General features: G+C 37.8%; 2 protein-coding genes across 4 annotated transcripts; one reads left to right on the top strand and one right to left on the bottom strand.

The window, feature by feature from the left end:
* The first annotated feature begins 4374 nt into the window (after positions 1–4374).
* Positions 4375–24980, top strand: LOC149084106 (uncharacterized). Of its 2 annotated transcripts, XM_089234454.1 has the most exons (10): positions 4375–4499; positions 7872–8150; positions 9423–9659; positions 11306–11512; positions 14448–14675; positions 17963–18175; positions 18298–18525; positions 18701–20158; positions 24114–24320; positions 24462–24980. In XM_089234454.1, the coding sequence occupies exons 1-10, from the start codon at positions 4457–4459 to the stop codon at positions 24809–24811; spliced, it is 3450 nt and encodes a 1149-aa protein (XP_089090580.1). In that variant the 5' UTR covers positions 4375–4456; the 3' UTR covers positions 24812–24980. The 2 variants fall into 2 exon arrangements, with proteins under 2 accessions (XP_089090580.1, XP_089090581.1); XM_089234455.1 differs by lacking the exons at positions 11306–11512; positions 14448–14675 and having other exon boundaries at positions 4386–4499.
* Positions 24981–29596: 4616 nt separating this feature from the next.
* Kpc2 (Kip1 ubiquitination-promoting complex subunit 2) lies at positions 29597–50015 on the bottom strand. Of its 2 annotated transcripts, XM_089234452.1 has the most exons (11): positions 49608–50005; positions 46911–46972; positions 44661–44771; positions 42224–42292; positions 40082–40187; positions 37911–38016; positions 36642–36790; positions 36367–36515; positions 34933–35019; positions 33273–33411; positions 29597–30352 (listed from the first exon to the last, which is right to left on the bottom strand). In XM_089234452.1, the coding sequence occupies exons 1-11, from the start codon at positions 49855–49857 to the stop codon at positions 30207–30209; spliced, it is 1374 nt and encodes a 457-aa protein (XP_089090578.1). In that variant the 5' UTR covers positions 49858–50005; the 3' UTR covers positions 29597–30206. The 2 variants fall into 2 exon arrangements, with proteins under 2 accessions (XP_089090578.1, XP_089090579.1); XM_089234453.1 differs by lacking the exon at positions 42224–42292 and having other exon boundaries at positions 49608–50015.
* Positions 50016–52078: the final 2063 nt, after the last annotated feature.

The following is a 52078-nucleotide window of genomic DNA, read 5'->3' as shown; positions in this document are numbered from 1 at the left end:
ACCATCAATTTTCTTTTCTCAATAATCTAAATATACTGAGAATGTTCATATAGTTTTATTGAATAAAATGGATTTCTTACGGAACAAATTAAAATACATATTCCTACATTCATTTCATTTCATACCGTGCACTGCCCAGGCTTTATCGACCATTGTCAATTTTAGCCATTACGCCGGATAAGAGATCTGGGCGGTGTCGGATGCTTTATTATGCACATAAAATACATGAACATAAAAGCACATTATTAAAAAAAAAAAGAGTTTATGCAGATTTTTAAATATTTCCAGACCTTCCAACTCTCCCGATTTAGGCGGGAGACTCCGGATTTTTCATCTTTCCTACCGCTCTCCGGATTTGTTAAAATTTATCCGGATTTTGGCCGAAAATTAGATTTTACGCGAGCTTTCACGTTGTCGTGGCGTCAATGATTACAGTCGTCGTTAAGGAAAACACCCATAGAGGACAGCCGTAATCATTTCCATCGAGCAGCCGCAAAAAAAGTCTCTGTGACCGCATTTCAGTGAGGTAACCTCGTCAAGCAAAATTTCCCTCGAAAATTCCCTTTTGACTAAATTTTTCCAACACATTCCGAAATTTGTGCTGCCATCTATCGGTGGAAATATATAGTCAATTATTTTACACTAGAAAAGCATTGTTTTGCATTTATATATTTTTTTCAACAAAAATTCTTTTGTTTGATGACCTCTCGAAATTTCCTACAAACACCGAGAAATTTCCCATATGGACCAATTTTGGCCAATTTTTCCCACGAATATGGGAAATTTCCCACGAGTTACCAACACTGCCGGACCACGCGTCTTCCCTTGTTGACTTGGGTGAGCCCTCCTCTGTGGCCAGGCCATGTCCTGGACCACGTTTTCTCTCATTGGCTTGTTGGCTCGGGTGAGCCTCTGCCGTGGCCAGGTCCTGGACCACGCGTCTTTCCTCGTTAGCTTGTTGGCACATATTCCTACAAGTTTTTGAATGTTATAGGAATAGGTGTTTAGAGTCTTAACCTCTTTCATTCACTGCATATATGCTGAACCGATAGCCAAATGTGGCCCTCACAGTCGTTATGTGGCCCGTCACCTCAAACGTAAGTCTGTGACAATTAACTAAGCTGCACATTTCTAGTATTTGAGGGAGTCGTGGCACATTAGTAGATTACTTAAGTGACTCACGGCACAGTTCCAAAGCACTTAAGCGGCCCGTGGTACATTTATAGATCAATTAAGTAACCCGTGACATTTTTGCAGATGATTGATTGACCCGCGGCACATTTCCAGATAACTTAAGCGGCCCGTGGTATAGTTCTACATCACTCGTAGCCGACGGCGCATTTCCAGATCAATTAATGGCATTGCGGCATAGTTCCAGAGCCCCTCAAGCGGCCCGTAGTGCATTTCCACATGACTTAAGTGACCCGCGGTACATTTTTCAGATCACTCAAATGACCAGTGATATATTTTACACACCACTTGAATCACGCGTGGCATTGTCCCAGAGTACCTGTTCCACATCATCCATGTTTCCACCATTCAGTTCCAGAGCAACTACTGAAGCGGATAGCGACACATTCCCAGATCACTTTACCCTTTAATGAGCATGGCAGAAATCCCTAAAACCGCTACAAAATGTGATATCTTGACCATTTTTGTCGCACCATGGTCATTTTCTGCACACGAGGGCTAATTAGACCGGGACCTACAATTTATTGCCGATTCCGAACGGCAGGCTTGTTTTTTTTTATACTCATCGAGAGGTCGGTGCGCTAACCCCTTGACGGGGGACTCCCTGCAGTAGCAATTTTTTCATGTCGCCGTTTTTGTTGTACCCCTGCGTCAGGAAAGTTTTCTGACAAGAACGAACCGGGTATCGAACTAGGCTACCGCGCCCAGGTGATATCTTGTTAATTAAATTAAGTAGGCTTTCTTCCCATTTTCAGTGCTAAGGGTTACGGTAACGCATCTGACTCCGTATCGATGAGACATAGTTTGAGATACATGATATTTAATTATGAGGTTATAAGATATTTACAAGTACATATTTATATTAGATTAAGAGAGAGAAAGACGACGTGGATGCATCTCGTGTGAGAGCTGGAGCTGATATTGTGTCAGTGATGATATTGTCAGCAAAATTTCCCTCTTGACTAAACTTTTCCCACACATTCCGAAATTTGTGCTGCCATCTATTGCTGGAAATATGTAATCAATTATTTTACACTAGAAAAGCATTTATATATTTTTTTCAACAAAAATTCTTTTCTTTGATGACCTCTCAAAATTTCCCACAAACGCCAAGAAATTTCCCATGTGGACCAATTTTGTCAAATTTTTCCCACGAGTTACCATCACTGTCTGCACACACGTGGTCAAGGGCATCCGGTCACGTGATCATCTCGTGCTTCAGTACAGAATGTACTGAGATTCTTTCACGTGCGTGGTAAGAGAGTCAATGTGCAAAGTATAATAATAATAACACATATAAGAATATTGAGGCTCTACATCAGTATGCGCAAAGTAAAGGGGGATGGAGAAAAGCGTTACATATTGAGAAATTAACCTTACAATATATCTGGGCTTGTCAATGCTGAGATATATACTATAAGAGGCCTTCAAAAAACTACTACACGCTAAAAATTCTGGAATTTTGCAAAAATGTTTATTCCCCGTGTTTGTATAATGAATCTGCAATTTAGCAATTGGCAAACGGCAAGTGTTTTTGGAGAAATGTTTAATTCCGATTTTTGAAATTTATCATTTTTCAACTTTTAAAATTCATAAAATTCTAAGGTATGGCCAGATATCCACGTTCGAGGTTCATTTTACACGTCATATAAATACTACGACGATATTTCAGAAATTTGAGTGTAGTTGTTTTTTGTGGTTCTGGTTTTCTTTCTTTATTTTTTTGTCTCAAGGGCAAGTTCAAAACTATTGCATCATATATATACATGCACCTCGTCCACATTCCTCTGCGATTCTTCAAACGAATTGGTGTATGTTGGAATTTGCGTGTACGTGTAGTGAACTGAAGCGAAGTTTGTTTCTGTGTAAATGCGTGTTATGTGTAGTGCCGCCATCTGCCATCAATTTTTCTAACTATGTGTGAAGCGCCATGATCGAATAATTGTGTCGTCGTCGACTTTTTAACTTAAAACAACTTCAGCCAACCACCACTGTGGCGATGATGTAGTTCGAATCCGCGTTCTGAATACCAGGCCAAAAACTTAGAATGAGTAAGCGTCGGTTCCGCTAGTTTCAAAATAACTTTAAATAACTTTTCTGATGGCGTTGGACATTTTTATTCTTCACATAATGATCTAATAATAACTGTGTAGGTCTATTATAACGAGAGTTCGCAATCTGGGGGGAAATCGTCGTTATAATGGAATTCTTGTTGTAAATGAATTTCAGTTTTGTGTGTGTGCGTGTGTGTGTGTTTTACACTGTAGAAACATATAAATGGGGAAAAAAGCCAGACAAATTTAACTTTCTTTTCCCATTTATTTTAAACTACAGTACTTTTTCTAGAGTATGCATCTAGAATGAGCTGTTTATGCAGGCACAATGCAGATTGTACCCCGAAATTTTGCACAATACAGCAGTTTCTGCAACTGGGGAAATCATTGCACTGTAGAAATGCTTAATAACATTCAAGGCAGTGAAAATGATGTTTACCCTATGTCCAGTTTTGAAAGATTCCAAGAAAGATAGAGAGAGAGCGAGAGAGATAGAGAGAGAAGAGGAGGAGAGAAACTATTTTTCAAGAGAAATATATATATAACAACGATGTCAAAGCATCAGATCGTGCCCCGCCTGCCCAACCAAGACGTTTATATATAAAATTATGTGTTTTTCCATCTTTTACATAGATAACAAGAAGGTAAGATACAGGAAGTAGTCTTCTTATGTCTGGGAATATACTGACATGCCTCACACACACATTTATAATCGCCTATGAATAGGGTGAAAAAAAAATTGAAAATATAAAACTCTTGCATAATTATACAGTTATTGTATAATTGTTATAGGAAGGAACAACACTTGCTTTTTGAGAATTTCCGTTGCCGTTATAACAAATATGTGATCTGATTTTCATTCATAAATAACCCGCTGTAAGCGGGATCTTTTTTGTATCTTTAAAATTTGTTCTTTGACAATCACTGGCCAATTACTCGTAATAGTGAGATTCGCGTTATATGCCGTACTCGTTATAACGGACATTTACTGTACTTGTTTGTTGGCTCATTTGGAGAAAAAAAAAGTGTCACACACAGAAAGTGAATATGTTTTAGTGAGAGAAAATGCAGCTGTGCGTCTACACTCAATAACGATAACATTTCGATAAATACTGATTACATTAATCACACGTCAAAGCATATCAGAGATACAAAGGCATCTTCTCTCAACTGAATCGGTCTTTTTGCCTTCAACTGCAGCATCGACAAAGATGCCTAAATTCAGTCTAGTGTCTGCTATTGTTTTACTCTTGGGTAAGATAATTTGCTTTATCATTTGATCGGTGAGGGGTTATTAAGTGATCCGCAAACATCAAGAACAAAGAAAGTGCATTTGTGTGGGAAAACGAAGTTTGTTCAATATAAATGGTTAGAATTCATCAGGGCAAGCATACGACCTGATGAAAATGTTCCTACAGAGTTCCTATCAATACCTGTTTAACCATTTCCTTGAGCTACGACTTTTATCAAATTTTTGCATGTTTCCCGGACTTTTGCCAAATATTTTAAATTTTTTCTGACCAGTCTTCATTTTCGTGAATTTTGCACAAATACTTATGTTTGTTTTTCTGATTTTCCCTGACCATTTTTTCATTTCCCTGATTTTTTTCCAAATATTTCTCATTTCCTTGACTTTTTCCAAATATTTCTCATTTCCTTGACTTTTTCCAAATATTTCTCATTTCCTTGACTTTTTCCAAATATTTCTCATTTCCTTGACTTTTTCCAAATATTTCTCATTTCCTTGACTTTTTCCAAATATTTCTCATTTCCTTGACTTTTTCCTAAATACTTTTCATTTCCCTTGATCGTCCTTAATCATTTTCATTCAAATTTGTCTTTTTTTATTGTCCCTGACCATTTCTCATTTCCGTAACTTTCCTGGAGATTTTCAATTTTCCTGACCATTTTTTCATTCCCCGAGATTTGCCAAATATTTTGCATGTGCCCTGACTTTCTCTGATTTCCCTGCCTTTTTTTTAGTTTCGCTGACTCTCCCTGACCAATTTTTCATTTCCCTGATTTTTGTCTTGACCATTTTTCATCTCCTTTACTTTGGCCGAGCATTTTACATTTGTCCTGACTTCCCCTAAAGATTTTTAATTTTCCTGATTTTCCACGACCATTTTTCATTTCCCCGAGACTTGCCAAATAGTTTACCATTTCCCTGACTTTCCCAGACCACTTTCCATTATCCTGATAATTCCAAATCATTTTTCATTTCCTAGACTTTCTAGGGGTCACTGGGAACCCTGCCTAATTTTAAATCTCTATAACCGAGATATACGGATTTAAATACATTTTCGAAAAATATTTTCTCAGGAATGTAATTTGACATGAAACATTCGATTTACAGTTTGATCGGTGAGGGGAATCAAGTAATGCGCAAAAAGCAATAACAAAGAAAGCGCATTTGTTTTTATATGAAACCAAAGATTATTCAATATGCAGGGTGTTGCCTTGAAGTGGCGGCAAACTCAGAGGGGTGATATTAAGCATCAAGAGGAACATGCCACAGAACATAGTATCGCAAACCTCGTTTAGTCGGTGAAAATCGCGTAAATACTGATGAAGTTTGTGGCATCGAGTGGGACAAAAAGTTCAGTAATGAGTAGAAAAAACATTTATTTGAAAGCGTGATTGAAACACAGCCTGTGTAGTGTACAAAATGCAGTATTAAAATAATCAGCAAAAAATCTCCTGTAATCATTTGTCTTCGTCTACTTTCTGACATTGAACTGTGCTGCACAGGCTGTGTTGTAATCATGCTGTCAAATAAATGGGGTTTTTTTTTCTCTTGATTATCGGCATTTTATCCCACTCGACGTCACACCATTCGTAAGTATTTTTGCGATTTTGACCGATTAAACGTGGTTTGCGATGCCATGTTCTAAAAAGTTTCTGTTCCCTCTTGATGCCTAATATCACCCCTCTAAGTTTGTCGCCACTTCAAGGCAACACCTTGCATATTGTGTTTTATATGGTTATAGAGTCCGGAAGTTCAAGCAAAATTCCATAAATGCCTTTTTTTGCCTATTTTCAAAATTTTTTGGTAAAAAAACCCTTCTTTGAGATTTTCTTACGATACATGCCTATTTTAACATATTTTTTTAATTTTATTAGTGAATTTCAGAGACCATAATATGTGAAATTTGGATATTACGATCATTAAGAATTGCTATCTTTTTAAAATTTTTCTACTCTTTCGATACTAATAATCATTAGAAAAGTCCTAACCCCCCCCCCCCCCCAAAAGCAAATAACTGATCTGAGAGATCGATTTTGCCGTGCATTAACTTTGTTTGACCGGATGGTGCTAGGCATGAAGAATTTTGTTTCAGATGAAGCAGCCCATGTTAGGAAACCATAGGAAAATTTAAAATTTTTGCTTATTCACAGGCTTTACATGTCTCGCTAAGGCTTTTGACAGTTTCAAGAAGTCATCAGTTGATGTCTTGGCTGACACAAGTGGGGGTAGGGGCAGACAGGGCTCATGTTGTTCTGGATTTGTTTTTTTTTACACCATAAATGCATTGCAAACAATCATGGCTATTTATTTTACATACATATTTAGTATTCAATTAAATTGACCAGAGTCGCCCTCAGGCGAGTGCGATTGATGCGGCCACACAGGGCCAAGCTCTTGAAGGCATCTCGCATATGTGGCAATATAAAAAAATATTACGTTTTTTTACTACAATAAAACAAGCTAGCTATGTTTCAACGATAGAAATGATAATCATTGTTCTAAATATTATACAAATAAACGCGAATTATTCGCAACTAGAAGGATCCCCACAGATCATTTTCTCTACGGGCTCCACATATGGTAATGGTGGCCCTGAAATTCACCTGAGAGACCTCAAATACTTCATTTTGTTCTTGAAATCAATTTAACTTGGGTAATAATGCAGTTATATAAACTATAATTATGACAGTAGAGACCGCAAGATATTTTTTAGCTAGTTTTTGGACCCTTAATGCCTTAGTTTTAGTTTTTTTTTCTTTCTTCCGTAAATTATAAATGCCTTTTTTTAGTGCTTATTTTAGGCATTTTTAGTATCTTTTTTTCCTGACTACTTCGATCATCTTTAGTGAATGAATTCCCGGGCTGTAGTTATAATTCATCAGGTTGTGCGCTTGTGTTCAACGCTTCGCTAAGAATATATTCTTACAAAAATCCTAGCAATACCTACTTGGCCATTTCTCTGAGCAAAAGTCCTGTAGAAAATATATAGTTTAAAATCTTAACATTCCAATGTTTCTTGAGTTTCATTTTTGTCCTGAGTCTTTTTTTACGACTTTTATCGAATGTTTGCATGTTTCCCTGACTTTTTTGAAGTCGTTTCTAATGGACGAAGTTCTCGTGGGATCTGTGCAATGGGACCAGTCTATGCAATGGGATCAGTCTATGCAATGGGATCAGTCTATGCAATGGGATCAGTCTATGCAATGGGATCAGTCTATGCAATGAGATCTTTCTGTGCAATGGGATCAGTCTTCCGAATACAGACAACTGCGTGCGACTTATTTAATGCTTCAAGTCGCTGCCAGTTGGCGACCAGCCTCATTCAACACATCTTTCATGCAGAATTTATTTTATTACCTTTTTTCTTTCTCTTTCAGCTCTATGTCTTGCTCAAAGTCTGCCGGTAAAAGAAATCCAGGGCGAACTTATACAATACGGTCAGGAAGCTTCTGACCTGAAGGATGAGGTTCAATACCTGCCCCACGAAACCGAATGCCAACTGTTTTACGCTGCGGTTGGAAATGAAGTCCTAGTGTTGGACTGTCCGGACGATGAACTTTTCGACGAGGAGACCATGACTTGCCAGGAAGCTGAATCTGTCAGCTGCGGCAGACGTAATAGACGAGATCGCAATAAATGGAAAAAAATATACGGTGGTGAGTTTGGTTTCATTTTATACTGTTATGAAAGATTAACGTCGAGAGTCTTTGATATTTTAATCGTTAAAGCAGACTATTTGCGTACAGTCATTACGCGAAATGTCGAACTTCGATAACTAACTAGAACATCTATATACCGATACTTCGTTCTCAATCAGCCTCAGAACTTTTTCCGTATTTTAGTGTTAAAATTTTCCCTTAACTCGAAGCTTTCTTCCGCTAAGTCGAAGTTTTCGGAAATGAGAGAAATTTAAAAAAAATATCATGAATTTTTAGCATTTGGCAAAGAGAATTTAGAATTTAGCATTTTGCAAATAGAATTTAGCATTCTCCAAATAGAATTTAGCATTTTGTAAATCGAATTTAGTATTTAGCAATACAATTTAGCATTTTGTAAATCGAATTTAGTATTTAGCAATACAATTTAGCATTTTGTAAATCGAATTTAGTATTTAGCAATACAATTTTGCATTTTGTAAATCGAATTTAGTATTTAGCAATACAATTTTGCATTTTGTAAATCGAATTTAGTATTTAGCAATACAATTTTGCATTTTCTAGAATTTAGCATTTTTCAAATAGAATTTAGCATTTTTCAAATAGGATTTAGCATTTAACGATGGAATTTAGCATTTAACAATGGAATTTAGCATTTAGCAATGGAATTTAGCATTTAGTAATGTAATTTAGCATTTAGCGATGGAATTTAGTATTTAGCACTGCAATTTAGCATTTAACGATGGAATTTAGTATACAGCACTACAATTTAGCATATTGGAATAGAATTTAGCAGATTCATTTGACTTCTTGCTAAAAAGTAAAAAATGACTTGCTTACAAAAGAATGACAAAAAAATAGAGAGAGAGACAGTCAATAATCGCTGCATTTTTTGACGGAAAATATTCTCGTATACACTTTATTAATGATTCGTTTCATTTATACGAGTATCATGTATGTATGCGTCCGTTTCCATAATACGTATGTATAGTTTATTTCTTAATATGCTCATTTGATAATTAAGTATGAATAAATTAGAATAAATTATCTATTCCAATTTCTTTACCTCCAGTACTTTGACATATTTTACTAATACGACATTCGTAAATAGCGTTGTTATTTTAATAAATCTTTCTTTTTCCACTTTGAAATCGGAATATCCGATAAGTCGAACTAACGATAACTCGAAGGTTTCTGTCAGCCACTGCACATTCGACTTATCGAGGTTTGACTGAATTTCGTTTGAAATGCGTGTCGATTGTTCCTTTGTAGACGATGATTCTTCTTCGAGCGAGTCCAAAGAAGTAAAGGACAAAGATGCCGCCGCATACTGCCAATGGAAACGCGACGGGGATCACGCTCACGGCGAATACTGCCACATGTTCTACAGCTGCTCCAAAAAGTCCAAGAAATTGAAAACTTGCCCTAAAGGAAAACTTTTCGACGTATCTCGTCGTAAATGTGAACCACGGGAGAAAGTGAGCTGCGACGGACGGAAAGACCCCGATGGTGAGTATGATCCACACGTAATCAGTATAGTATTCGCTTATATTTCTCTCAGAAAATATACGTTATGTGGTCTATGTCACTGATAAAGCAAACATTCCTACGAGCGGGCGAAAAAACAAAACATTTTGGAAGGCCGGACATACTCTGACATGGATTGGAATTTTTACGCTTAGAAATGAAGTGGAGGAACGTGTTGTATATTCTGAAGTCCGTGTGCCGCGGTTTTATTGCAAACGACACAGGATGGTTAATCCTTTAAAACAGTGAAAATACGAATAAGTATACAGTGACACCTCGATATAACGATACTCTGAGGACCAAGAAAAAATATCGTTGTAGAGGGATTATCGTTATATGGAGAGGCAGCATTTTCAAATTTATGCCGTTGTTGTCATCTTTTCTAAATCAGCATTGTTCGTACCACTAGAAAATTCGCTTTTATGTATTTATTCGCAGCAAAAAATTTTAATTGATCAGTTAGTTTTATTGATAAAATTCAGTTGAAAACTCATCGCCCCAGTAAAGTTATTTACAGCGTTGCACTGCACGTAGTGTCATACACAGCAAGTAGCGAAGAGCAGATAAAAGCGTTTTAGGTGATCCTGTGGTGCGAAATACCGATGTAATAAGACGCATTCAGGAAAACGAAAACAAATGACGAAGTTAAAATCAAATTCAAAACCATTTTGAGCAAATTATTAAAAAAATATCGTTGCAGCAGTTGAAAATCTCAAAAAATATCGTTATAGAGGGATTTACCGTAGTGAAGGATATCGTTGTATCGAGAGGAATTTAACATTAGACTACAGGCGATTCCAAACAAGACTTGAAAAAAATATCGCTGTAGAAAGATTTGTCGTAATAGCGAGAAAAGTATAGGGTGTCCTATAAATTTGGATAGATTTTATAAAATCGTGAAAAAAACAAATTTTTTGCGTGCGGGCTAGTTACGGCCTTGACGTACCGACCTCGGTGCGGCTTGTACCCTTCCACATTTGTCGAAATTTCGGATTTTTTTTTTTCTACAAAAGAAACAAAATTAATTAAAATTCTTGCCTAAAGGTGGCTGTACGTTAACAAAGTACCTGAGAAACATCTTAGATTATACATCATGCATTTGTTTTCACCAAATTCCTTCTCTACCAGTGATAACACCCTCCTCCCACCTCCCTTCAAAAAAAAAAAAACCACAAAGAACGTTAAAAACATAGGCTGTGACCTCGGCCATTTGTTTTCGACGCATTGTGAAGGATTAACCCTTTGCGGTCCAGAGGTCTATCTCGGTACTTCATTGGTACGGTTCGTACTTTATTCTCGCTTCCCCCGCAATGAGGAAGGTCCCTGTTACCTTTTATTGGGGCGGGGGGTTATAGTAACGGTTTTCCGTGATGTCGATTCCACCTCGACATAAAGCCACAAAAAAAGTTAGTTGCTCAAGGCCTTATTGAAGAAGGACATAACAGTGGGTTGTAAAACAATACGATCTCTACCTTAGAGACCCTAGAAACGTTTTCATTTATTCATCTCTAGTAAGAAGTCAAAAAGTTTTCCATTGGTTGTTTCTGCCCATTTGCTCATGGATGTGTAATTGCAATTATACGTCGCTATCAAAAATGTCATCTTACTCTTTCCCGTGTTCACGTTAGCATCTGTAGATACTCGAGCTTCGAATTTGTATTGTTATGTACGGGGCGAATTGATTCCTCACCAGCGTTACTGCCACCGTTTCTACGTCTGCGACCGTGGTCAGCTCATCTTACGCCAGTGTATGCCAGGTTTACTGTTCGATGTGTATACTAGAAGCTGTATTTTTGAGGATCGAGTCAAATGCGGAGAGAGACTACAGCCGTATGGTGAGTGACAGCGGAAATTATTATGCGAAAGCACAAGGAACACACACACAACAACAACAACAACAATATTAGGATTCGGATTGAAAATGGCAATTATATATCACTTTGAAAAAACTCTTCAAACCAAATGCATTCACCCATAGGAGAATAATGGTAGAAACTAGGAGCAAAAAAATTTGAATATGCGTCATACGAATACAAATACAACGCCACAACAGGCAAAATGCCCAACGAGGTGGCTGAGATACATTCAGCAAAGTTTTGTTGTACAGATAAAAGCTATACCAAGAGTGATCATTTCTGTTCTGGTGGGAACTTCGTAACACCATGTTATCAGCCACTTTTTCTGAGTGAAATTCAAAAGTCAAAAAAATATCAGGGTGGGTTAAAAATAATTCCATGCAGTATCACCCTTAACCTTTTTAGTGAGTCAAACTATTCCCGTAAGAGGTCGAGATGCAAGGTTTGTTCAAAAAAGTATCCGATCATAATTTTTTGTGCATAAACCAATGAAGCTAGGGAGACGTTGTTCGGTGCACGTATGTAGGCAATCCTGGTGCGCATGCTTGAATTTTTACCTGCCTGCAAAAGCTGCCAGTCAAAGCTGCATTAAGAGTCGCTTTCAAGCGGCTTTTCTGCCAGTCATCGGCAGACCGCCGATGAGTGAGGAGGTGGAAGTGAGTGCCATCGCATTTTCTTTTTTTTTGACAAAATGGCAAGAAAACCCTAATCACCGCTACTGCCTTAAATTTTGTGTGACACTTGGTGATCACCGAGTGGAAGCAATCCAAAACATTCAACAGGCCTTCGGAGAGGAAGAAATAGGCACCGATAAAGGAGGGGTACAGTCACTTTTAAGATGGTTGCACATCAATGGAGAGTGAATCATATTCTGGTAGCCTTCAACATCCTGAAATGGGATCGTCAAGTGAGAACTCTGGTGATTCAGGGTTGTCGAATCACGATCAGAGAACTCGCAGACGAGGTCAGCATCGGCATTGGATCAGTTCATTCTATTTTGAGTGATGATTTTGGCTTCAGGAGAATCTGAGAAAAGTTCATGACATTGAATGTAACTCCACATGGCGGAAACAGGTCTTGCTAAAGTACGTACCACAAAGCACAACCCACGGATTACTACCAAGAAGTTCTACGTCGCAATTGACAGCTTTATCACGGGTGTGCAGTGGTGAAGATGCTCGTCTTCCACTATGAAGGTTACCATCAAGGTCCATGGGTTCGAATCCGGGCATAGAGCGTCAGAAGCAAGTTCTTTTCCTACCGAGTTTAGGGCGACCACCGATGGATGAAATTGCCATATGGCGATATATGACCGGAGTTGGTGTGCGGTAAAGTAGCTCCATCAAGATTAATGCATTGTTTAAGTTTTGCCTGCCATTTTGTCAAACATGAAAATGCGACTGCGCTCACTCACACCTCCTCATTCATTGGCGGTCTGCCGGAGACTGACAGCTTCTGCAGGCAGGCAGGAAAAAAATTCAAGCATGAGCACTAGTATTGCCTACGTACGTGCACCAAACCATGCCTTCCTAGTTTTAATGGTTCACGCTGGAAAAATTTTGGTAGGATGCTTTTTTAACAAACCTCGTATCTCGGCATGGAGTCAATTGAAGAAATTCTCCCGAGCTGCTTTGCGGTTCTTTTGCCCCTTCATCGAGAAGCTGCTTTGGAAACCCTATAGAAGGAATTGGGTTTTTTTTTTCCTTTACCTAAGCATTATTATTTATTAGTTTTATCCTGAGGATCCTTTTATCCTTATAGGAGAAGGGAATATGATTACCTACACCAAACTATCATTTTCGGATGGTCAAGAACAGAGAGAAAAAACACGAGAGATGGGTTTGGTCTGAAAGCAAAAACTCAGCGATTATTCGATCAGACTTCCTACTATCTCCCTGAAGTTTCTTGCACCATCTTAAAATGATGTCCTGGTGCACACACGGACAATCATTTCCTAGAACAGGAGCCATTTCTGCCAAATTATTGGCCGAGCGCTTTACCCATTATAAAATCATAGTCTAAAATTCTCAACCCTGACATTTTGCCTTAGACCGAATCTACCGGCAAAAGATGACTGCTTGTAGCTGCAAAACCCCCTGGTGATTACGATAATGAAAAACTAGTTCCTGCCATAACAAAAATTATCTTGGTTGAACTGTTATCTCATGTTTCAAAGATATTAAAACCTTAACTTTTCCTATCATTAAAGCAATGAGATTCGGAAGTATTTCAATGAGCCTGAGACGTTCATGGCCGGCGATCAATGACTTGCAAGCCGTTTTCGAGCTATTAGACTATGGTCTTTCTCTCTCTAATGCATGTTCGTAATGAAGTTTCGCCTACATCTGAGGAAAGCATCTTCTGAGGTTAAACGAACATAGGTCTCCGTGACAAACGAGAAAGTCTTCGCTTGTCACGGAGACCTACGTCTGTTAAACTCAGAAGATGCCTTCCACAGATGTGGGCGAAACGTCAGGAAGAACATATGGTTCAATAGCCCGGAAACCACTTGCAAGTCAACAAGATTTAATCTGATTTAATGTAATTTTTAATCCGAGAATAAAAGAATAAATTAGTGGAAGTCAAGACATGGAATATCGATTAGTTAAAGTTTGAAGAATCGGTATCAGTAGGCCGGGAAAAACGACGAATTCAACTCACTTATCATCAGCAGGAATGCATAATCAAATTTTTATAGAAAATTTTCTGTATCAGTTCTCTTCTCGTATCAGTTTGCAAGTGCCACTGATATAGTTAAAAAAACTACACCAAAAACCACACAATCTTTCGGACAAACACATAATCTTTCTTTCACCACACAAAAAAAAAACCACAATAATTCCTTCACTGAATAATTTCATTATCGTCTCCCATCAAGGAGTTTAATTGGCTTTATTCCCGTGATGACCCACAGATGACCCCGAGGAACTCAACGACATAATTATCGACCTTCTTCCTGATATTCCTTGCGGCTCTGCCCATTTCAAGTCCGCCCACGACGTGTATTGCAACTGGTACTACCGTTGCCACGACTGGATACCCACTCTGAAACAGTGCCGGTACGGACACATGTACGATCCTTGGCTGCACAGATGCGTCATGGAAGACCGAGTGTATTGCGGGTCACGGAAGAAATCAAAAGGTACGGCCCGGTTCGTGATAAGTAGAGCCAGGAAGTTAAGGCAAAATGCCATAAATGCCTTTTTTTTTGTCTAACTTTTTTTGACTTTTTCCTGCCGTGAATTCCTATTTCCATATCGTAATATGTTTATTCCTGAGTTTTTCCGGCCATACTCCGTAGAACTTAGATATTTTTAGCATTGAGAACTTGAAACAATTTTATGATTCCTTTTCAATCTTTAATATTAAGAGGCTGGATCGATTGCCCTCCAGAATTTCAAACGTGTTCCCGCAATAAGTCGGTTGCCCCCAGTCTGATTTTCTTCATTGCAGGTGATGCAATGAGGGGATTTTGAAACTTCTCAAACTGTTAAGTAACCAGTAATATGTAAATACCCTCCCCCCCCCCTTCATCCCCCCACCATATGCAAAAATTGTGTACCATTTGGTAAAGAAATCGAAAGAATGATCAAAACTCTGTTGATTCAATTGCCATAAAAATAGTTTTTTTTACTCTAGCGTCCTCTTCTGTTGATTTAAAACATTAATTTCTGAATTAATAGCTATTAAGTAAGGAATACAATAATAACAATAATATTTACAATAATAATAATAATATTTACAATAATAATAATAATATTTACAATAATAATAATAATATTTACAATAATAATAATAATATTTACAATAATAATAATAATATTTACAATAATAATAATAACCCCAGAAGGCATGAAATGCACTTATACTGGAAGAAAAAAAAAAATAATAATAATAGTCAGTACGGGAAGCACTTCGCATACGGAGCCAGGTCGAAATCCCCAATAGTGGAAGCAAATCTTGCGTAGGAGGCACATACAAGTTCTGATGGAAGACTGTTCCATATTCTTGCCACACGGCATCTATATCCGTGGAAAAAGCAATCCCTTCTAGCCATTGGTATGGTATTCTTATTTGGAAGCGATGCCTACGTAGGTTAACTCGCCTGTCTATGATCTCAAAGAAAGGCTCTCTCGATGGTAGATAAACATTTTGGTGGACTAGTTTGTAGCACATCTTCAGATCTGCAGCGATTCTACGCCATTCCAGTGAGTGTAAACCCAGAAATTGAAGTCTCTGGCAATAAGATAGACCGCTTATGCCAGGTATTCGTTTAGTAAACGACCTCTGTGGCTTTTCGAGGAGCTGTATGTCCTTGATTTTGTAAATTTTAATGTAATTTCTACTTTTGGAAAAATTTATGTTTTAAGTTATTATTTTGATGGAATTTATTACAGCAGAACTTAATTATAGAGAAATTCGATGCAGTCAAATATCAGTTAATATAGTTTTTCTATTTTTGTCAGTAAACAAAACTGTTTCACGTTATTTTAAGTTTCAGTTTTGTGCGCGTTTGAGTAAATTATTATGGTTTTTAACGACATCTGTGTCTGACTGTGAATATTACTTTCAAATTTTACGTATAAATTTTAGTCCTATTTTTCACATTTTTTTTATCCGAGAAATAAATTTCTCAATAATTTACATAATAATTGATTGTTTTGATAAGTTCACATAAAATAATCGGATACAGTGAAATATTTGTTAATACGACGTTTCTTCTACTCTCGTGACGAGCCTGAATCATTAGATAAATTGCACGACACATCCAGGGCATGTGAAATTTTTGACCGGGCAAACTTTTTTTTATATGCCTATAAGTCAACTTCTTTCGATGCATAAATTTCCTATATTTTTCTGCATATTCCCAATCCTGAGCTATTTTCGGAATGCCGAGAGCCACCGATTTCTACTCGGATGATTTTCCACATAGACTTCCCACCGCTTTTCTTTTGGCGTCATTGTATACAGTGGATCCCGCGGGAAAACGCTATACGTTTTCGACATGGACTTTCTTATTCGTACTATTTTTCCCACACACACACACACAAATAGTATATATTTTCTTTCTTTTTTTTCTATTTCTCTACGGTCTACGCCAATTATTATAATCTATCATTGAAACAGCAGATTCACTGCGCGCATTCAATCTTTAGTCATTTTTCAGACCCTTAATATCGTAGCTTTCAGGTTTTTCTATATTTTCCCACATAAATCTCTTTTTTAATGCCTATTTTTGGCATTTTTAGTGCTTTTTTGAACGCCTATCTTAACCGTTTTTAGTGCCTAAACTTCCAGGTTCTGGGGATCATAAACCATTGTTTGATACTGATAATCAGCAAATTAATAATGATCAAATCTCTTATCAATATTCCAAAGATTAAATCGATCTTTCAAATTGTTTTGTTTATTAATATGAGAAAATATAACGCGTGAGACACGTCCGTAGTTTGGATTCACTGCCGGAGGGGAAGAGTCTTTTTTTTTCAAACCGAGCACAACTCAGGTCTATTGCCATAAGCAATTTACTACCTAGTGAGTTCTGCCGGAATTGTAAGTGCGTGTACCTAACTGTCTGAGTGCGTATCTAGTGTTGTGTATGATTTTTCACTTGCTGCCATCTATATCTCAGAAGTGAAGTGAGTGATGTGTAGTGACTGAATATTTGTACTGTTTGTAGGCCTGTTGCTCTGTATGGCGAGACTTTTTAACGGGGTGATCGGCTCTCATTTGCGCCTCGAAGCCGACTACCACTATGGCGACGGTGGGGCTCGAACCCGGGGAGTCCGTCACTATGACCACTCGACCAACACAGCGGCAGGTGAAGAGTCCGCAGCCGTTTTAGGATAATTTTTTATTTAGGCCCACATTGTGGTAATTAATCACAGTTTGACTATATGATTCAAATGGTAGATGGCGTCACATTTTCTTTAATTTTGAACTTCAAGAAAAATTCATAACTCGGTAGCTCATAGGCCATAGTTAAAAAGGAAAAAAAAGATCTAGTCAAAAAAATCATACAACAAACGTTTATAATTCAAAAATACATTCATTACACATTCACCCGCTCCCAATCTCTAATTTCCGATTTGGAAGTTGGATGGCATGTTTATTCCAAGATTTGGATTTCTTCGGAAATAAAACAGTAATAAATTTAGCTCAAATATAGATAGACGGTGGGTTGTGGGTAATCAAAAGAAGGAAGACGCCACATATCACGGGAACGCTTGTTCGTTGAGATTTCCTCAAACTTGGCATCATACACTGGCATTTGAATTGAGTGATCACGGAAGTAGGGAGATGTAGGATGTGGATGTAAGCAAGTTGTCCATTACTATCTGGAATACGATTTGCATTTCCAACCTCATTGACCAACAAAACTTTAGTGTTTTATCTAATCACTACTGCTTTTCTCCGTTCATTTGACAGTGAGTGATCCCTCCGGAGATCATGGACACTTCCAATGCCCGTCAAGCAGATCAGGGTATTACCCACACGGAAAAGACTGCGGGAAATACTACCACTGCGAGAAGCGCAAGTCAAAACTTAAGGACTGCAAGAAAGGACATCTGTTTGACGTGAACAGGAAGAAATGCAGGGATGAAGAAGATGTGGATTGCGGAAACAGGATACATCCTTCTGGTAAAATGCTTAGATTACCGTTGTATATCATCACCCACTTAAAACAAAATCTATCATCAGTTTCATTTTTTATATGATTAAATCTTTTTGTCCTTACATTAAAATTACTTTTGCCAATACAGATAATCCAGACGAAGAACAGGACATAATCGTAGACCATAAGCCGAGTTTCAGGTGCCGTAACCGCCATGGAAGATTTGAACATGAAGGATACTGTGACTGGTATTTCCACTGCAAGGACAGAAGACCAAGTGTGAGGGAATGTCGTAAAGGATATCTGTACGACATTGCGAAACGAGAGTGTCGGGAACACAAGAAGGTTCATTGTCACAAGAGAATCAAGCCAGAACGTAAGATGATTTTAAGTCTCAAATAAGATCAGTTGTAAAAATTTTGCCAATCACCACCGATGAATAAATGAAAACTTCTCTAGCTGAAAAATTACCAATTGAAAAGTTTCCAATTTTCTTTAATGTGGTTCGGTTTCACTACCGCTTACTCGAGAAATATTTTTTTCATTTACAGACAGGAGAAAAACGACCACTCTCCTTCCAACAACAGTGACTACGAAATATTCAACCTCTCAACAAACTGAAGAAACAACAAGAATGCATGAAAACTCAACACCAATATCAACAGCTGTTCCACAAAGCACAACATTGACACCAGAAACCGAACGACCCGTAAGCGAAACAACTTTGTCACCACAGACTCAGGCACCAGTCAGCGAGACAACTTTGTCACCAGAGACCCAGCCACCGGTCAGCGAGACAACTTTGTCCCCAGAGACCCAGCCACCGGTCAGCGAGACAACTTTGTCACCGGAGACAAAACCACCGGTCAGCGAGACAACTTTGTCACCAGAGACCCAGCCACCGGTCAGCGAGACAACTCTGTCACCGGAGACCCAGCCACCGGTCAGCGAGACAACTCTGTCACCGGAGACCCAGCCACCGGTCAGCGAGACAACTCTGTCACCGGAGACCCAGCCACCGGTCAGCGAGACAACTCTGTCACCAGAGACCCAGCCACCGGTCAGCGAGACAACTCTGTCACCTGAGACCCAGCCACCGGTCAGCGAGACAACTCTGTCACCGGAGACCCAGCCACCGGTCAGCGAGACAACTCTGTCACCGGAGACCCAGCCACCAGTCAGGGAGACAACTTTGTCACCGGAGACCCAGCCACCACCGGTCAGTGAGACAACTTTGTCACCTGAGACCCAGCCACCGGTCAGCGAGACAACTTTGTCACCGGAGACCCAGCCACCGGTCAGCGAGACAACTCTGTCACCGGAGACCCAGCCACCAGTCAGGGAGACAACTTTGTCACCGGATACCCAGCCACCACCGGTCAGTGAGACAACTTTGTCACCTGAGACCCAGCCACCGGTCAGCGAGACAACTCTGTCACCGGAGACCCAGCCACCGGTCAGCGAGACAACTCTGTCACCGGAGACCCAGCCACCAGTCAGGGAGACAACTTTGTCACCGGAGACCCAGCCACCACCGGTCAGTGAGACAACTTTGTCACCTGAGACCCAGCCACCGGTCAGCGAGACAACTTTGTCACCGGAGACCCAGCCACCGGTCAGCGAGACAACTCTGTCACCGGAGACCCAGCCACCAGTCAGGGAGACAACTTTGTCACCGGATACCCAGCCACCACCGGTCAGTGAGACAACTTTGTCACCTGAGACCCAGCCACCGGTCAGCGAGACAACTTTGTCACCGGAGACCCAGCCACCGGTCATCGAGACAACTCTGTCACCGGAGACCCAGCCACCAGTCAGGGAGACAACTTTGTCACCGGATACCCAGCCACCACCGGTCAGTGAGACAACTTTGTCACCAGAGACCCAACCACCAGTCAGTGATTCTACCCTTCAGCCAAAAACAGCGTCAGAACCAGAAACAACGGAAAGTTCAGAAAATCCACAGCCAGGAACTTCAGACGACAGCTCTTCTGTACAGACTACGACAGGTCAGTATGATCATAATGTTTTCGCCTCCTCTAAAATTTGAGGGAGATTTCACGTTGAAATCTCTTCCTCGAATAGTTTAATATAATAGTTTTTACGATCACTGACGTAATTTCACGTCCAAACACCAGTGGAATAAATTCAAACAAATTTTATATGTTTTCTTTCGTCTCTCTTCGCCATCGCGAAACTTTATAATAACCCTGTCTCTCCGGAAGTTGCTCTTTCTTTCCCTCTCTTCTTTCTATACTCCTGTTGATTTTTTCCCCGCACACATAATGTATCTTTTTACTATACATATAAGAGCGAAAAAGAATACGTAGGGTGAGAGTGAGAAGAGGACGCTGAAAAGAAAACTCTCTTATCTACCTTACCTATTTTACTTTTTCCTTTCACCCTTTTCTAACGTGCGGTTAAGTTAGCACAAGGCTACCAGGTCTATATCGCCGATTCGTCAAATAACGTTGATACAAATTTCTTGCCCAAACCTTATACGTGAGGTGGTTAGTACATCGCCGCTGTGGTGGTCGAGTGGTCACAGTGACGGACTCGCATCGCGAGAACCCGGGTTTGAACCCCACCACCGCCAGACTGGTGGTTGGCTGAAGTTGGTTTTCTGCGGTTCCCAACTTCGAAGCACGAATGCGAGCCGATCTCCACGTTGAGAAGTCTCGCCACCGAGAGCAACATTCCTACAGCGGTACGAATATTCAATCATTACAGTCCTTTCATAGGTGGCAGCGCTGAAATTTCTAATACAACATTAGGTACGCACTCTGACTGTTAGGTATCTACACACACACACATATACTTCCGGCCCAACTCAACCGTTTGTAAATTGAATTTGGCGATAGACCGGAGTTGTGATCGGTTTGAAAAAATGAATGGTTAATACATCACAAGCGGGAGACTGAGATCTTGATTCAACCTCGTCTGACTAGAATTTAAAAAATTCCTTAGTTGCAGAAAGTTGCCGAGTATGGAATCCTTTGTCACATATTTTAAATGGCAGAAAAGAAATGAGGTGTTCCGTTCACATTCTCTTTTCCTTTCCGTTGTCTAATTCAAGTTGGTGAAAATATACGATGTACACTATCAGGGCCGGACCTTGAGTCCAGCGAACTATGCGGCCGCAGAAGGCATCAACCAAAAGCGCTTGCTTCTCTTCAAGCGCTTTGGCATCAACTGAAGATGAATGAATTTTTTAGGGCGCCAACTAAAGGGGAAAGGGCAAAGCCGCTTGAAAGGTAATGCAATGTAATTGAAACTCTTAATGCAGCTTTGGGAAAGGGCGATTTTTTATCGCCAAAATATCGTGCGTACGCCCTGTGTGTAATAGATAAACATCTGTTGATGAAAGAAAGGGGAAAAAAGCAAGAACAAGAGGAGGGTGCGTGAAATAATAATTTTTGTCCTGGGCATCGTTGTAACATCACACCTAGAAGAAACGGTGAAACACTTTCACTGTTACATAACATGAAATTTGCCCGCATAAGAAGTGTTTAAAATAACGAACCTAAACCATCTTCAAATCAATTCCCTTGAGCGACGATTCACATTTGACCGGAGCTCGTACAGCTTGTGGAGGAGTTGCTAGAAGCCACGCGATGGCTCTTGCGATGCTTCTTCAACTCTATCGATGACCTAAAGCGGGTACCCTGCAGATTTTGTTGAAACAAATGCACACAATTATTCGCTTCGTTGTAAGCTACTTGAGATTAAGGTTAAGTGTATAATGGTACTTTCTAAGATGACGCTTTATCCTTCTCGTTCTCACTTTAAAGTTCACTTGTTTCAACTGATTAAACAAAATCTGTAGGGACATAGTTTTGCGTCATCAAAAGAGGTCAAACGAACATCGCAGGACGCGTGACAGCTTGTTGTAAACGACGGCTTCCAGTCAGTCTGTGCATGAACCCTTAAACATGAATGATATCTCTTGGATTTCACGGGGAGTCGAACGGGATTTCGAACCCGTGTGGGTGCTCGCGCGCGTCTTGAGCTTCATGTAGGAAATTTTGATTTCTGAACCAATTATGTGGGTGCTCTACCACTTGTTACTGGTTTGGAAGACCCACCAAACATCTTTACAAACCACAAGCGTATCTATAAGCGTATCTTATTACTTAAAAATCTGTAGAAAGTTTTTTCGAAAGGTAGCAACTATAGGACTACTACCACAGAATTTTCGCACTCTTTTTTGAATTTAATATATGATGAATGTTCTGAAGTATCTGCTATCTGAATTTCACGTCATTTGAACTAGTAGCTGCACCTTACTGAATGAACCCCCTCTGAGTAGAAATGCTTTTTCCCTATAACGCTGTAGGTAAATACTGTAAAGGTTCTACCAACAAGTACATAGTGTTAGATTTATGTAGATTCCAATAGGGCCAATCGAGACGAGCATTGGCTCACGCAAGGAGGAGGGGAGGACGAGCAGAGATTATGGTGTAATATTTCAGGAAAAAACGTAACACCCACCCTTGAGAAAGTCTTGCTCACGTCTATGGGGACTAGCATTCTGATATACAACAGAGTGTCTGTGAATATAATGGGATAGCTTATCTCGATTATCTCTAAGAGAATCTATGGAAATCGGGTGTCATTAGAACACCCTGTTTAGTTTAACTGTTGAGTTTAAAAATTGTGCTGCCATCTGGTATACGGTTAAAAATACCAAAATGAAATACGCAATATTTAGCAATATTACGCAATTTAGCCATACCTATGTAAAAACTTTTTTTTAACTCCCACCATGTATATACAGGGTGTTGTGTTAATGGACCTGTTCACGACAAACTCAGAGGGTTGTTAGTAGACATCGAGAGGAGCAAAACTTGCAATGGAACATGATGTCGCAAACCACGTTGAGAGAGTGAAAATCGCGAGAAACGCATGCAGGTTTCGACGTCACGTTGGAACAACAAAAAGTACAATAATAACTACAAAAAGATTTATTTGATTAATTATTACAATATTTGTTGTAATGGCAAGTAAGTACGGTAAGTAACGGCCACTGACGGCACTGCACAGTCTACACCAACGTAAAAACGAGGGCGCGGTAGCCCATGTCGATAAGATACTCGCCTAAAGTACGAAACGATGTTTAGAGGTGGCGTGAGTTCGACACCCGGTTCGTCCTTCTCAGAAAACGTTCTTGACACAGGGGTACAACAGAAACGGCGACATGAGCGCAGAAAAAATTGCTACTGCAGGGAGTCCCCCATCGTGGGGTTAGCGCACCAACCTCTCGATGAGTATAAAAAAAACAAGCCTGTGGAGTTCGGAATCGAAAATAAATTGTAGGTCCCGGTCTAATTCAACGTGTGCAGGAAATGACCGTGGTGCAACAAAAATGAGCAAATCATCAACGTAAAAACTATTCCCGGACGCGCTCGAAGATACCAGATATGCTTTTGATGTCTGCCGCAGCGACGACAATCCGCGCTATGAGATCCTCCGGTGTGTCCCATTGCCATCTGATCAACCGTAAATCAGATGCAGATCAGCGTATGCACCGTTCGTGTATCAGTCAGCCATCACGATACTCATTGAAACAGACAACTAACTGCTACAAGTGCTTACTACCGCAATTTACGTGGTCCGCAGCGCGTAATCCTACCCCAGCGCATGCGTTTCGCGACGAGACTTACGTCAGATACGGTGAGCGAACCCACGAATGCATTCAGCGATCAACTGACATTCACCTTTCGGCTCCTCTAGACTCAGAGCTTCCATGCATTTTTCGCGATTTTCTCCCTCTCAATGTGGTTTGCGACACCGTGTTCCATTGCAATTTTTGTTCCTCTTGATGTCCACTAACAACCCTCCGCGTTTGTCGGTCAATTAACAGAACACCCTGTATAAGTACGAGTATACCAAACTCAAACGGCGCCTATATATGCATAATTCTATGTAGCTGTTAATACATGGATGATATCTGCTCCTTTACAGATGGAGGCCTCCCATCAACTCCGAAACCATTCGAGTGCGGAGAAAATGGCCAGTACCCATATCAAAATGATTGTGCTCTCTATTACGTGTGCTTTAACAAGATGCCAATACTCGCCAAATGTCCTGCTGGTACTATGTTTGACGCAGTTAACAAAAGGTGTGACCACGCTAACCTTGTTGACTGCGGGGACAGAGGACGCCCGACAGGTATGTACTGGTCATTGCATATTTAACTGAACGTCCCATGCTCTCAAAAACTCTTGTTTTTGTGTCTTTTCCAAAGAATTTTTTCCCAATAATAAATAATCACACACACACACACATTTGTAACAAATATTATCATTTCAGAAGAGACAATGAAACCAATGGTTTCTTCGACTGAAAAAGAAGATACTACAACTGAACCCACGACAACAACAACTACTACGGAACCAACAACTACGATACGACCAACTGGACCACCAGAGACAAACTGCCCGAAAGACGACTTGGATTGTATCTTGGACCAGACAGGAGACGTTTCAAAATGGTTTGATTGCAAAAAGGACAACGGCCACTATGTGCATCCAAGCAGTTCGAAACTGTTCATTCACTGCAAAAACGGTAAGCCACAAGCAAAAAGATGTGCCACAGGTTTTGAGTTCGACCCGGATTTGCTAGTATGTATGGTGCCATTTGATTCTCCAAGGGGACATTGATTATTTGAAATAAATAACCTAAGCTATTCTGTAAATCAAAACCTCACACGTTACTGTTTTACATGCAGTATATTCAATGGTTTCCTGAAGTATTCCAATGTACAATAAATTTTTTCACCGTGTTCAAATTGTCTTTTACTCACTGAAATAAATGAAAGCAACAGCTGTATTCAGTGTGCAATTATTTTCCTCTCAAGTTTTAACAGCATTTAGGGGGGGTCTGTAATGAATTGGAGCACCCCGTTCCTCTCATTAGGGGTAAATGAATCAGTCCATTACTTAGAGAACAACTACTTTAGATGCTATCGACCTCCCTTAAACGATTATACTAACATTTCTAGGACATCGTGTGCATATTTTTGTATATAATAAAGGTTTCTCTGACTCAATACAACTCCTTTAATGGGAGCAATAGCTAAAATTTCACTAAAGTCAATAAAGCCTGGACTGTATTTAGTTTGAAAGAAAGAAAAAGTTAAGTTTTAGGCACATTTTGTGAAAATTTTGCTCATATACAGTCCCGCTTAATCGGATACCCCACAAATCTTCTAGCACCGAAGTTTCTCCCAAAGAGACTGTTAAAGTTCCACGCTTAATATGATAATTTCAACTACGTACTTTTTCACTACTTAGGGGCAGTTAAAATATTACGTCAGAAGATTTTTAGCCAATTTTGAGTCCCTCCACCCCCTCTTGTCAGCAAACCTCTGACACCCCCTCGTTGTCAGCAAAGTTTCGCCATTAGCTCCGCCCCTTGCCTCCTAACGCATATTGGTGTGATCAGAGAGGTACGCGGGGGGAGGAGGGGGGTATTCTTTTAATGCGAAAAATATTGAAAAAAAAATTCGGAAGAAAATAAATTGATTATAAAAACATATAAATTTATCTTAATTTTAATGCTATTTGAAGAAACTCAAAATTTCTTTTTAAGAAATTCATTGCGACGCACCCTCTAAGAAAGCCATATATGATAAACCTTTGACCCGCGGACCAAATATAGCCCTGAGGGTTATCTGATTTGGGCCGCTACCTCAAACCTAAATTTGTAAAAATGAACTAAGACATTTGTTGCAGATCTCTTAACCCTTTCACGACTAAGGGAAACATTTTTCCCCATTTTAAAATTGGTGATTGTCGTATTTAATTATAACATTATCTGCATTTTTTATACAGAATGTGAAAATAGAACGTATGTGTCGAACGCAATTACGTAAACGGCAACGTCTTGAAAAAAAAAACAACTGTCAAATCAATTGGCGCCAATGATAAAACAGTCGCGGGCTGTACTCTGTTGGCAACCGTATGGTCCTGTAAGGGTTAAATGACCCGTGGCATAATTCCAAACCATTTAAGCGGCCGGCGGCACATTCACAGATCACTTAAGTGACCTGTGACACAGTTCCATAACACTTAAGCGATCCATGGCACATTTACAGATCTCTTGAGTGAAGTGACATGTGGCACAGTTTTAGAACACTTAAGTGGCACCCAGTGCGGTTCTTCATCTCACTGAAATTACCCGCGACCCATTTCCAGATAATACTCAAGTGGTCCGCGACAGAATTACGGATCATTTAAGTGATGTGCGACACATTTCCAGATCACTTGGATCCGCGAAACATTTAGAAATCTCCAAAGTGACTCTGTATGGGACTTATCAATAGGGAGAATATTAGTTCAGGTGTGTCCACAAACTATCGAAAGGTTTTTCTCGTTTTTGGAGTATAACGAATAAGATACTCTAACCGAGTAAGATACCATTAAGAATATTTCATATTTTCATAAAGAATGACTGATGACGTGAGCATCATCCACCCCCACCCCACGTCATCAAAAGTCAGCAGAAACCCCCTTCCATCGATGCTGACGTTACTTAATACTTTTATGGCCCCTTAATGGAATATTATGTTCGATACATCAACTAATAATATACATCAACCTCTATGCATATAATGTTTTTATAGAATGAAACATTTGGAATTAATGGAAAATATGATCGAACTGATGTCATTTTCTTAGATTTCTCAAAAGCATATGACAAAGTCCCCCACGATAAATCACTACTTAAACGTTCAATTGCTCAATTGGTTGGAAGCCTTCTTAAAATATCGCAAACAGTATGTCCACTTCAAAGACTACAACTCTCCATCGGCCACCATAAATTCTGGGACCCCTCAGGGATCAGTAATTTCCCTACTTTTATTCTTAATATTTATTAACGACCTCCCCAAAACACTTAACTGTACCACTAGACATTTTGCTGATGATTGCGTAATATACCGCACCATAAATAACGAGTCAGACCAATAACTTCTCACCCGCAATCTCAATTCCATCTCCCAATGGTGCTCCACATGGCAAATGCCTATCGACATCTTTAAAACGGTTCTCATGAGAATTTCATGAAAATCTCACATTTCGAATTTTCATACTCCGTCAATAACTCCTCCATATCCCAGGTTTCTCAATATAAATACCTTGGTGTTATCATTTCAGCAGACCTGCGCTGGAATATAAACATGTCGACTATTTTATCTATCTGAAATGTCTCAATAAACTCTTTTTCCTTCACCGCAACCTTAAACACTCTCTACTCGCGATGTTAGACTCCTCTGTTATCAAACCTATATTTCTCCAATCCTTTCCTTATGCCTCTGAAATTTGTGACCCCTACACTTCTAGCAATATCGAGAAGCTGGAATCAATACAAAATAAATCCGCCCGCTTTATCTACGACAGTTGATCCTCCTATATGTCTTGTCTCCGAACTCAATCTTCTCCCTCTAAGTACTCCCCGTCTTTTTTCACGATTAACCGTGCTTTTTAAAATTCTCCATGGACATTTAAATTTCGATACCACCGGCATTATGCCAACTTACTCCAAGCCACATATATCTCTAGCAGACTTGATCATCCACTTAAGATGAACAATATCTCCGCTTCCACCAACTGCTTTAAATTTAGCTTCTTTTTGCATACCATTACTAAAAGTGGAGAACTTACTCCCCTCTACTGTATAGTTGATTCCACCCACACCATTTATGTTTTCGAAAAATGTAAAACTTTTTTTTTGCCACCATCAGCCATATTTTCATGTTTAGGCCTTGGCCAACATTATTGTACAAATAAATAAATGATACTAGGTACTGGTCTCCACGTATATATGCTGCTTCATGTCCTACATGACATGTACATTTAATTATTTTTGTTTTCGTTCTCTGTTTTCAATATGCAATCTATAGTAACGTTGTAAAATGGCAATTGAATTGACCCATGCTTAATAGGATATTGTGTGCTGGAATCCTTGATATCCGATTAAGTAGAACTGACTTGGCGTCATAGAATATAGGACTTTCCTAAGACATAGAGACCCCAGCGGCCACAAAAATAGGTTCAAATAGGTGTTTCAAGGTATGCACTCAAGAATGAAGAGAAAAACAAAACCAAAGCTCTTGCCATCACAGTCAGAGCAACAAAGTTTTGAAAAATTGAAATGCCAACACCCCAAACTTTATGTATTGTTTAGTGCAGATGAAGGAAGAACAACCTATGTGCATTACATAATATCCATACATTACTGCGGCAGGAAGTCCCACATGAGCGGTTATCACACCAACCCTATGGCAAGATCTTTCAGTCTGTGCCGTGCACTATCATTTATGGTGGTACCATTTTAACACATTTTATGGTTTTGCACTGCACTGATTATTTAGCAAGAATTGAAATTGAATGTTACCAGGCCCGGGGCGATACCCCCCCCCCCTTCTTTTAAAAATACAATAAAAATGGACAAACAAGGTGAAATATATATATACATAAATATTATGTTCTTTGTGCTGCCCCTCCCTTCCCAGAAAAAGTTGAAATGACATCATGGTTGCCATTCAAATTCTACAAAATTATGTTGCTGTGATCATAACCGTGAGAGCTAGCATAGCTGCTAACTTTGGAGAATAAAAATTAGGGAGGCTTTTGGGCAGATTTAAGTATATGTACAAAGATAGATATATAAGGCATTTTTGAAAAAGAAAGTAGGACTATTCCCCTTCTTGCAGAAACGCGACATTTAAGCTATCATTGATTAGCACCAAGTCACCAATCATTGCCAACCAGTATATTTGAATTACATACCTGCACTTACTACTCTCAAATGAAATCTCGCCAACAACAAAAAAAATCGCCATCGGGCCCGAAACGGGACATACAAGATCAACGAGACATATGGTCAAATTAAATACATGTCATTTCCCTAGTATCGGATGTTGACTGGCCAAATTGACACTGATTATTTAGCAAATTTTGTCCCTCCCCCAATGATGTTTTTTACGATATTTGACGCTATGCCAAAAATTTACACTACTCTTGCGACGTCATTTTGGGGCAAAAATCAAAAAATTAATTCTTTTCAGAGTATATAAATTCATTTGGAATAAGTTTTTTCCCTAAAAGTATAAAATTTTTATAATCATAATTTGAATTCGGGAGATATAATTTGGGGGGGGGGGACTCTCGGAAAACCCAGGAGACTTGACAGCTATGGGAGAGTTTTGTTTTTCTCTCTCATTTCTCATTATTGAGCACATACGTTGAAACACCTATAACCTCAAATTTCCTTCCCATTCATTGATTTTTTCGGCTGTATATGGGCAAAGTTATTTTATGACTACCCTGCAGACAGATATATATACTACAGTGAAACCTGTCTGACACTGCATGAGATGGAAACCTGTCTAAAATGAAATCGAAATAATAATAATACTGACATTAATAGAGACCACGCCATACTGACTGGAAACAAGACAACTTTTTAATTCCAGCACAAAATTGAAAACAGATCCTCATTATCGTCATCATAGCTTAGTTTCGATAAGGCTTCTGTGACCAGACTTTAAATTAAGCAAAACTTCAGATGACACAAGAGAGTTTGCTATTTTTTTTTTCCAACTTGATATACAGCGTGAACATACATAAATATTTTCAAATATATAAGTACTTTTCACAAACAGCACAATCCCATCTGCCAGCTCTTTATTACACGATATTAATTTCCGGTCAAACTTCGTAAACATTTTCCGAATGTAAAACCGAAATAATATAATAATAATAATTAACAAAAACAAGATGTCACACCAAAACTATAATTTAAAACTGGGAGGAAAAATAAATGTTTGTTATTAGACTCTTTCTCGCTCGCCACATTCATAAGCACTTCTGGAATATCTGAGATCGGTAATATTTAACTTAAACTAGGGGATGAATTCAGTTAGAGTGTAAGAGTACCTATCACAATAACAGAAAAGGAGGGAGGAAGAAAACTTCTTTGCTAAAATTCCACACACACATGCATTATATATATCACTCTTTTACAATAAACTTGATTCGAATCACATCATTTTCATTGCGTGAAAAACGGTCTTGCCAACTGCAGCGAGTGTTTTTCTGCGTGATATATACGGAATATCTGACTGAGTATAGGTGCCGTATCTGGGTCACTTAACCACCGACATGCGTTGTTTGGATTTTCAAGCATATGCAGGAGAGCTGCAATGAAAAAAAGACAAAGCAAAATATATGTATTATCTCTCAACTGGTGAAAAATAGAATTTGAAGATTAGGGCGGTTTTGAAAATTCATGCTCATTCGTAGCATAAATTGCACCATTTGAGGCATAACTCACTGCAGCCTCCTGTGAGAGGTTGGATTATAATGGTAACCACACTGCAAATGAAAACATCATACAATCACAAACCCCATATTCAGAATCTAGCCAATCACAGCATATTACAGGACTGGCATCAGGAAACATAATAAGAAAATCTGGTGAGGTTAATCAGCTTATCCTATACACCAGTGTTTCTCAAAGTGTGTGTCGCAGCTCTTAAGAGGTGTTGCAACAAGCTGGAGAAATTGATTTGTAAGTGTATTCATGCTTTGAAGTGGTTCTGTTATACGGGCAAGTGTCTACTAAACTATTCTGGGGCAGCTGCAGATGAATCACAAATCACATAAGGGAGCCGCCGCGGGTGACAAAAGTTTTGAACCACTGCTCTATACCAATGATTCTCAATCTGGCAGGCTTAGGTTATCCTCCATACTAGCAGTTCTAAAGATTTTTTGACTTGCAGATAATTTTTAGTTTAAAATTTCTATACTGGAGCCCTGTTTTAATTTATTGATCACATACACCGATTTAGTTTATGGTCTGCGAAGCCTCTGGGAGGTGCGCATAGAACCCTTTGGGTTCCCCAGAGCACAGGTTGAGAAACCCTGCTGTATACTCTTTAAGTCAACAGCTGAGTAATGGCATCTCTGAAGATTGCGACTGAATCAATTGTCAATTTGATGATTATTGAGGATTACTTCTACGTTTAAGAAAGGTTATGACAGATATTGCACAGAATATTATACAGTAGACTCTCAATAATCTAGCCATGCTCTAGTCTGGCCCATCAAGTAATCCAGCTTTTTTTAGATGGGATTTTCTTTGAGCCCATAGAAAAAGGAAACAATTCACTGCATGTCTTTGTACAGAATACTATGTTATTTGAATGGGCTTTTCCTATTTACTTCCAGTAATCTAGCGATTTCTGTAATGCCACCCTGGTCTGATGTGTGCCAGATTAGACAAGTACAACCCACACGGGTAGAAGGCTTATATCCTGGGAGGGACAGAGCCTGGGTCGTGTCTGGTCTGTCGGATTAGACAAGTCTACTGTCCTTAAAATATAGCGAGTTTCTACATTGCATGGTGGTATTTAGTCATTTTATTATTTTGGGAGGGATGTTTTTTTCCTTGTGGCCACCTTGATGGGCTCCATGTCTGTTGTGGGCCATCCATTACTGAATTTTATTAGTCAGACTCTGACTGTGAAATTCCACACAAACAAGTTTGTCAAACAGCTTTGCCAGAAAAAGTGAAACTTCAGCACACTTATATTTTTCAAGTAAAAGAGTACCACAGTACACCTTCACATTAGCCGGCATACCTCAAGGAAGACTAGCATGCTGGAAAATACTGGTTTTCATATCATTCCCGGAAATTCAAGTCACATATTAAGGATAATTTATAAATACCTGGGCTCTAAGAATCAACTGAATTGTTTGGTTTAGATCTTGTTTGTGCTCTGTTTTCCGAATTTCCTTCTGTTAGATGAACTATGTTCAGATAGTTTGAGCTTTGTTTGCTTTTGCTACCACAAATCTTGATTTTTTAAAAATCCTAGATCCTAAGTATAGCTGTTTGCATAGATTAGATGAGTAAAATAGAAATATAAATGGAGTCAAACTTGGTTAATTTGAAGTCCAAAGTCACTGGACAGAAGTTTGAATTATCCAATTAATCTATTTTGGATCCATATGATGACTACAAATTGCAACTTGATCATCAACATTCACATAAGATATAATAATTATCAGTCACAAAACTGCTTCTAAAATTTTAATTATAATATAACCTATCTTAGCTGCCACATTATTCTGCTGTTCTGGAATCTCAGCATCAGTGTAGAATTTCTTGATCATGCTTCAAAGCCTTAGTTATGGAAACAGTTCATGATCAACTGTTACGAAACTATTTTGCTCATCATTCGTGTGTGTGTGTACATATGTATGTATCTCGCTCACTTTCACAAACATTTTCCTATACTTTCCATGCTGTTAATGACTATAAAAAATACAGATTTAGCATTGTACACCTTGATTACTCTAGGTTGAAAAACATAATCGGTATCAAGAGTATACATTCTTGATGCACTCCAGCTGAACATTTTGTTTAAATGAGCATTAAATTATCAAACAAAGAGAAGAGAAAATCAGAATTTTCAAACTTTTATTAGCCTTTAAAAATTTGTTGTTTAACAATTTGGTTGAGAAAAGCAAAGTTTGACTTCTTGTAAAATGTTTACGAAATTAATTTACTTACAAGGAATTTCAAGGTCTGTATGAATACTGTAGCATGCTTGTCAAGTTTGCAAGAGGGTCTGGGTTCGAGTCCCGGCAGAGGTCAGGTGACTTTTCTGAGTTCACCTTGGCAAAACATCCAGAAAATGTCTGTTTCCTTCTCTAATTGCTTAGAAAAGCAGATTGAATGATGGGAACCAGTGCACATCATCTTAATAATAATGTGATTCTTATGTATTTCCAAGAGATCTGTATGATCTATTCAGGGAGTTTTTCATTGTTGATAGACATCCATGTCCAAACCAGGATTCAAACCCAGACCTGCAACAGAGGCTAGTTCCTTAACCACTCGACTGCCAGAGGATAATCTGAGGGAAATCACTTTGAAAATGAATAAATTATTTCTTGCTGTACCTGTATTTCTTGATTTTTTATGATTTTACTCCAAGTTCTCATGGAATGCACCTTGCATCTTATAGATTCAATCATGAGTAATTATCACCTTCATTATAGAATATTGATAAATTGAAATAAAATTCATGATTGAAAGTGATGCACTCACCCAGGAAAGTTTTAGGATTGCACAAACCCAATTGCACTATTGAGTTGTCCATGATAGCCTTATATATGGGACCATCAGGATCCAAACCACAACTGACATCATCAAAACTCATCTTCTTATCACTCAGTAGCCAATCACACTAAAACAGAAGGGGAAAAAAAGACCAAAATCAACAAACTGTAAACATTGTTTTGCTAAAAGCCCTTTCTTCCATAAAATATATTTTCTCAAAAAAAATTGGGATGTTTCATTTTTACTGCAAAAATACACCATCTATCACCCCCCCCCCCCATCTTTTCCTGGCATACACCCATGGTATTGTGCGTTTTAAAAACTTATTGCAGACAAGTCCAAGAAGAAAAATATTGTGTACACATTTTAAGATAAATTTAATAATGTCTAACTTAATTGCAGGGAATGTAAAATCATGCAAACTGTACAGTATGAATACATAAACTTTCAAAATAAACAAAATATCAATGTGGTTTCAATTCTTACAAAAACTATTCAAATTTATTACACTGTTCATTGATTCGATGCTTACACAAATTGATAACACTTGGCAAAAAGTAAATTGTCCCTCAATAATATTAATTCAAGTGGAATTATTATGTGACTAGGCTGGATAGTAGTAAGAGGGATAGTCGAGAATCTACTGTATAACACAAGTATGTGTGACTTCTGAATGACCATGCTCTCTTAAAATGTATAAGGCAGAAGTCTTCAACTTTACAGACATAGCGAGCCAAACTAAAACCTTCTATGGAAGCCATGGATCAACAAGTGATATTGCAGTATTTAAAATTATATAAGGGGCCATTCAAGCATCATGTAAGCAGATTTTCAGCCATTTTGACCCCCCTCCCCTTGTGAGCAAAAGTCGGCAAAACACTGACACCCCCACCCCCGTCAGCAAAATTTCGTCAGCAGCTTAGAATATTTCATATCTTCAGAAAGGGGTGGTTGATGACATAAGCAACCTTCAAACCCCCCCCCCCCCAAACGTCAGCAAATCCGAAACCCCCAATGCTGACGTAATACTTGAATGACCCCTAAGACTGTATTCAAATCCCCAAAGATGGCACAGTGACGTCCACAGATGGACCGTCTTTAAGACTTATTTATTCTGAAATCATTTCTTTCATTAAATCTGAAATCATTCCTAAAGGTGATTAAATAATTTCTTTTGTTCAGGTACTTTTCAGCTTTTGTATAAAAGCCTATGCCCTCTCTTTCTCCACCCTTGAAATATACGAAATCAAGAAATATTTTTGGAGCCCTAGACTTAAGATGGCCCTGATAATGTATGAAATGCCCAGCGTCACTGGTGAAATTGGAAAGCTTCTCAAATTTTTCCCAAATACAGCAGTATTAGGCCTACTTAGTGGGCCTGCAGCTATTATAAATTTTTTTCCCTCTCTATTCAATCTTTCAATGCACATAGTGGGTGATAGTAAAAGAAGCTCCAAGAGCAACCTGGTAAGATCTTAAGTAAAAGTTCTTGAGCAAACAGGCTTGTAAAAATGAATATTTTATAAGATCACTATCGAATTCCACTTTTATATGTCTGCATAATCTTTAATCCATGATACTTAACACGATATATGTTGCTTATAAATAATTTATTCTGAAAAAAAATAATTTTCTCCCTCCTACTTACTGCGGTATCCTGGTTGTTTCCATTTATTCTGAGTGCATCCAACACATCTGCTTCAGAAAACCCCATCTCTTTTAAAGAATTCAAAGCCTGAAAAGTAAAGCAAAAAACTTGTTCAATTTTGAGATTGGATCCAGAAAACTCATTGAAAAAATTATAGATTCCTTTTATGAAAAGAATTTTTTTTTTTTCGGTTTTAGGTTAGTGCAATATATGTGTTAGGTAAATGTGATAAATTGGTTATAATATACATAATAACTTGTTACTATGCATACTTACCACACACACAATCACCTTGGTACGTTTGATAAGTTTATCACTTTCGCTAGCAAATAAATATAATAAGTGTTTCATTTAGGCAAATTTTTCAAATTTACCAAAATGTTAGGTGATTATGCATAATAACCAACTATTATTTTATCAGATTTATTATAACATATATATTTGCACTATAGCCTGCTACTGATCACTACTCAATTTCAAAAAACTTGTGGGGTATAGAAATAGAATTTGGTGTATGGAGATCAAATCAATAACCATAATGTTAATCCTCTTATGCTACCCAAAATCAGGGGTTGACCAATCAAAAAAAATTCAAGCACCAGCCAAATTGTTTAAAAGCCAAGCATGGTTTTCGGTCAAAAAAATTGTAGCATTGACATAGAAAAGTATGTAAGTCACAAAAAGATAGTTTTACAAGAAAAGCCAAAGTCTGTATGCAAAAGTTATACTCATTCCTAACACTATCTTTGGAGAGCTGTAAAAACGAAGCTATTTCTTTTAGTGACTTACTTGCTTTATCCTGTCACTAGCAGGGTGGTTCATACTATCTTATCAGTGAAAAAAAAAATTGATATTTTATGACACATGCTTTTTCCATGTCAATGTTACAGTTATGTTTTTAGATTTCCCATACAACTTAATACCCTCTTTCCACGTTAAAAATCACATTGTCATGAAATATCTAGTTATGCTGGGACTCTAATTTCGCAATGACATATAGAAAATAATAGGCACCAATACAGTTTTCCCAGTCGTCATAGTGACCAGCTGACTGGGATTTGCTAAACCCTGTCGTCTAAAATGTACATGTATTCCTTGGTAGCTGCGAGACACAGAGCAAACAAAAGGCGCTGTCTTACCACCATGGGATTATGAAATATCTACTGTTTTTTTTTTTATCACTGAAAGCAAAATAATCCACTCAAGCCATTGGTCATTTTGCACCAAATGTGGAACAATCTGCGATTGTTTCTGGAGGTTACACAATTCAACTGGGTTCAACTAATTTAAATATGTTCACATACATTTCAACGTAAGTTCACAATAAGTTTTGTCCCATTCGTTGCCAAAGCTTGCCATATCTGTATTGTGCACTGGCATGTAAAAGTTTCATTATCAATGAAGTTTGAAGCAACAAAGTAAAAACAAAATTACTATTTTGTTTGGCCTGAAGACTTTTCTCTTATACGACCTGAAACTCCTGAGAATTCTTACTACTGGGCTTTCATTTTGTGAACTATCCTCAAGAGGAGATTCGTCTTTACTTTTTTCCTGAGATGTTTCACCGAGAAAAATGGGGTCTGCTGTAATGGAATGCAAGGAGGGGAAAAAATTAGAAATATTTTATATAATGTCAGCTAAACAGTTGAAAAAATACACCATTCTTAACAAAACCTAAACCTATGTTAAAATAGGGGGGAAATAAATACCTTGCTTAGAGGAACAAGGTTCAGAGAAAGGAACATTATCATGAGGCTTGGCACTGACATATGTACATGGACTAGTAGCATTATTAATGCTTTCTTCAATATCTTCTTCTCCATGATTAAGTAGCCATTCGGCTGCAGATTCAGGATTACTTAAAAAAAGAAAAAAAACCATAAAAAACATGAAATTACTAAAATTGTACATAGTAAATACAACTCTATGTACATAGGGAAATATAATTTGAATATTTAGATTGGTATGCCAATAAACAACAACAAAAATTAAGAAATACTGTTACCAGGGTTCTTGCTAACGTTTCATAAATTGCAGAAAATGGGAGAAAAGTTTAATGAAATGAATATGTTATTCGATGAAGTCAATCTTTTGCATGAAAAATTGATCACGAAAAGTTGATTTCAAAATTTTCCTTATGAACAGAGAAATTTTAATGCATGGGCACATCCGAGGACTCAAGTTCATGGGGAACCTTGTGAGATTTGGTACTATGTCTTTCGATAGCAAGTGTAGATATCGGGAATCGGGTATGTTGAGCAAGATAAAAGGCTTCTCAGAGCATCACTTTGCCCAAGGCTCATGGTGATGTAAAGATCGCTCTGCTTGTTAATGCAATAACATTTTGAAGAGAGGACCCTGACTAGCGCACACATACACACACAAATGTGCAATGTTTATTTAATGAAAATATTTGATTTCTTGGACTACAATTTTTCTATGCACCCCTGGAGGAGCTTATAAGAATGGGCCATAAAATTCAGAGTTGACTGCAAATGACAACTATGAAGAATATATATAGATACCAAATTTCACACAGAGCAAGAAAGCATAATAATGGCAACCTGAGTTATTTTTCCCATATCACATTTTGCAGTGACAGTATGGTCATCCGTAGTATTTTTCTTCAGGCATTGACAACTATGTACAAACTGGAATATTAACGGGTAAACCAAAGATTGAAGAGAAATGGTAGGCTTTTAATGGTCAGAGCTTATCAAACTATTGAAACTTTTCAAGTTCTTATGCCATGTTCAAGTCAAGAACGGATGATACAGTCACTCTTCATTATCATACCCTTCATTAGAATGGCTGTACAAAAATACAACTAACAGCATAATTTGGAGGGAAATCATTGATTATATCTAGCTGTAGCCTATATTTATCCCTCAACATGTGTGATATAACAAATGTGAGTTAATATAAATATTTCATGGAAATATTTTTCATTTCATTTTGATGCCAAAATAATTACTCACTTGTTAATTTTGAGTGCGTTTATGGCTCGATTCTCAGGAAAACCCATATCTGTCAATTGTTTCAGTGCCTCTCCGTCCACTCCACTATTACTTTCTGCCTGTTCACCTGTTCAAAAAAAAAGAATAACTTGTCTAATAACTTTAATAATAAATTAACAAGGTCAAATATGTTTCTAAAAATATCGGAGAAATAACAAAATAATACAGTATACAGGGTGTCCTGTCAAAATTGCCCAAACTATGCACAGCCAGATTTCTCGCTTGGAATACATAAAAATATGCCCAAAGAACTGTACCCGTACGACCCATAGCTTGAGAAAAATTTGAAAAAAAAAGTATGACATCATATCTGGTGCAAGGAAAAAAAACTTTATTGGAAACATGAACATCTTCCTATGTAAACATATGCAAATAATAATGTTGATGTTTCCAATAAAGTTTTTTTTCTTGCAATGAGATATGATGTCATACTTTTCTTTTGCATTTTTCTCAAAAACTATGGGTCGTACAGGTAGTTCTTAAGGCATTTTTATGTATTGCAAGCAAGGAATCTGGCTGTGCAGAGTTTGGGCGATCTTGGTGGGACACATAATACATTCGGTTAATGAAAATGGCTATAGTTGAACTCATTATATGAAATGAGTTTACACAAGAACAAATAGACATTTCTTTGGAAATGTACACAACAAGCTCTTTTTTTAATATAGAACTCAATTTTTAACCCCTTTTTCTCTAAGGTCGGGATAAGACAAAAGTTTCATAAAAATTCTTTTATAAAGTTTGAAAAATGCAATCAATAAAATTATTAGTTACATTCGAGCAAATCTAACCAATATGCTTATTGGTTGTTTTTTAAAGTTTTGTAAAAGATCTTTTACCAAACTTTTATAGCATAATCCTAACCTAAGATTCCACATGTTGGAACTCGAGTAAAATGAAAAATTTATGAATGGGAATCTGATTTAAAAAAACCATGAGGAACCATAACTCAAAATTGCAAGCCGATTTCCCATTTAAAAAATTTCTCCAGAGAAAGCAATAACTTGATTGGTCAGCAGAAATAATATATCCATACAAATAAGAGATTGTAGTGAAAGTATTGTACCCATGGTATCCCCCTCCCCAGTATGCTAAATCGCAGCTTAGGAGAAAAATATTGCCCACTTTGGGAAACACAGCTTTACAGGAATGTGCATGGCAGTCACTTCACCTTTACTCATAAATAATGGAACTCAGGGTAACCTGAAAAATTCTGTACAGCCACAGAGAAAACAAGTCCAAAATGAAACAATTAATGCACATTAATAAGTGAAACTGCTCAAGTAATTTTGTATTGAAACATTTTATGATGTCACTTATGAGGGCCCCAAAGCAGAATATGCCTAAATCTTTCATTCTTCACAGAACAATCAGTGCTACTACTAAACCCCACTTGCACCTTGTCCACATTCCTATCTGGAACTTATTAGGAATTGGTGCATGTTGGAATGTGTGTGTCTGCGTTGTGAACCTGACGAGAAGTTTGTTTCTGTGTAATGCTTGTCCCGTGTAGTGCTGCCATCAGTTTTTCTAACTATGAGTGAAGTGTAATGATCGAATAATGGTATTGCTGCAGGCCTGTTACTCTTTGTGGCAACACTTTTTAACAGGGAGCCTGCAATCAGTGCTACAGCAAAACAATTTGGGAGAATTTTATACAAAATGTAGAAAACACTATTATGGGAATTTTGAACTGCAGAACATTTCCAGTCGAGCTCAACGCAGAACAATGCAAAACATTCTGCTTTGGGGAAACAAAGTAACAACTGAGATTGGAAAATTTAATATTGACAGAATCATAGATGGTGTAGCCACTACTGATCATGCCATGATAATACACACTTGAATGAAAATTGAGTATCAACTTTGTGTTTATATATATATTTTTTCAAATATTTTCCATCAATGAGTTATTGCTATCAAAGTCATGATATGATCACAATAAGCAATATATGCAGTATACGTGAAAATTCAATGAGCTTATTTAAAGAAATGTAAATATTTTATGAAACAAAATATATATTTTTTCCAGAATTCGTTGTTTTTTTTCAGTGGAAGAAATAACATTTTGATTCAAGTGTATAAATTTGCATTTTACATGATGCAATTAAATCTATAATCATGATTCTTACTTTCTTCTGCCTCCTTGAACAAGTCAATTATATCAGGATGTTTACGCAAAATCTTTTCTGATGTTTGCACCAATGACACGAGAATCTTTCTAAGCTCTGAGTGAAACTGAAAATATTCATATGAAGTAATTATGAACCAATAAATGAAAGTGACAAGCACTAGGAAAAACCATATAATGAGCAAGCTAAAAACATGTTTTATTTACTTAATAACCATGTCTACGCACCAAGTTTATTTTTGAGTTAATTTATAGTAAGGCTTTGACAAGTGCCAGAATGTCATGCTATGTACAAGTATGATAAGTGAATTAACCGTTTAAAGGCCAATGTTCCATAAATGGAACATAATTTTTATTTACAAAAATATCAGACAAAATTGATTCAAACATTTCGGGTTTTTTTATCATTAGTTCAAAGTATTTTTTTAAATAAATTTGGAAACTTCAGGTTAATATAAACTTTTTGACAGAGTTTGAAATTTGACATTTTTTGAGCATTTTCTCCTCATTTCGATTAAAATTTGATAAAAATGTCAATTTTGAAGTAAATTGAAAATTATTTTGTGTTTTTCTACCACTTGATATATCAATCAAAGTAAATCAATTATTTTTTTGTACTGTTACATGTGAACAAGCTACGTGCATTCAAATATGCATGTTTTATTTATGGAAAATTGGCCTTTCAAGAGAGCAGGATTTCTAGAAATATCTAATGTGCAGTGCGCAGCTTCGATTTTCCCGTTCGAACCCCAGGGTGTCATCATCATTCCACATGTGCATAACAGCAAATTCTGGTTAATATAACACAGAATTTATTTTTTATCTCGATAATATAATCAACAACTTTACAAAATATATCACAACTAAGCCTACACAACAGAAAGCTGCTTTTAAACCTTGGATTTCACCAGAACTCAAGTTCTATATTAAGACCAAAGAAAAACTTTACTTAAAATCTAAAAAATATCCATTTGATATTCTGATAGAAACAGCTTACCTTAGTACTACATCATTTGTCAAATCAAAAATAAAACTAGCCAAATGCACTTATTTTCACAATCTGTTTTTAAATTGCAATTCACCTTCCAAACGTTGGAAATTTGTTAATAAAATATTTAGGAATAAATGAAAATCCTGTCACGTTGCCTTCAGGTACTAATATGATTCGAATAGCAAATGAATTCAATGCACATTTTATAAACATTTCTCCTCTATCTCGCCCAATATCTGATGATTTCGAAAACTATATTTCTAATAACAGTGATTCCATCTTTCTTTACCCAACTACACCTGATGAAATAGTAAAGATCATAAATAATTTATCTAACAAAGTTTCGAGTACTGACCTTATTAATTCTCAAATTCTAAAATGTCTACCGGGTGACACTATTGTGCTACTGGCCGACTTGATTAACAAGCCGCATTGTAAATGGTGTTTTTCCAGATTCACTTAAATCTGCAACTGTTTTCCCAATATTTAAATCAGGTGATAAAAATGATTTTAATAATTTTAGACCAATCTCTATTCTGTCTTTTATCTCCAAGATCTTTGAAACTATATTAAAAACTAGAGTCCATCCATTTTTATCTAATCATAATTTATATTCTGAAAATCAGTATGGTTTCCTCCCAAATAAAAACACTGAATCTGCCATCCTCAAATTAACTTCCTCTGTTGTACATCACCTTGATGCATCAAGAAAGACTCTTGCAGTTTTTCTAGATATGAGAAAAGCATTTGATAGCGTAAATCATGAAATCCTACATGGAAAACTTGGTATTAGAGGTGATGCACTTAATCTTTTTAAATCTTATTTGCACAATAGACCAAAATCTGTTAAATGTATTACAAGCATTAGTGATCCCATGAACATAATAAAAGGTATTCCTCAGGGCACAGTACTCGGCCCCATTTCTTTTTTCTATTTTCATCAATGACATTTGTAAACTTGATATTGAAGGTGAAATAACTGCGTTCGCGGATGACACAGTTCTTCTGTTTTCTGCTTCTGATTACCAATCTCTCCAAAATATTGTTAATAATAATAATCTCCTAAAAGTAATAAATTGGTTCCGCGCTAACGACCTCCAAATTAACGTTACTAAAACCAAGTTTATAAATTTTTCTTTAAATCCCACTAACCAATCTGGCGTAAACATTATTTTCCATGACATCAACTGCAACAATGATTTTTCTCGCACTTGTCAAGATCTAGAGCAAGTCAGTACAATAAAATATTTAGGTTTGCATATTCACCAAGATATGAAATGGAAATCGCATGTCAAATATTTATTAAATAAACTTAGATTTATACTTTAAAAATTTTATTACCTAAAACAATGTTCAACTAACACCTTTTTATTAACACTTTACTATGCTTTTTTCCATTCCCATCTAATGTACAGTCTTCTAGCTTGGGGAAGCGACTACCTTACTAATCTTCAACCAATCATTTCTATTCAAAATAGAATTTTAAGGTTCATTACTAATGATTATCACTCGTCTACATTTACCCTTTATAACCGACTACAAATATTACCTCTTCTGCATCTTTATTTTTACAAATCACTATTGCTCATTCACAAAAATCAGTTTTCTTTCAACTTTAATACCACTCGCTTGTCCTCAAGAATAAATAGTACTTACACTCTACCACTAATTCACAAACAATAGCTAGAAAACACTTTACTTATATTATTCCAAAGTTCTTGCTTTAAATTTCGATACAAGTGTCTCTCTGCCTACCTACAAAAAATTAATTAAATCCTATCTCTTATCTGAGACTAACATAGAAACACTTTTGAACTTTTTTTTTTTAATTATATATATATATACATATATATATATATATATATATATATATAGTTGTTTTTTTTCCTCTGAATTTATTTATGTGTACATATATATATATATATATATATTCTCTCCCGCTAGAGCTCAGCAGTCCTCAGCACTTTTTTTTTTTTTCACCAAGAAAATCTTTCCTCCATGTTAATTACTCAAAGCACCACCACCATGGTTGTCGCTGTTAAATGATATATTTTGTTAACCCCCCTTTTTCTTTCTTTCCTATAATTATTTTATTGTGTATCATTTATACTTTAAGTTAGTTGATTTGTCTATGTATTAAATATCCAGTACGAGCCTTTCCTGGCTCCTTGGGTATATAACTGCTTCAAGTGTATACGTATATACATGCTTGAATTCTACAATTAAAAAAAAAAAATTTACATAGGAATGTGCTTCGTGGGGTGAATTATTTACATTTATATGGGTGAATACTTTTTGCAGAAGAGTTGAGACTATGAACCTTGTACGAACGAAGGAGGGGTTAATTGTTCGTCCAGGTAAACGTTGTCAACTGAAAAAAAGATACCAGCTCATCTGATAGCCATTATATTGTGTCTGTGACACAAGGACGAGGTGGGGTTTGCTGAAAACACTAAATACTACCAATGTGACATACGAGCATCAAACATGTTTTCCTTCTTTTATCACGAACATTAGAAAAATAAAATGGATTTTCTGCACACATTTTTATGTTAAAAAAACTGGTATATGTTGCGAATTTGAATTTGTAGTAGAAAATAGAAAATTTCGCATGATAACTGTAAAAACTGAAATAAAAAATCGTGAGAATATAGGTGGTGCCATTCATGAAACAGTGGAAAAAAGAAAAAAAAATTTTCTTCAAATTTCAAAGTTGATCTATTTATGGCATGCAAAAGGACCTCAAATTCACAATTTCAAAACGATAAGTGATTTTGTCCATAGTTCAGAATTTGAACAGTTAAAGTCTGAGAACAGCAAAAAATTATCGAAAATTATGTCAACATGTCTTTAACATGAAAAAGGGTCCCTAACTCTCAGACAAGTCAAAGAAAGACCTACACTAGACCAATTTTGTTGGTGTGGGGGGAGGGGGTGATTAATTTATTTGATTTTCACCAGTGGCTCCCTTCAAGACTGAAAGAGAAGGGGCGCCAGATGGCCGTCATTGAGAACCACTGGGTTTGAGATGCCACACACCCAATATGAGTATGACATCACAAATCTGCTTCAAGTGCACACGCATGGAAAGTAATGTGACAAAAAGACAATGTTGCAAGCAATTGATTGAAAAATAAACAGTAAAAAAAAGGTAACAAAAAAAATAAAGAAAAGAATAATTCTTGTGTAAATAAACTATGGTTATTCTGTCTTCTATATTATTCTGTTCAAGCAAGTGATATATGTTCAATATTGATTGCTTTCCTCTGACAACCACCAGCAGGAGCAGCTTATAGGCCATGTGACCAGACCGCACCAAATCCAACTTGAGAGCAAAAAAAAACTTTCACAACCAACAAAAATAGCCAGGGTGCCAAAAATAGATCCAGCATGGGTAGAGATTTTTTTCTCGAGCCACCCCAACCATTAGTGCAGGTGTGAACACATCTATAACAAAATCTTATTCCACAGATCTGGTGCCAGTTCCTGTGAGAAAATCTTCAAATTATATTTTCATTATGATAGTAGATATCACTGATGTTTTCAAATATTCATCTGAAATAACAAAACAGAAAAAAAAATATCTTACATCGACTACAACAGGCATGTCTTCCGGGACATAATCCATGTTCTTGGGAGTGATATTAGCTGTTATCTTTTGGATCTCTGTATCTGAGGGACCATGGATTTTCTCATCTTTCTGAAAAGAAATAATTATTGAATATCCAGCGAAAAATATATGACAATGGTAATCAGTGCTTGGAAAGGATCTGTTGCAGGTATGGCAGGCCAACTGGAATACATGTGCATCAAACAATGTCTACAAGATACAAGTTCATTGGCATTTGAACGATGGCATAGAGAGGAAACAATTCCCTATCACTGAGCATAGCCCTTTTCTTGCGCATCTTCTGTATTTTAATCCTGGAATACTAACTAAAATAAAAACTGTGTGTTATCTATAATACTAACTAAATTTCTGAGTTAACACTAAGGTTAAACGCTCTAGTAACAGCATTTGCATCTGCAATTCAAATGGCACTCTCTGGTATTACACCACCCAATGCCCCAGAAGGAAGACTTTTACTTGGCCCAACTGTCAGAGTCCAGAATACTGGCTCAGAATTCTAGACAGCCCTCTGAACTTTTGAAGTTTGCAGAAGTTGATTCAATTCTAAGACCGTAACCAACATCTACTCCACAATAAGACACAAGCTCTAGGGAAAGTGGATGACATTCATACTCAAAGAACCCATCTTATGTGCCAACAAGAGAGGTAGCACAAATACCAAATAAAAAGTGTAGTTTATAACCAAGAAGGCAAGCATCGGCTGTTTCACCAACACCTGATAAAGAATATAATCTACGAAATGATGAACCTTTTTGCTGATTGTACAAAATACAGATGACTGGATACCAAGCAAAGATAATTGAAATGAAAAGTCACATTCCTCTGCGAGGAATCGAACCATCAACCTCATACTTTAAAGATGCGTGTTCTACCATTAAACTATAAAGGACAGATATTTCTTTCCTAAGAATATATGTTTCTTCAGGCTGAATGGGACTGCGTACTAGACAGCCTCATAACTCAGCAACAGCTCATAACGAAATTAGCCTTCAGATGGCGACATAAAACAAAACGATAAACCTATTTGTTAATTGTACAAAATGCAGATGATTGGATATCAAGTGAAGATAATTGGAAAGAAAAGTCACATTCCTCTGTGGGGAATCGAACCACCAATCTCACACTTTCCGGAGACAAATTTCATTTTGAACTGTAGCTGAGTTAGGAGGCTGTCTAGTGCTCAGTCCCATTCAGCCCAGAGGAACAGTGCTCTTGAGAAAGAAAATGTCTGTCCTCTGTAGTTTAATGGTAGAACACGTAACCGGAAAGTGTGAGGTTGGTGGTTCGATTACCCACAGAGGAATGTGACTTTTCTTTCCAATAACCTTCACTTGGTATCTAATATATTCTACACCCAAGAAGACAAATGTCAGCTGTTTTATTGACTACTGGCAGACATGAATGAAACTGAGGTGGCAGCCATATGGATGACAGGTTATATCTTATTCCACCATTATTACTAAGACTGAAAATCAATGAGATTGATATATTTCAGATGGGATAAATTCTATTTCAAATTCTAACATAAGCAAGTAAAGATGATCTACACAAGGACAACTGTACGATTACCAACTGATTAACTGTGGACAACGTATGATTACAATTTTTCGTTCCAGATTTCTCGAGTACATATAAAATAATGTTCGATATTTTCACAAAAATTTATAAATTTCCAAATACACCCATCCTTTGGGAATACTTTGATCTCTCTCTGAGATGTGAAGTGGGGGTGTGCTTGGTCCTTCAATGTATGTGGATTGGGAGCATGAAAAATGTCTCATTAATACCTTATTTCCCCCCCCCCATTTGCCCTCACCTCCTGACCGCCATGACATAGGTAAGTTTTATGCATGGAGTGAGGCTTAGTCCTTCATTGCTGGACTATTGTGTCAAAGCTCTAGATTAGTATCCTTAGCAAGAAAACACATGGCAGACATCAAGAGAATGACACTTCTCTAAAACCTGACCTCTACGATACTTGACTCTGTGATTTATCTCACCTTGCCAGTTATCGTTCTAAGCAGAACTGTAGCGTCAGGTTTACTAGTAACACGCATACCTCCAAGGTGGGTCAGAATATACACACAAGATTACCCTCACCTCCTGCTAAAAAGAATTGAGGAAAGAAGAGATTCAAACCCATGAATGCACAAGCTATACAAAAGCAACTAAAAGGTGAGCATCTTGCATAATAAAATAAAATCATACGTCTCTTGAGCTCTCTGCTACAGATTTAGGCGATGGCCTCCTCTTCAATAAAAGTAATTCATCTGGAAAGGGGAAAAATAACGAGTTAGGTTATAAATAGTCAGTATATGTGCGTGTATTTACATAATAAAGTAATAGTGAATATGTATATATATAATGCATGTATTAAACAAGAGAGCACAGAAAAATATTGTTATAAAGGAGTTATAGTTGCAGATGTAATTCATTAACACTGTGAAAAGTGCATCCGGACCAGAGTGCAGGGCTTGATAAATCAGAAAAAAAATTTAAATGCCAGCAAATTGCATAGGAGCCAAGCATGGTATTTTCACAATCTCGGGTTCTTAAAACCCTCTTGAACAGGAGGGGAGAGGGGCAGAGACAGATGATGATTTCCCCTTCCCTTCGAGGTAGTGTACAGTTCAGCTTACAGCGTAAATAACAGAAAAAATGAGTTTTTCACTTTTCCTTGTTTATTATTATTTTTGTGTCAGGTGTAGAGTTTAAGCTATGGTCACATTTTTCGGAAAATGCAAAAGAAAATCTTAGAATGCGAAAGAAGTAGTAGCCACTTTTGCAAAAATCTATACAGGAGGTACGAAACAAGAAGACATCTAACCATAAATCATTAGCATTGTAGCATTTTGCTAAAGCTTTTCCCCCCATTTTCACTTTTTTGCTAAAGGAATATTTTTTACCTAGTTTAAACTCTGGTTGGGTGCGTGAAAAGCATTTATCTGCTGACAATCAGGGAAAAATATTTTTCTTGAAAATGGGTGGCGATTTCTGTAAAATTTAATGATTTCCAATGTGGCAGTTATTACGCGGGTCAGGAAAAACTGTAAATCACTTAAAGGCCAATTTTAGGTGGGAACAAAAAACACTGTTAGAAAATTCTCAAATTTTTTTTTGTGGGGGGGGGGGGAAACCTAGTTACGGCCCTGAAACAATTCTTTGACTTGATGAAAGGTCCGAAAAACATCATTTAAACCCAGGCGTCTTCAACCCGTTGCTCGTGAGCACCTAGAGAGAGAGTGCTCGTCTTATTTCATGCTCCTGAACACTTGATCATCGTTCAAGTACAAACACGTTGTACAAATTACATTGAAGGATTGAAATTATGATATCATGTATTTTGGTATATAAAACTCGCCATATGATCACTCTTCTTTTGATGATGGGTACAGGTAGTGCTCACAACTAAGAAAAATTATGACTGCTTCTGATTTAACCCTTGACAAATCCTAAGCGACTAGGATTTGTCAATCTCTGCTTTATGGTAGGAAAATTTATAACAATAAGATCAAATGAGAATATTATTCTTTAATATACATGCTACTAAAAATACAATAATCTTAGTGTTCCGTATTCACATGATATTTTATCAGAATTATGTATTTTTAAAGGGGGAAAAATAAATAAATCTTTAATAAATAATGGCAGAAACTAATTTTTTTCCCCTTGGAGGTGGTAATTTTTTCTTTTTTGGGCAGAAAAAAACATGTTTTTATAAAGACATTAAAAGCCATCAACGGTAAATACAGTGCCAACCCTGACTTGATGACATCTCGTGTTGAAAAGGCAATTAGTTATGAAATCAGAAAATAAAATTTTAAAAAAAAGTCATCCCTAGACTCGGATTTAGTGATCACATGAATATAAAATTTTAAGCGCAAATACTAATTTTCTATTTGCCATGGCAACTGGCACCTTGGATTTACCCAACCCTGCTTGAGTGTAATATCATGATATATAGACAATTATCATTATAGACATTAAAAATTCAATTTACACAGTCAATCGACTGCTTTTACAACGGGACACCAGTATTGATTGGTAAGGGCCAATGCAAGGTTATGGTGTCACAGGGGGAATTTTTCTCTAATAGGGTTGTTAATAAATGGAATTGCTTACACTCGGAAGTAGTTCTAACACAACTGACACGTTTAAAAAGAAATATGATAAACATGTTAGGGTAAACTTATGCCTGAGATTTTGTGCTCTAGAGCACTTGATCAACGTTCGAATTGAACACATTGTACAAATTATATTCAAGCACTGAAATCATCTTGATTTCATGCATTCGTACCTCAAACTTGTCGTAAGAGTGCTCTTCTGTTTATGATGGGTACAGGCAGTGCTCGCGACTAGAAAAAGGTTGAGGAGACTCTGACCTGTCAGACCAGACATGCCCAGGCTCTGCCCCTCCCAGGAAGCCCTTCACCCGTTCCGTATGAGTGAAAACCTCTGACGTAGAGCATGTGTAAATAATAATAAAAAAAAAAGTGGTCTATAAAGCAAGGGACCATGCCATTGAGTGACATAGAGCCAGGGCCGAAACTGGATGCTTGGTCAGCCAGGGTAAGCACATATTTTGGTACTCGTCCCCTTGTAATGTTGAAGGAGAGGTTCAAGAGTGAAATTTGCATCCCACTGGTCACCAAGAGTAGTTGCGGCTCTAACTTATGACTACAACAGTGACATAGAGGGTGTGCAAGCATGCGTGTGACCAAAGTGACACAGGTAGGCCTATACTTGCAGGAGTGGAGGGGGGGTGAGGCAAGCGGGATATTACCCGCACAGGGTGGCGAATTCGAGGAAAGAGTAGTCAAGAAGATTAGACTAGAGTGGGAGAAAGGCGATCATGCGCCCTCTCTGATCATGGATGATGATGGTGGTGGTGGGCGACTCACTCACCGTTGTTCTGGATGTTTTCATCGCGGACGGTGCCCTCGTCGGAGAGGGGCCTCCCATCGGAGACGAGGATGAGCTTATAGCGATCGGCCACTTTGATGCTATCCATGGGATTGTAGAAGTGACTGAGGGCCATCATCTTCAACTTGTCTATGGTGACTTCGGGCATCACGTCCACCGTCCATCTCGCACCAGCCAAGCTCAACACGCTGATCTTCATTGACTCCGTCGCTGCTGCTTCCACCACGTACATTACGAGCGACGACGACGCTGCTGCCAAGCCATTTATTAAATTGTGTGTATATCAAATGAAACGCATCGCTACTACTCAAATACGCATTCATAAAAGCTGATAATTCAACAGCTGATGGACACAGACCATGACTGAGGAAGGGGGAAAGGCTCGGTTCTGAAGGCTTGGGAGGAGCTCACAGACGCACACTCGCAAAGAAAGACTCTGGTGACCATATTTCCTCAAGACTGAATAAGGGTCACTATAAGAAAAAATGAAAAAATGAAAAATTTCTGGCGGGGCCTATCTGTTTGCAGACATCAGCCGCCTTCAAAGCAGGTCCTTTTAGGACCAGTGTGAAGGAAAGGCAAGGGAGCACTGTGTGTGTGAGTGTAGAGTGCATGTATGTCAGTCAGAAATTGGGAGTACTGTCTAGTGGGGAACCCACAGTTAATTAAAGTATTTCATTTAATTAACTAGGAACGTCACTATAAGATAAGGACTTTGATAAGCGCCATCTAAAGCCGGGTTTTCCGAGGAGCAGGTTTCCTGTGCCGCGCGCAACGTGATTCGCCCAGCGCGACACGCCGTCCACTCACCAATAAGAAAAGTAGCATGATTGTTTTCCTACAGAGCGCAATACGGCTCACGACAACGCTTTACGCCGGGCGTGATTGACCGACTGCTTCTGGAGGAAACAAATGCGTCGTGCGCCGCGGTTTTGCCGATGTCCTCTTCACTCTTGTGTGTTTTTTTTCCCCTTCCTGTCAAACCGGAGCATGCAGACGACAGAGTAGCTGATGCCAAAGATAGAACTCCTTAATACACGTCGTATATGAAGTCGTCTTAGACAAAGCCATATACTTTATATAGCCGCCCTGATCTGATGCGTCTCGCTAGGAAAACACAAACGCGTAGCGAGATTATGTAACACGTTTCTGTCGGCGCGAAATAGTCTAATTCGGTTCACGCTGCGCAATAAACCTATTCCTAGGAAAACCCGGCTTAATGCCCTATTCATTAGATTATTTAAAAGATAATCGAAAGGAATTTTGTGAATACTTCCGAATTATTTTTATTATCATTATTAATTACCGTTACTATTTAATACTTGTTATTCATTGTTGTTATTATTATTAATTATTTCTAATTTTCTAAGTGTAGTGTCAGATTTTGAAACTTAGAAACAGCTGCGCAAGAGCACAGATCTTCGACAATATCAGTTGCATATGTTTATAACAGATGAGGCCACTTTACGAACAATGAGCAATAATATTATCTTTCAACAGAAACGGCCGGTTTTGATACAGTTTTCGGTTAATCAGATTCTGCTATATATATTGTCGAGGTTATAAACCATAGTCTAAGGTCCAGGGCAGGTTCCAGACAATTTTCAAATGTAAGCCAATGATATTTTGATGAAGGGCCGGATTAAGATGTTTGAAGGCCCTAAGCACTTAAATGATTTTGGTGCCCCCCCCCCCCCATACGTATATATATTTTACACAATGTTGAATCTATCAATGGAAAAAAAAAGAAAAAACATGGAATGAAACTTTGTTTTTCAGAAGTAACTAATCTAAGACCAGCACTGGATCCAGAAGTAGGGTTATGGGCGGGGTTACGGGGGTGCGTGGAGGCAGGGCCGAGCTTAGGAATTTCGCGGCCCGGTGCAAAAAAAAGAAAAACATTGCGGCCCCTTTAAAAAAATATATATAATTACTCCCCGATTTACGAACTTCCCGAGTTGTGAACCGAAGTATTTTTGCAGTCTTGGTTTTACAGCATGCAACAAAAATTGTACAGGCAGTGTGATGGAGATCAAAATCGGGATGTTGAAAGGAAAACAATGTTGACAAAAAAGTCTTTTTTTTTATCATTATTTTCATTTTCATTGTGTACTGGAAACAGGGCCGCAACTGGGGTGGGGGAAGGGTAGGCAGATCTGGTGTCCCGGGTGCCAGATCAGGGAGATCACAAATTTCACCTATTAACCTCTTCTTCAATATTAGAGAGGAGAGCCAAAATGCGCGCTTTCCCCCAGCTGGCCACACATCTAGTTGCGGCCCTCATTGGAAAAAGTGGGAGGGTTCAAAAGTATTGGTGGAGGAAGTGGGCTATAAAACCCAAATGTTTATTTGGGTATTATAGCCAAAATTTCCAAATTTTATTGTTCCCAAATTTCTCCCAATTTTTCCATTGATATTAGAAATATTAAAGGTAGGGCTTTGATCCAAATACA

Source organism: Pholcus phalangioides, unplaced genomic scaffold, assembly GCF_987345545.1.
Source record: "Pholcus phalangioides strain wild (caught in Gottingen) unplaced genomic scaffold, Ppha-v1.0 ptg000008l_1, whole genome shotgun sequence".
Lineage (NCBI taxonomy): Eukaryota > Metazoa > Arthropoda > Arachnida > Araneae > Pholcidae > Pholcus > Pholcus phalangioides.
The sequence above is the reverse complement of the archived record's forward strand: the minus strand, read 5'-3'. Positions and strand labels throughout refer to the sequence as shown.

Bases quoted from the DNA above. Each gene is read 5' to 3' on its own strand.
- LOC149084106 (XM_089234454.1), top strand. From the start codon at position 4,457: ATGCCTAAATTCAGTCTAGTGTCTGCTATTGTTTTACTCTTGG. The intron at 4,500-7,871 runs GTAAGATAATTT...TTTCTCTTTCAG, and splicing joins TGCTATTGTTTTACTCTTGG to CTCTATGTCTTGCTCAAAGT. The intron at 24,321-24,461 runs GTATGTACTGGT...TTATCATTTCAG, and splicing joins GGACAGAGGACGCCCGACAG to AAGAGACAATGAAACCAATG.
- Kpc2 (XM_089234452.1), bottom strand. From the start codon at position 49,857: ATGTACGTGGTGGAAGCAGCAGCGACGGAGTCAATGAAGATCAGCGTG. The intron at 42,293-44,660 runs GTAAGATATTTT...GACTTGCTCTAG, and splicing joins ACATGCCTGTTGTAGTCGAT to ATCTTGACAAGTGCGAGAAA. The intron at 33,412-34,932 runs GTAAGTAGGAGG...CTTCTGTTTTAG, and splicing joins GAAACAACCAGGATACCGCA to TGTGATTGGCTACTGAGTGA.